This window comes from Globicephala melas, chromosome 14, assembly GCF_963455315.2.
Source record: "Globicephala melas chromosome 14, mGloMel1.2, whole genome shotgun sequence".
Taxonomy (NCBI): domain Eukaryota; kingdom Metazoa; phylum Chordata; class Mammalia; order Artiodactyla; family Delphinidae; genus Globicephala; species Globicephala melas.
The window spans coordinates 3,707,835-3,779,923 of NC_083327.1; positions in this window are offsets into that span (position 1 = coordinate 3,707,835).

Here is a 72,089-nt window from a genome sequence, read left to right on the forward strand (position 1 = left end):
CACTATTTCCTTTCCCATATTAGGGAAGTTTTCAATTATGATCTCTTCAAATATTTTCTCAGTCCCTTTCTCTTTCTCTTCTTCTTCTGGGAACCTTATTATTTGAATTTTGGTGCATTTAATGTTGTCTCTGAGGTCTGTGAAACTGTCCTCAATTCTTTTCAATCTTTTTTCTTTAGTCTGCTCTGCAGTAGTTTTTTCCACTATTTTATCTTCCAGGTCAGTTATCCATTCTTCTGCCTCAGTTACTCTGTTATTGATTCCTTCTAGAGAATTTTTAATTTCATTTATTGTGTTGTTCATCTTTGTTTTATTTGCTCTTTAGTTCTTCTAGGTCCTTGTTAAATGTTTCTTGTATTTTCTCCATTCTATTTCTGAGATTTTGGATCATCTTTACTATCATTACTCTGAATTCTTTTTCAGGTAGACTGCCTATTTCCTCTTCATTTGTTTGGTCTGGTGGGTTTTTACCTTGCTCCTTCATCTGCTGCATATTTCTCTGTCTTTTCATTTTGCTTAACTTACTGTGTTTGGGGTCTCCTTTCACAGGCTGCAGGTTTGTAGTTCCTGTTGTTTTTGGTGTCTTCTCCCAGTGGCTAAGGTTGGCTCAGTGCATTGTGTAGGTTTCTTGGGGAGGGGACTAGTGCCTGTGTTCTGGTGGATGAGGTTGGATCTTGTCTTTCTGGTTGCAGGACCACCTCCAGTGGTGTGTTTTGTGGGGTCTGTGACCTTATTATGATTTTAGGCTGCCTCCCTGCTAATGGGTGGGGTTGTGTTCCTGTTTTACTAGTTGTTTGGCATAGGGTGTCCAGCACTGTAGCTTTCTAGTTGTTGAGTGGAGCTGGGTCTTAACATTGAGATAAAGGTCTCTGGGAGAGCTTTTGCTCTTTGATATTACATGGAGCTGGGAGGTGTCTGTGGACCAATGTCCTGAACTCGGCTCTCCCACCTCAGAGGCATAAGCCTGACACCTGGCCAGAGCACCAAGACTCTGTCAGCCACATGGATTTTACTTGTCAAATTCACACAATGGCTTCCACATTATTTTTTGGGTCTCAGTTCTCAGTAGCTCACCAGCGAAGTTCATCTGAATTGAGAACTCAACACCAGACACTTTGCATAAAGTCCAATCCTAGCAAAGGACTTGTTTCAAAATTTAATCAATCAGGTAACAGTGTGACTGAACAAAGGCTCACTGTCAGAAAGTCACAGAAGCCAGTACTATCTATAGTCATTCTCTTAACAGTGACTTCTATTGTGCTTTTGTTGGTATATTTTAAATATATTTTTCTAACTCATCTTACAGACATTTTCTTAAAATTTTTCTAGAGTTTTTAGAGTATTATTTCTTAAATTTAGGACTCAGGTTCATTCTGAATTTATTTCTATATATTTATTTCTAACATAAAGATTAGGGATAAATTTCTTTTATTTATTTATTTTTTAAAAAAATTTTTTTGCATATGCATATCCAATTGTTCCAGAAATATTTTTTGAAAGATTAGGTTTTATTGTCTTTCCACCTTTGCTGAAAATCCATTTTCCAAATACATATGGGTCTATTTCTGGAATCTCTATTCTGCTTGCTGGATCTATTTTGGTGGCAGTAGCAATTTCTTCATAATTATAGATTAATAAATAGTCTTGAAATCAGGTAGTGTTAGTCATGCAGCTTTCTTCTTCAAATTATTTTGTCTATTCTAATTTATTTGTATATTCATATAAATTTTAAAATCACAATGTCAATTTCTACCAAAAATAATTACTTGAGTTTGATTGGGAATACACTGAATCTTTATATTATTTTGGGAAAATTGACATCTAAACTATATTGAGTCTTCCATTCCATGTACATAGTTTGTCTCTCAATTTATTTAATTCTCCTATAACTTCTTTCAGCAATATTTTGTAATGTTCAGTGTAAAAATCTTGCATTTCTTAGTTTTTATTTATCCCTAGGTATTTTACATTTCGGATAATATCTTAAAATGACAATACTTTATTCATTCAATCTCCAACTGTCTCTTGTATGTAAAACACATACAAGTGATTTATTTTTTTGTGTACTTATCTTATATTCTGCAATCTTGATAAACACACCAGTGAATTCTAGTAGCATTTTAGTAGATTACAACATCTTTTCTGTTATATAGATTATCATGTTGTCTGTTAATAAAGACATTTTTTGTTCTTTATAGTTTCTTTTTTTTAGTTATCTTTAATTCTTTCTTTTATTGAAATATAGTTGATTTACAATATTATGTTATTTTAAGTTGTACAGTAAGGTGTAAATTTACATATTTTTTCAGATTATTTTCCTTTATAAATTATTACAAAATATTGAATATATTTTCCTGTGCTATACAGTAAATCCTTGTTGCTTATCTTTTTTATGTATAGTATTTTGTTTCTGTTAATCTCATACTTTTAGTTTATCCTTCCTCCCACCTTTCCATTTTAGTAACCATAAGTTTGTTTTCTATGTGGAAAATGCCTGTTCGATAAGTGGTGTTGCAAAAACTGAATAGATGCATTCAAAAGAATGAAACTGGACAACTTTCTCATACAAAAATAAACTTAAAGATTTAAATGTAAAACCTCAAACCATACAACTCTAGAAGAAAACTAACATTCATGTTGGTCTTAGCAATACTTTTTTGGATCTCTCTCCTCATGCAAGGGAATCAAAAGGAAAAATAAACAAATGGGACCTAATCAAACTTAAAAGCCTTAGCACAGGGAAGGAAATCATCAACAAAAGAAAAAATAAATTTCCCTACTGGATGGGAGAAGATGTTTGCAAATAACTTATCTGATAAATGGTTTATATCCAAAATATACCAAAAAAACTCATACAACTCAACATAAAAAACAAAACAAAACAAAACAAAAAACAATTAAGAGGTGAGCAGAGGACCTAAATAGACATGTTTCCAAAGAAGACATACAGAGGGCCAATAGGCACATGAAAAGATCCTCAACATCCTTAAATGTCAGAGAAATGCAAATCAAAACCACAATGAGATATCACCTTACACCTGTCAAATAACCATTATCAAAGAGACAACAAATAACAGTGCTGATAAGGATGTGGAGAAAGGGATCCCTCACACACTGCTGGTGAGAATATAAGTAGGCACAGCCAGTGTGGAAAACAGTATGGAGGTTCCTCAAAAATTAAAAATAGAACTACCATATGATACAGCAATTTCACTCCTGGGTATTTTTCCTAAGAAAAATAAAACACTAATTCAAAATGATATATCCACCCCGTTGTTCAGTGCAGCATTACTTATAGTAGCCAAGATATGAAAACCACCTAAGTTCCCACTGATAGATGAATGGATACAGTCAAAGTGGTATATATATATATATACCTCATATATTATATATATACAACATATATTATATATATATATATATAATGGAAAATTACTGAGCCATAACAAAGAATAAAATGTTGCCATTTGTGACAACATGGATGGATCTAAAGTTTATTAGACTACACAAAATACATCAGACAGGGAAGATAAATACTGTAAGATTTCACTTGTATGTGAAATCTAGAAAACAATAAACAAATGAACAAACACAACAAAACAGAAACAGACTCATAGATACAGAGAAAAAACAGATGGCTGCCTGAGGGGAGGGAGGTAGGGGGGATGAGAGAAATAGGTGAGAGAGATTAATAGGTACAGACTTCCAGTTGCAAAATAAATGAGTCACACATATGAACTTACAGTGTGGGGAATTTGGTCAATAATTATGTAATCTCTTTACATGGTGACAGATGGTAACTAGACATTGTGGTGATCGTTGTGAAATGTATAGAAATATGGAATCAGTATATTGTGCATCAGGAATTAACATTGTGTTGTATGTCAACTATATTTCAAAACCAAGCAAACAACGAACTCTTAGAAAAGGAGATCAGATTTGTGATTATTAGAGGTGGGAAATGGGGTGAGAGGAACTGGATGAAGGTAGTCAAAACATACAAACTTCCAGTTATAAACTAATTAAGTCCTAGGAATATTGTGTGCAACATGATTACAATAATTAACACTGCTCTATATTTTATATGAAGGTTGTAAAAGAGAGTAATTTCTAAAAGTTCTTGTTACAAGTGACTTTTTTTTCTATTTACTTTGTATCTTTATGAGATGACAGATGTCCATTAAACCTATCGTTGTAATCATTTCATAATGTATGTAAACCAACTCATTATGCTCTACACCTTAAATAAATATGGAATAAATTTTATTATTTATTTATTTTATTCTTCCAATAATAATGGTAGAAAAAAACAGATTGTACAGAATTTATACTATTTTTCATTAAGTATTTGGTAGAGTTCACCACTTAAGCTATATAATCCTGAGTTAAACACACACACACTTATACATATTGTATAAAATCTTAAGTGACCTGGACAACCAAAACAATCTTGAAAGAAGAAAGATCATTGACCTCAACTTATACCTTAAAAAACTAAAACAGAAGAACAAAGGAAATGAATGACAAGGAGAAGAAAGGAAACAATAAGGGTCAGAGTAGCAATAAAATAAAACAAAACAAAACTGAGAAAATTTATGAAATCTTGTTCTTTAATAATAACCAAAGATAAAAATAAAAAAATTAAAGGTCATTCTTTTGCACGTAGATATCAAGTTTTCCCAACACTGTTGAAAAAACCATCCTATCCCCACTGAATGCTCTTGTCACCCTTGTCAAAAACCATCTGACTATATATGTGAGGACTTATTTCTCGGCTCTTCATCTTGGTCTATATGCCTGTCCTTATGCCAATAGCACACTGTTGTGATTACTTTAACTTTGTGGTAAGTTCTAAAATCAGGAAGTGGGAGTCTTCCAACTTTGTTCTTCTTTTCCAAGATTGTTTTCGTTATCCAGGGTCCCTTAAGATCCTATATCAATTTTAGGATGATTTTTTAAAAATCTCTGCAAAATTATCTTTAATTACTCAAAAGTACACAATAAACAAAATAAATTCCTTAAATGAAGGCTTGGACATTGAAACTGAAACCACACTTCAAAGGAATCATAATGATGTAAAGAAGAAAGATTTGTAAAGATGTTAGATTTATAATACAACAGATGACAGATTGAAGAGTAAAAGTCATTTTAGTTGATATATTCTAGTAAAATATCTTCTCTTCTCTAGACATGTGCTGTGGATATGTCAATTTGAAGCTCTGTTACAACTGGAGAAAAAATAAATAAATAAGGGATGAATTCATAACATTTGTTATATTGACTTAAAGCATTTTAAAATGTAGAACCTTCTTTTTGATAGCTTGATCATATTTTACTTGGTGCATCTGAGCAAATAAATATACAGAACTCAGCATACCCTAGTAATTACCAACATTCCTAGTATCATACATTTTCCACTACTCCTGAATTTCTCTGTCATTGAGTAATATAATTACTATACTAGATGTTCTTTATTTTCTACAAGTTATTCTTCATCTCCTGCTTTGCAATGCAGTTGAAAATATGTTGATACATTAAAAAATGCTCAATGTAAAATGCATACATCCCAGTTACTTATTTTTAAGAGCAAATTATATTTCTATGATTTCAAACTGTGTGAGTCAACTTATACGGATTATACGAGGGCTATGCTTTTACCATCAAAATAAAGAGAATGATTTAGCATACTAGAAATTAGAAACAGAAAAATGTAAAGTTCAACATGAATATGAGGTTTAATTCTGTTTCTTCAGTTCATAGTTCTATATATGTTTTTAATTTTAATAGCAATTATTTTAATAATTTCCCTGAGAAAGTTTATGTTCTGTAACTTGAAAACTTTGACACATTTTCACTTGCTCCTATTCTGGAAACTCATAAATTGAACATATGTAAAAGAATAATTTTTTTAAATTCAAAATTTAACCAGATATGTCCTTAAACCACTTGAGACAGATGAATTGTTGATATCTGAGTTCTTCTTTTCTCAATTTTTTTTGAAATTTAGTATCCATCAGAAAAATATATGAGGTTGTTGGACTGTCATATCTAATGTGCCCTTCTTGCTGTCTCTGTATTCTTCTGTGACATTAACTTTTTGTAGCTTTTATGTGGCAAACATACTCTAACAAGCACAAGTTTTTGCCTTATTATAGGGGAGGCCAAATGGATAAAGTTGAGACATTTTGCCCCTTTAAAATTAATATATTTTATTTTAATACAAAATGGACTAACTAGTTGCCATGAAAATGTACATAAATGATATCTAAATTTCAAGGTCATTTTTTTATGATGCAGCCATTTCAAAATATCTATCTATGAGTTTAACACTTACATACAGACAATCAAAAGATAAGATCATAAATATAATTCTGGAAGAATCAGTCAGTTCTTAAGAGAATGTAGGATTTTCTCTGCTTTAGCTGGGAAAGAACATAATCAAAAGAAAAAATATATCATTTCATTGTGATTAGAAGGCAAAAGAGATTTTTTAGAGACCAAATAAAACCTAAACCAATACAAACCTTCACAAACAGAGTTAGACAGGACTGTCCCTAACTGGCTTAAAGATGCAAGATTTAAGATTAATCACTCAACTTGTGTTTCCCTAACCATCTCCTCCACACATTCTTCATCAAACCTAGCAACCCAGAGAAATAGAAATGAAGCTAGCTATCTAGCTACCTAGATAAATGATAAAATATGTGTGTATGTCTATAATTAGTAGATATATAGTATAGGTAAATATATAGAGTAGATATATACATATATAATGTGTGCATATAAAATTTGAGTTATTTGATTATAATCAACATCACAGGTGCCTGTAAAAAGGGTTTAAAGTCTCAAATACAGTAATATATACACTTTACTCTGCCTTGATGACTTGAGACTGATGGTGAGTATGGATCACCTAGTGGTGAAGAAGCTGTGTGTGTGTGTGTGTGTGTGTGTGTGTGTGTGTGTGTGTTCTCTAGATTTGTTTTCAGGTCCACTAGAAGATCTCTTTTAGCCTATTTCCCACTTCCTTAATGAAAATTCTCAAGACTCCAGTAATTGCAGTAGTGAGAGACCAGGTTCTGACTCTTTCTACCTTAGAGAAAACTTCTACATTTTGAAACATACCAAAGCTGAGCTTAGTCAAGGATTAAAACCTCTTGCATGTCAGGCCTGTACAGCATCATCTCAGAGATGAAACCAGAGAATTAAGTGAAGGACATGAGAAAAAATGTTATCAAATCAACATTGGTTTAATCTTATACAAATTCTTCTTGTATAATCAAAACTAAAAGTATTCCCATGATTGACCTCTCACAAACTTGTATTAAAAATTGTGACATTAATAAGCAATAAAATAATTTTGGTAGTTTGTCTTTTAAACTAAGAAAGCTTCCCCCATATTTCCTTGATCTCCAACTGGTCCATTCTTCCATTGTCCTCCCCTGCCTATGGTTTGATCTGTTTATATGGACTGGATCATATATACTCCAACAGAGTCCTAGTAAAAGCCAGTCCTGTTGTCCTTTTCTCCTTTGTCTGGGACCCCTGAATTTCCACTTTTGAAAAATTTTGCAAGAGAGACTTTTGCAGCTCTAGGTTGGGGGAAAATTTACATGAGAAAGGGAATGTATTTTTCTTGTTGCAAACCTAGCTGTACAATATATCATTTGCACCTCTGGCCTTATTTGTTAGCATCATTGCTACTAGACATATGTACAATATCAGTATGCCTTCCAATTTGGTCAACTTTCTCCTGGTATTTCCTTAGGAATATAAAGTCAATATACGTTATCTTAAACTTACACTGAGATTTGTGTTAAAGATGACCTACAAATTATTTTAAAAGGAAAACAAAGAAAACTAATATTTTGAAGAAGTGTGTGTGTGTGTGTGTATGTGACTTTCAGTATGTGTGTGAAAGTGTGTGAAGCAGCAAAACACTGCATCTGCAAGGTATTTTTTGTTTGTTTGTTTGTTTATTTTTAACCATTCTAATGACAAAAAGAGAGAAAATATTTTATATTCCTTCAAACTTGCATTTTCATATCTTTATAAAAACAGCAAGCCTGAATCCAGCTGTATATTCAGGTCATCTTTAAAGTTTGGCCAAAAAATGGAGCTGTAATTTGGCAGGTGGTCCTCAAGATTCTTCAATATTTATAAATGTATCCTCCATTTTCAGGGTATAATTCATTTGAAAACAACAATAAGAGTAATACTACATATCATCTTTCTCATGTCTAAGTTTTAAAAAGAATAAACTAATTCATTACTCTGAGATTATAAATGGGGTGCTTTCAATTCCCAAGCATTTTACTAATATTATACTAATCTTAAATTAAGAGTTTTATCTATGTTTATTTTAGTAGGTTGCCAGTAATTTTAATTATTACCTTTAAATATTAAATTATAGAATTGAAATACTTAAATCCTTATCTCTCCTGTTTTGCATATGATATGATTCTAAACTAGTTTTTAGATATAAGCTCTGAATATTCTCATCAATTGAATCTTGAAATATTCCACAGCAAATGAATAAACCACGTTGTATTAAGATTGAGAGAACATCTCTTCAGATCAATCAATTTGCTACTAAAATGTGTCCTGTGATAAAAGTAAATCATTCTTAAGACATAACTATGTTTAAAAAGCATACTTGAGAAAATAAAGAACTATTCCATTTTCTGCTTTCAAAGTTTGAATCAAAGCTAAACACTTTCTGGAGTACTAGGCATTCTGGCAGAACTCTACAGGAAGTGTCTTCTGCAGTTAGTATCACACTCAAATGACCACTTTCTTTTACAGCACTTTAAACTTTCATCCTGAAAATAATGATATTAACTCAGTCAGTGAATTTCTGCTTGTGCTTTTAATCGTTCTGACATCTCTGAAAAAAAACTTGCACATAGTTTTCAAGAATTTAATGGTGTGTCTGTAGTACAGTTTCACACTAATTGCTTTAGACTACTACTATGACTTGTATATAGAAACACATATATGAAGAAGACATTCAGTTTCTAATTAAGCAGTCCATGTTAAGGCTGTCTGCCAGATGTGAATTAGTCTTAAGGGCATTTATAAAGTGATATTGCTTGCAGAATATTTGTGGTCATATCCTCATAGTTGGAGAGTTATTTAGCAAAGATCTGGCACAATTTTTCTACTACAAGCAAGCAAGTTGCTTGCTTTGCTTATTAATTTTTGGTGGTTTTTAACAACTACATGGGGGTAGGTATTCATGCTTTAGCCCTGAGGAGTAATCCTAATCAAAGAATTTTAGAAGAGATAATCAAAGGCAATGTTGCATAGCTACTGTGAAAGGAAATTTCTAGCAGGTAGGAACTTTCTAAGCATTTCAACATGAGGATTAGACCACCTAAAATGTGGTTGATTTGGCTATAGTTTCCATTTTCTTCCAGAGTCAGAAAACAGACTTATAAATCCAAAAGGAACTGGAAAGCTTGATTATATATATATATATATATATGTATTTATCTATCAATCATCTATCTATCTATATCTCCAAAAATCTTTTTCAATAGCCTGCCATTGATATTTTCAATTTTACCATTTATATGTTTATTCTTCTTACCCCTTAAATTATTCCATGCCACCCCAGTGCTGGGCAGGTTTTATCGGAGAAATAATATTGAGAAGAATAGAATATATAGCAACTCAATGTGGAATGAATTGGTTTGACAGGAAGAATTAAGAGTGACATTGGTGAGCTGGGCAAAGGGGGCAAAGACAGTAAATTACAAAATGAGTGGACTTGGAAATTGAATTAAAATTTTACCTTTTTTAAAACTTTGCTCAAAGCACTCTTCACAAGTGAATAATAACAGCCATTACTGAGCAATCATTTTAAACAGATTAAAACTACATTTTAATACTAACCAATAAGATTTTAAGTCTATAACATTACTTTGTATTAATGTAATTAAAAACAATTTATATTGAATATTGATTGATTGATTGAAAGCATTAAAAGCACCATACTATTCCTACTATAATTAATTTAAATAAAAATAATTTTACTAATACATAACTTTATAATTACAGAAATTTATTAAGAGTATATGGTAAAAGATAGATACAAGTATTAAGATTTAAAGTTTATATGAATTTAAATTACTTTAAGTATAATAGACCATATTAAAATAAAATGTATTTTTGCAAAATTTACTGATTACCAATTGAAAGTCAAGTCAAATTGTGAAATTGTTTTGAGAGACATATATTTTAATTTTGAAAATTATTTCTTGTGTAATATTAAGAAGAAAGTAATCTGTTAGAAAAAATCATATTAACTGTTATTTATTTTAATAAGTGAAACATTTATTAAAAGGTAAAAATGATCTAATTAAATGTATTGATAACTTTTCTTTAATTTTTTACTCTCTAGTTTAAATTTTTTTGTATCATATGACGACTTACTTTCTATTTCATTTGTTTTGGTAGTCACTGTGAATATAACTTAAAACTTAGAGACCTTTACAATTAGAGATTTTTGTCATAGTAGTTGTCTAATACTTATGAGCTCTCTGCCCTTTGAACTGACTCATCCACACTATATTTCCTCCCTATTTGTGAACATAAAATATGAAAACAAGCAAATAAGAGGTCTCTTATTCTTTCTAATAGTTTGTGTGTGTGTGTGTGTATGTGTAATCAATAATGCTTTCTACATATAATATATCACCAGTCAACAGACATAATTCTACTTCTTCCTTTCTGTATAGATGTCTTTTATTTATTTTTCTTGCCTAATTTCTCTGGCTAGAACTTCCTGTACTATGCTGAATAAAAGTAGCAAGAGTGACCATCCCTGACTTCTTCCTGATCTTAGAGAAAGATTTATCATATTTTTACCACTGAGTATGATGTTAGTTGTGGGCTTTTCATTTATGGACTTTATTATATTGAGATAAATTTATTCTATACCTAGAAAATTCTGTAAAGGTGCAGGATATAAATCAACATACGAAAATTAATGGTATTTCTATACACTAACAACAAACTATCTGAAAAGGAAATTAACAAAAAATAATCTCATTTACAGTAATATAAATAAGAATAAAATACTTAGGACTAAACTTAGCCAAAGAGGTGAAAGACTTGTGCTCTAAACACTACATGATATTGATGACATAAATTAGACACACATAAATGGAAAGACATCCCATATTCCCAGATTAGGAGATATAACTGTATTAAAATATCCATAGAAAGAAATCTACAGATTAAATGCAATCGCTATCAAAATCCTAATGACATTTTTTATGTAAATAGAAAAATCCTAAAAATCATAGGAAACCACAAAAGACCCTGGATAGTCAAAGCAAACTTGAGAAAGAAGTGGCATCGTACTTCCTGATTTCAAAGTATAATATGAAGATATATTAATAAAAAGAGTATGACACTGGCATAAAACAGACATATAAACCACTGGAACAGAATAGAGAGCCCAGAAATAAGCCCATGTGTATATGCAATCATCTGGCATTTGACAAGGTGGTAAGAATATACAATGGGGAAAGGATAGTCTTGTTAACAAATGGTGTTCCACATACAGAAGAACACACTACACAGAAATATCAGCTCAAAATAAAGACTCAAATGTAAGAATTATAACTGTAAACTCCCAGAAAAAACATGGGGTAAAAGTTACAGTTACACTATGATTGAAACAAATGACATCATGCTTAACATGGATTTGTTAATAAAATGTATTACATGTGAGTGTTATCTAAGCCTATCATAGAATTTCTCTATTTCAGTGACTGGTGACATTGTAATCAGCAGTGCTGATCAAGGTGGAATTTCTCTTCATTATTGTTTCTTTTACAGTCATCAGTGTGTAAGTTATTTTGATTGCTCTTTTCTTCACAACATTCTTTGAATTTCCCTCTTCCTATTTTTTTCCTCACTGGTTAAGTTAATCTGATTCCTTCCTGGATAACTCTATTTGTTATAATTTACAATATAGTATAATACCCACTGTGTACATAGGCTTGTACATTACTTGCTGCACTCTCCCAACAATAGCAAGAATATTATGTCTGCCTGCAAGTCCCTTTCACATCCATTCATTGTCATCATAACTTTTCCTATATTTAAACTCTCCAGAGTTTCCCTGCAATCCCTTGTCTTCCTTCATTTAATCTAGCAAGATCAGCTTTTCACAAAAAAGTATTCTAGAGGAAGTTATATCTAGAATGTGCAAGTTTGCTATAAAAAAAATTGTCAGTAGGTATTTATATTTATAAATATAAAAAATGAACAAGTATTTTTTTCTTTATTACAAAGACATTAATATGCTAATACACATAGTAAACATTTAAATAGAAGGAAGGGAAGAAAGCAAGTAGCTATTCCCAAAATAATTTGACTATGGAGATACTTCAACTCTCTTTATACCAAGGCAAACAATTTGGGAATTGCTCACTTAAATCTACACAGACCGAATCTCTATTCCTTTATCAATTACACGTGCAGTTTATAATATTTGGTTTTAAAATTTGCCCCGAATCTCTCTTTATGTACTTCTATGTGTGCATGTGTGCATACATGTGTGTGCATTAGTGTGTATGCTAGAGAAAAAAACAATTCTGCCAACTGAAGACCCTTTCTCACCAATATGGGAAAGAGAGAAAACATAACGTATTATTCGATTGGCTTTAACAGACATGCATGCATATAAATTAACATGAAAGTGGCCATGAAGTTAAGACAAAATGTCACAGGTATCATATAGCAAAGCAGAAGAAAGAACAATGACTTCTTTATCCTTGACAAGCAAAAGGGGCTCCCTCTTGTGACAATATTCTGTAAGTCTTCTAAAAGACCCCCGAGCTAATTCCAAAGGTATGTTTTTACAAATCTAGAGGGTGAGACAGACTCTAGAATGTTAGATAGCCCTTGGAGATATGTCTTCATTGTAAGAACTCGAAACTAAGTTTATCCCTAGAGATATCTGTTTTTTTTAAAAATGAAAATTCAAGATTTACTCTGTCTCCAAGGAAAATTCTAAAAAAGAGGGGAAGTGGAAGGTAATTTCTTTGTCCTTACATATTTCCTATTCCACAGGTTTTAAACTCAGCAAAGTAAACTATTCCTTGATTTTTTTTCATATTCTTGCCTAATTATACTATTTCTGAATATTCTAATGTCTTGAGCACTATTTTTCACCCAGTACAGTGCTATATAGAGTGGGTCCTTGATAAATATTGTTCAATAACTCACTTAAATAAGTCTCATCAAAGCTCTAGAATAAAAATTGCTCTGAAATCTCTAAACATAATATAGATGAAAAGTACATCATTGCCACATTAATAGTGAGAGAGTGCATTTCTCATGATATTGGATATAAAGTGTCAACAAATTGATAATAGAGATTAATTCAACAAATGAAGTTTCTATACAATATATTCTAGATGAAACTTACACATTGCAGTATCACCAGTATGTCTCTTAGAGTGAATTAAATTATCCAATAAAATATATTTAAACTGAATCCATTAGACATTATGTTGGGCTAAAGAAACACTAAATAATTTTCATGTTTTCTATGCTAAATGATCTGTTCTTTATAATTTAATTAATATAAGAATGTACCAGTTGTCAATACATTTAGTTTGCTGATGATACAAGGAAACATTGGACCAAGAAACAAGCAGTGAAATTAAAAATAACTGTGTTCTTATCTTCTATGTAGCCGCTAAGACAAGATACTACGAATGTTTTAGAATTGTGATTATAAACGCTGCTAGCGCATCCATAAAATTTGTGATGCTTTTAAATTTTGAGCAAAGAAAATGGATTTGAGGCCACTCACTTTTCAGGCAGTGAAGAAAGGGGAAAATTTTGAGAGACGTTTTATGTAAACGAATTACAGAAACCTAACTTCTCCTTTGATTACAGTCACAGAGGTGACTGAATTGACTGAAAAGTTGTCACGTATTTTAAAGGAACACAAATGTTATTACCCAGAAGTATAACAACAACAAATGAAATAAAAAGAGAAATTAGAAACTCCAAAACCTAAAGTTGATCCCAAACTGCACAGTTATTATCAGATTCTTGTATTCTACATCCACATAACCATTGTAAGAATTGATATCAAGATTGGAACTCTTTAGGAATGCCATGAATGACTTATTGCTCTATGAGATTACGGAGGGTAATGGAGCATTAGCAGTAGTCCATTCTGATGTTTTACATTAGTATAACCCGGTAAAGTGTCCTACAAGTGGCTGAGTATAAAGGACCTTAAGAAGAAAGGCAGTGTAACTACTCACAAATATGAGGCATTTTTCTGGAATTTTCATTGCCATTTAAGTAACACTAAGATTATTCCCTGAAACTATTCATATTTATGAATTAATATGATTATGTCTATTGTCTTTATACTATTTTGTTGAAAGTTATGATATCTAAGTATTTGTCATTATTTTACTTCCTTTTCTCCTTTGGGTTGTTTATTAGTTAACAACATCAAGATTTTTTTTTTTTTGTCCTGTTAACTGTCAGAAGGTGAAGAGTTTGACTTCTGATGCTATTGGGAGCAAGATTCAGTTTACATTGCAATTGACCTTTCTGCAGATCTTCATGGAAGAAAAGAAATTGTGGAGAATATCATCAAACTGATTGAAAAAATAAAATCCCTTTGATGGATTCCACTTAAAATAGAAATAGTACAAACTGAGCATCAGAGAATATGTAAATACTTGATTTCTTCTTCAGCAAATAGAGTTCAACTGCAAATTGTGCAGCAGGCCCTCTGCTAAATGGTTTAAATATGAAAAGAAATAAGGTGCAAAGAGCAATCTGTATTTTCAATGCAAACCAAATTAGGGCATGTGAGTGGGAGATAGACCTATAAAACAGATAATTACTATTCAATGTGCTAAGTACAGTAGTAAAGAACAAAATGCTAAGAAAAATATTGAAGGAGGCTAAATATGTATGAGGATTGTGGGGAAGGAGCTCCAGGGGAAGTTATGTCAGAAATGACCTGTAAAGGTAAAAAAGAGTTTCCCAGTCAGAGAAAGTACTGAGGAGAAAGTAATTCCACAAAGAGAGTTAACACACCATACAGAAATATGAATTGATTTTTTTAGAAAAGCCATAGGAGTAGTGAACTTGTAGCCTTCTTAGAGGGCTCAGAACTTAATCTCTAAGAGATTTCCAAATGTGCAGAGAATTTGAACCAGAGTGTTCATGATGACAGACTCTACTTTGGATTTTTTTAAGGCACCAGGATTTCAACGCATCAAACTTTGTATTCCTATTCATTTCCTCAGAGCCACAGAGATCTCTTCTACTGAACTACAGTGTTCTGGAGATATTTTAAATTTTATTTTGTTTTATTTATCCATTACTTACTGAGAAAGCAGCCATTCCTGAGGGCAAATGGTGGTCCAACTTTCTTTTATTTGTTTTTTCTTCTGAGTAAAGGATTCAGCACAGGTAAGATTATATTGAAGAATTTTAAAATACAGACTTAAAAAGTTGCAGTCAATGAGAACTTTCATTAAAGTTTTAACTCCTTTAAAATTAGTAAAACTTCCAATTCTCAACATATGTGAGTACCGAAAGAAACCATGAGTCATATTGAAAGTTAGTTTTGAACCACAATATATTATTATTGAATACCAGAGATTATAACTGAAATATTTAAGGTGTTTGTCTCTGAGATATTGTGATTTCAAAGATATAAAAACCAGTGTCTATGATTGTTTCTGATCAGGAGAATGTGCATATTCTACTAAATACAGATCTAAAAGAACTAAGATTATTTTCTGAATTTCAGACATGCACATAAAAACTAAATATGCATGATAGTTCTTCTTTCTCTGTTAAATAACTCAGATGTGAATAATATAGTGCTAGCATTTGTAACATGATTTAAAATGCAATTATTAAATTACCAACATTTAAGAAACAATATGCATTAAAATTTAGTTGCATCAAGAAAGAAGAACACAAGTAAAAAACTGATAATGTATACATCATCATATTAAAATATATATCCTCTATTTATAGAAATTATAAATATATTTAAAAATAGAGTACGGCACCTCAATAAAATGGGTTTGCAGTATAATCCTCCTTAATGGAAAAAACAAAACCCCAAACAATGATTACACTCCTCTTTGGCTAACTTGCTAAATAAATGAGACAAAAGGTTTTACACAATTCAAAATAAAAATGTTTCTTATTTAATTAAATTCACTTTAAATAAAAATACAACCAGCATAAACATATTATCAGTTTGGTGAATTTGCATAATTTTCTCTTTTGAAAAATAGCACTTACTAATACAGTATATAATTTGTTTAAACATTTATAGTTAATTTTTATTAAAATCTATTCTTTTTACTTAGTAATATTACTTATTATTTTTAGAAATAGAAAATTTGTAATAAACACAAAATAAGCAGTGTAGGTATAGAATATATTCAACCAAAAAAGAAAAATGTAAATATGAATATCTGTTCTTCAATCTAATCTTCTGGACTCTGACTTAATCAAGTATGCTCTCTGACACAAATTATAAAGCATTCAACTCCACTCTGTGAGAAACATTTCAAAGACAAATCTGTCCATGAAAAATATTAGCTTAGTAAATACCTTTCTATTAAGGTATGGGTGATATACAGTGTTAAGTAAATACTTGAATATATTCTTCTAAAAATTCAGTTAACACAAATAAAACTTCCTTTATGGTTGACAATTTACACTTTTCAAACAAAATCTAATATCTAGCCAACAAAACATAGCTAAATTTAATTTTCACTAATATAAACAGTAGTTCAATCCCTTTTAAAGAACTTACCTCTTCATGAACACAATTTTCTAGTCAAAAGTATAAATAATTAAACAAATTAAAAATTGAAATGTTTATTTTTATTCTTTTTCCAAAGATCATTTTGTTTTTTGAGACACAGTATGAGAAAATTTTTAGGCATTTTTCTAGAGTATCTCATGTTTAAATGAGTTACGTTGGGTTTAACTCTTAACCACCCTACAAGGTACATGGTTTTAATCGTCCTACTTTAGAAATTAAAAACTACAACTTTAAGAGATTAGACATAATGCCAAAGACACATGGATTTATAAATGGTGGAAAACATACAGTCAAAACCAGTTTGTTTTAATTTCCTTTTTTATTTTTTTTAAGCACAGGCTTGGCAATGAAATAAAAAAAATGTCTCCCTAGGGAACAATTTTGGACTAAGTATGAAACATTGTATTAACATTTTTTAAATTGCACGTTTTTCTTGAAGATGGGCTTATTTTTTATTGTTTTCTGGAAGAGTCCCATAAATCATTTATATTTGGAAAGCTGATTTAACATCATAATCACTTTCTTGTCCCCAAGAAACTTCTTCAAAACTAGTAAATTCGGAGGCGGAAGATGGCGGAAGAGTAAGACGCGGAGATCACCTTCCTCCCCACAGATACACCAGAAATACATCTACACGTGGAACAACTCCTACAGAACACCTACTGAAGGCTGGCAGAAGACCTCAGACCTCCCAAAAGGCAAGAAACTCCCCACGTACCTGGGTAGGGCAAAAGAAAAAACAGAGACAAAAGAATAGGGACGGCACCTGCACCAGTGGGAGGGAGCTGTGAAGGAGGAAAAGTTTCCACACTCTAGGAAGCCCCTTCGAGGGCGGAGACTGCGGGAGGCGGAGGGGGGAGCTTCGAAGCTGCGGAGTGCACAGCAACGGGTGCGGAGGGCAAAGCGGGGAGATTCCCGCACAGAGGATCGGTGCCGACCGGCACTCACCAGCCCGAGAGGCTTGTCTGCTCACCCGCCGGGGCGGGCGGGGCTGAGAGCTGAGGCCGGAGCGCAGGGAGAGGACTGGGGTTGGCGGCTTGAACATAGCCTGAAGGGGTTAGTGCACCACAGCTAGCCGGGAGGGAGTCCGGGGAAAAGCCTGCACCTGCAGAAGAGGCAGGAGACTTTTTCTTCCCTCTTTGTTTCCTGGGGCGTGAGGAGAGGGGTTTAAGAACGCTGCTTAAAGGAACTCCAGAGACGGGCGCGAGCCGCGGCTAAAAGCGCGAACCCCAGAGACGGGCGCGAGCCGCGGCTGAAAGCGCGGACCCCAGAGACGGGCGCGAGCCGCGGCTGAAAGCGCGGAATCCAGAGACGGGCGCGAGCCGCGGCTGAAAGCGCGGAATCCAGAGACGGGCGCGAGCCGCGGCTGAAAGCGCGGAATCCAGAGACGGGCGCGAGCCGCGGCTGAAAGCGCGGAATCCAGAGACGGGCGCGAGCCGCGGCTGAAAGCGCGGAATCCAGAGACGGGCGCAAGCCGCGGCTAAAAGCGCGGACCCCAGAGGCGGGCGGGAGACGTTAAGGCTGCTGCTGCCGCCACCGAGGGGCCTGTGTGCGAGCACAGGTCACTCTCCACACCCCTCTTCCGCGGAGGCTGTGCAGCCCGCCACTGCCGGGTTCCCGGGATCCAGGGACAACTTCCCCGGGAGAGCGCACAGCGCGCCTCAGGCTGGTGCAAAGTCACGCCGGCCTTTGCCACCGCAGGCCCGCCCCGCACTCTGTGCCCCTCCGTCCCCGCCGGCCTGAGTGCGCCAGAGCCCCCAATCAGCGGCTCTTTTAACCCCATCCTGTCTGAGCAAAAAACAGACGCCCTCCAGCGATCTACACGCAGTGGCAGGGCCAAATCCAAAGCTTAGCCCTGGGAGCTGTGAGAACAAAGAAGAGAAAGGGAAATCCCTCCCAGCAGCCTCAGAAGCAGCGGATTAAAGCTCCACAATCAACTTGATGTACCCTGCATCTGTGGAATACCTGAATAGACAACCAATCATCCCAAATTAAGGAAGTGGACTTTAGGAGCAAGATCTATGATTTTTTCCCCTTTCCTCTTTTTGCGAACGTGTATGTGTATGCTTCTGTGTGAGATCTTGTCTGTATAGTCTTGCTTCCACCATTTGTCCTAGGGTTCTATCCGTCCATGTTTTTTTTTAATTTTTTTCTTAATAATTAATTTTAATAACCTTATTATACTTTACCTTCGTTCTTTCTTTCTTTCTTTCCATCCTTCCTTCCCTCCTTTAGACAACGAATCATCCCAAATTGAGGAGGTGGTCTCTGACAGCAAGATTTAGGATTTTTCCCCATTTACCTCTTTTAGTGAGGGTGTATGTGTATGCTTCTGTGTAAGATTTTGTCTGTATAGCTTTGCTGCCAACATTTGTCCTAGGTTCTTTCCGTCCCTTTTTTTTTTTTTTTCTAAATAAGAAGTTTTTAATTCAATAACTTTATTATACTGTATTTTATTTTTACTGTATCTTCTTTCTTTCTGTCTTTTTTCCTTCTTTCCCTCCTTCCTTCCCTCCTCCCTCCCTCCCTCCCTTCTTTCCTTCTTGCCTTCTTTCCTTCTTTGCTTCTTTCTTTCTTTCTTCCTTCCTTCCTACCCTCCTTTCCTTCTTTCTTTCCTCATACTTCTACTAATTCCCTCTACTTTTTCTCCCTTTTATCCTGAGCCTGTGGATGAAAAGCTTTTGGTGCTCCAGCCAGGAGGCAGGGCTCTGCCTCTGAGGTAGGAGAGCCAACTTCAGGACACTGATCAACAAGAGACCTCCCAGCTCCACATAATATCAAACAGCGAAAATCTCCCAGAGACCTCCATCTTAACACCAGCACCCAGCTTCACTCAACGACCAGCAAGCCACAGTGCTGGAAAACCTATGCCAAACAACTAGCAAAACAGGAACACAACCCCACCCATTAGCAGAGAGGCTGCCTAAAATCATAATAAGGCCACAGACACCCCCAAACACACCACCAGACGTGAACCTGACCACTAGAGAGACAAGATCCAGCCTCATCCACCACAACACAGGCACTAGCCCCCTCCACCAGGAAGCCTACACAACCCACTGAACCAACCTTAGCCACTAGAGACAGACATCAAAAACAGGAGGAACCACGAACCTGCAGCCTGCAAAAAGGAGACCCCAAACACAGTAAGATAAGCAAAATGAGAAGACAGAAAAACACACAGCAGATAAAGGAGCAAGATAAAAATGCACCAGACCTAACAAATGAAGAGGAAATAGGCAGTCTACCTGAAAGAGAATTCAGAATAATGATAGTAAGGTTGATCCGAAATCTTGGAGATAGAATGGACAATAGATTGGACAAAATGCAAGAATCAGTTAACAAGGACCTAGAAGAACTAAAGATGAAACAAGCAACGATGAACAACACAATAAATGAAATTAAAAGTACTCTAGATGGGATCAATAGCAGAATAACTGAGGCAGAAGAACGGATAAGTGACCTGGAAGATAAAATAGTGGAAATAACTACTGCAGAGCAGAATAAAGAAAAAAGAATGAAAAGAACTGAGGACAGTCTCAGAGACCTCTGGGACAACATTAAACGCACCAACATTCGAATTATAGGGGTTCCAGAAGAAGAAGAGAAAAAGAAAGGGACTGAGAAAATATTTGAAGAGATTATAGTTGAAAACTTCCCTAATATGGGAAAGGAAATAGTTAATCAAGTCCAGGAAGCACAGAGAGTCCCATACAAGATAAATACAAGGAGAAATACGCCAAGACACATATTAATCAAACTGTCAAAAATTAAATACAAAGAAAGCATATTAAAAGCAGCAAGGGAAAAACAACAAATAACACATAAGGGAATCCCCATAAGGTTAACAGCTGATCTCTCAGCAGAAACCCTACAAGCCAGAAGGGAGTGGCAGGACATACTGAAAGTGATGAAGGAGAAAAACATGCAGCCAAGACTACTCTACCCAGCAAGGATCTCATTCAGATTTGATGGAGAAATTAAAACCTTTACAGACAAGCAAAAGCTGAGAGAGTTCAGCACCACCAAACCAGCTTTACAACAAATGCTAAAGGATCTTCTCTAGGCAAGAAACACAAGAGAAGGAAAAGACCTATAATAACGAACCCAAAACAATTTAGAAAATGGGAATAGGAACATACATATCGATAATTACCTTAAATGTAAATGGACTAAATGCTCCCACCAAAAGACACAGATTAGCTGAATGGATACAAAAACAAGACCCTTATATATGCTGTCTACAAGAGACCCACTTCAGACCTAGAGACACATACAGACTGAAAGTAAGGGGATGGAAAAAGATATTCCATGCAAATGGAAGCCAAAAGAAAGCTGGAGTAGCAATTCTCATATCAGACAAAATAGACTTTAAAATAAGGACTATTAAAAGAGACAAAGAAGGACACTACATAATGATCAAGGGATCAATCCAAGAAGAAGATATAACAATTGTAAATATTTATGCACCCAACATAGGAGCACCTCAGTACATAAGGCAAATACTAACAGCCATAAAAGGGGAAATCGACAGTAACACATTCATAGTAGGGGACTTAAACACCCCACTTTCACCCATGGACAGATCATCCAAAATGAAAATAAATAAGGAAACACAAGCTTTAAATGATACATTAAACAAGATGGACTTAATTGATATTTATAGGACACTCCATCCAAAAACAACAGAATACACATTTTTCTCAAGTGCTCATGGAACATTCTCCAGGATAGATCATATCTTAGGTCACAAATCAAGCCTTGGTAAATTTAAGAAAATTGAAATTGTATCAAGTATCTTTTCTGACCACAACGCCATGAGACTAGATATCAATTACAGGAAAAGATCTGTAAAAAATACAAACACATGGAGGCTAAACAATACACTACTTAATAATGAAGAGATCACTGAAGAAATCAAAGAGGAAATCAAAAAATACCTAGAAACAAATGACAATGGAGACACAACGACCCAAAACCTGTGGGATGCAGCAAAAGCAGTTCTAAGGGGGAAGTTTATAGCAATACAAGCCCACCTTAAGAAGCAGGAAACATCTCGAATAAACAACCTAACCTTGCACCTCAAGCAATTAGAGAAAGAAGAACAAAAAAACCCCAAAGCTAGCAGAAGGAAAGAAATCATAAAAATCAGATCAGAAATAAATGAAAAAGAAATGAAGGAAACAATAGCAAAGATCAATAAAACTAAAAGCTGGTTCTTTGAGAAGATAAACAAAATAGATAAACCACTAGCCAGACTCATCAAGAAAAAAAGGGAGAAGACTCAAATCAATAGAATTAGAAATGAAAAAGGAGAGGTAACAACTGACACTGCAGAGATAAAAGAGATCATGAGAGATTACTACAAGCAACTCTATGCCAATAAAATGGACAATCTGGAAGAAATGGACAAATTCTTAGAAATGCACAACCTGCCAAGACTGAATCAGGAAGAAATAGAAAATATGAACAGACCAATCACAAGCACTGAAATTGAAACTGTGATTAAAAATCTTCCAACAAAAAAAAGCCCAGGACCAGATGGCTTCACAGGCGAATTCTATCAAACATTTAGAGAAGAGCTAACACCTATCCTTCTCAAACTCTTCCAAAATATAGCAGAGGGAGGACCACTCCCTAACTCCTTCTACGAGGCCACCATCACCTTGATACCAAAACCAGACAAGGATGTCACAAAGAAAGAAAACTACAGGCCAATATCACTGATGAACATAGATGCAAAAATCCTCAACAAAATACTAGCAAACAGAATCCAACAGCACATTAAAAGGATCATACACCATGATCAAGTGGGGTTTATTCCAGGAATGCAAGGATTCTTCAATATACGCAAATCTATCAATGTGATAAACCATATTAACAAATTGAAGGAGAAAAACCATATGATCATCTCAATAGATGCAGAGAAAGCTTTTGACAAAATTCAACACCCATTTATGATAAAAACCCTGCAGAAAGTAGGCATAGAGGGAACTTTCCTCAACATAATAAAGGCCATATATGACAAGCCCACAGCCAACATCGTCCTCAATGGTGAAAAACTGAAAGCATTTCCACTAAGATCAGGAACAAGACAAGGTTGCCCACTCTCACCACTATTATTCAACATTGTTTTGGAAGTTTTAGCCACAGCAATCAGAGAAGAAAAGGAAATAAAAGGAATCCAAATTGGAAAAGAAGAAGTAAAGCTGTCACTGTTTGCAGATGACATGATCCTATACATAGAGAACCCTAAAGATGCTACCAGAAAACTACTAGAGCTAATCAATGAATTTGGTAAAGTGGCAGGATACAAAATTAATGCACAGAAATCTCTGGCATTCCTATATACTAATGATGAAAAATCTGAAAGTGAAATCAAGAAAACACTCCCATTTACCATTGCAACAAAAAGAATAAAATATCTAGGAATAAACCTACCTAAGGAGACAAAAGACCTGTATGCAGAAAATTATAAGACACTGATGAAAGAAATTAAAGATGATATAAATAGATGGAGAGATATACCATGTTCTTGGATTGGAAGAATCAACATTGTGAAAATGACTCTACTACCCAAAGCAATCTACAGATTCAATGCAATCCCTATCAAACTACCACTGGCATTTTTCACAGAACTAGAACAAAAACTTTCACAATTTGTATGGAAACACAAAAGACCCCGAATAGCCAAAGCAATCTTGAGAACGAAAGAAGGAACTGGAGGAATCAGGCTCCCTGACTTCAGACTATACTACAAAGCTACAGTCATCAAGACGGTATGGTACTGGCACAAAAACAGAAAGGTAGATCAATGGAACAAGATAGAAAGCCCAGAGATAAACCCATGCACATATGGACACCTTATCTTTGATAAAGGTGGCAGTAATGTACAATGGAGAAAGGACAGCCTCTTCAATAAGTGGTGCTGGGAAAACTGGACAGGTACATGTAAAAGTATGAGATTAGATCACTCCCTAACACCATACACAAAAATAAGCTCAAAATGGATTAAAGACCTAAATGTAAGGCCAGAAACTATCAAACTCTTAGAGGAAAACATAGGCAGAACACTCTATGACATAAATCAAAGCAAGATCCTTTCTGACCCACCTCCTAGAGTAATGGAAATAAAAACAAAAATAAACAAATGGGACCTAATGAAACTTCAAAGCTTTTGCACAGCAAAGGAAACCGTAAACAAGACCAAAAGACAACCCTCAGAATGGGAGAAAATATTTGCAAATGAAGCAACCGACAAAGGATTAATCTCCAAAATTTACAAGCAGCTCATGCAGCTCAATAACAAGAAAACAAACAACCCAATCCAAAAATGGGCAGAAGACCTAAATAGACATTTCTCCAAAGAAGATATACAGACTGCCAACAAACACATGAAAGAATGCTCAACATCATTAATCATTAGAGAAATGCAAATCAAAACTACAATGAGATATCATCTCACACCAGTCAGAATGGCCATCATCAAAAAATCTAGAAACAATAAATGCTGGAGAGGGTGTGGAGAAAAGGGAACACTCTTGCACTGCTGGTGGGAATGTGAATTGGTTCAGCCACTATGGAGAACAGTATGGAGGTTCCTTAAAAAACTACAAATAGAACTACCATATGACCCAGCAATCCCACTACTGGGCATATACCCTGAGAAAACCAAAATTCAAAAAGAGTCATGTACCAAAATGTTCATTGCAGCTCTATTTACAATAGCCCGGAGATGGAAACAACCTAAGTGCCTGTCATCGGATGAATGGATAAAGAAGATGTGGCACATATATACAATGGAATATTACTCAGCCATAAAAAGAAACGAAATTGAGCTATTTGTAATGAGGTGGATAGACCTAGAGTCTGTCATACAGAGTGAAGTAAGTCAGAAAGAAAAAGACAAATACCGTATGCTAACACATATATATGGAATTTAAGAAAAAAATGTCATGAAGAACCTAGGGGTAAAGCAGGAATAAAGACGCAGACCTCTTAGAGAACGGACTTGAGGTTATGGGGAGGGGGAAGGGTGAGCTGTGACAGGGCGAGAGAGAGTCATGGGCATATACACACTAACAAACGCAGTAAGGTAGATAGCTAGTGGGAAGCAGCCGCATGGCACAGGGATATTGGCTCAGTGCTTTGTGACAGCCTGGAGGGGTGGGATGGGGAGGGTGGGAGGGAGGGAGACGCAACAGGGAAGACATATGGGAACATAGGTTTATGTATGACTGATTCACTTTGTTATAAAGCAGAAACTAACACACCATTGTAAAGCAATTATACCCCAATAAAGATGTTAAAAAAAAAAAAAAAAAAAAAAAAAAAACTAGTAAATTCATCTTTGTTTAGTTATGCTTTTATAGATTAAATGGCTGCTTTTATTTGACAAATTAAGCACTTCAGAATTTATTAGTGGGTCTTGGTTTTAATGGTGTGGTTTCATTGCTGTTCTCTCAGTGCTCATGTAAAAAAGGAATATCTTTGAGCTTTGAAATAAGGCTGAAAAGTTAAAATGTTGATCATATTATGAAGGAAGACATTTAGTAAATAAGTAAGATTTTTAAAGTGAACAATGACATCTTTTTAAGTTTTTTCTTTATAGAAACAATTTTTATATGAACAAAATGACTAAAAATGCTACACATAAAATAATCTAACATTGATTAAATTCATATGATGAATTAAATAGGCATATCTTATTAGACGTCATGAGTTGAAATCACAATTAAACCTGAGTTTGGAAATATACCTAGTGTAACAAACTTGATTCCATATTGGATCTCTTCCTTTAGCTCTAACCTCTGTGTTCTGTTGCCTGTTCTTAGTCAGGCTCTGCACCTTTGTAAAAGAATGTCACCTGTAGCCTGAAATATACAAGATAGCTCATTCTCAAGGCTCTGACCTTTAAAGTTATACACTTTTTCATTTATATAGAAATAAAAAGTTACAGAACAGAGAATAAAATTAGTTTTGTTGGAAGTTTACAGGAACATTGTGACCAGACATATGTGGACAGCTGCAAGAACAAAGGATTCAACACCAAGAAGTTTGAAGCAACCAGCTACACTCCCCCCAATTTTAGTATTAATATATAATATATATAGTATTAATTTAAAAGAAGCCTGAGTTCTACCTCAGGTAAGATTGTTTTTGGGACACTAGTCCACCAACTTCTTGGTCTGTTAGCTTTCTGAATAAAGTCACTATTCATTGTCCCAACTACTCATCTCTCGATTTATTGGCCTGTCATGTGCTGAGCTTGGCCTCGGTAACACTAGGACTAAGGGGTGGCATAGTGACTATGAAGCAGCATTCCTGAAGTATGAATCCACAGAAGGCAACTTTTCTAGTATATCCCCTTCCTCATTCACCAATGTTAAGTGGTCAAATAAGTTTAGGAAACACAGCAAATAAAAATTCCTCCATGATGATCATGTTACCATAAGCATATTAGTGATTCTGGAAATGCTCATAGTTGGTTTATTTTGTTGTTGTTTTTTTAACTTTAACTATACTTAAATCAAAATTATTTGACTATGTAATTTTTTAATTAATCACATTCTTAAATTTGTATCAATATATTGTGTTAAAACCCTTTTAAAAATGTTGCTATGGAGGGGACGAGGGGAAGATGGTGTAAGAGTAAGACGTGGAGATCACCTTCCTCCCCAGAGATACACCAGATATACATCTACACGTGGAACAACTCCTACAGAACACCTACTGAAAGCTGGCAGAAGACCTCAGACCTCCCAAAAGGCAAGAAACTCCCCATATACCTGGGTAGGGCAAAAGAAAAAAGAATAAACACAGACAAAATAATAGGGACAAGACCTGCACCAGTGGGAGGGAGCTGTGAAGGAGGAAAGGTTTCCACACACTAGGAGCCCCTTCGCTGTCAGAGACTGAGGGTGGCAGAGGGGGGAATCTTCAGAGCCATGGAGGAGAGCGCAGCAACAGGGGCGTGGGGGGCAAAGCAAAGAGATTCCTGCACAGAGATTGGTGCTGACCGGCACTTACTAGCCCGAGAGGCTTGTCTGCTCACCCGCCGGGGCAGGCGGGGCTGGGAGCTGAGGCTCGGGCTTTGGTCAGAGTGCAGGGAGAGGACAGGGTTTGGTGGCGTGAACACAGCCTGAAGGGGTTAGTGCACCATGGTTGACTGGGAGGGAGTCTGGAGAAAAGCCTGGACCGGCCGAAGAGGCAAGAGGCTTTTTCTTCCTTCTTTGTTTCCTGGTGCATGAGGAGAGGGGATTAAGAGCTCTGCTTAAAGGAGCTCCAGAGATGGGTGCGAGCCATGGCTAATAGCGCGAACCACAGAGACAGGCATGAGACACTAAGGTTGCTGCTGCCGCCACCAAGAAGCCTGTGTGCGAGCACAGGTCACTATCCACACCCTCCTTCCGGGGAGCCTGTGCAGCCTGCCACTGCCAGGATCCCGGGATCAAGGGACAACTTCCCCGGGAGAACGCCCAGCATGCCTCAGGCTGGTGCAATGTCACACCAGCCTCTGCCGCCGCAGGCTCGCCCCACACTCCGTGCCCCACTACCCCCCCAGCCTGAGTGAGCCAGAGTCCCCGAAGCAGCTGCTCCTTTAACCCCGTCCTGTCTGAGCAAAGAACAGACGCCCTCCGGCGACCTACACGCAGAGGCGGGGCCAAATCCAAAGCAGAGCCAGAGGGAGCTTCAAAGGGAGCTGTGAGAACAAAGAAGAGAAAGGGAAAACTCTCCCAGCAGCCTCAGAAGCAGCGGATCAAAGCTCCACAATCAACTTGATGTACCTGCATCTGTGGAATACCTGAATAGACAAGGAATCATCCCAAATTGAGGAGGTGGACTTTGAGAGCAAGATTTATGATTTTTCCCCTTTACCTCTTTTTGTGAGAGTGTATGTTTATGCTTCTGTGTGAGATTTTGTCTGTGTAGCTTTGCTTCCACCATTTGTCCTAGGGTTCTATCTGTCCGTTTTTAGTTTGTTTGTTTGTATGTTTTTAAAATTTTTTTCTTAATAATTATTTTTTATTTTAATAAGTTTATTATATTTTATCTTACTTTATTTTATTTTACCTTATCTTCTTTTTTTCTTTCTTTTTTTCCTTCTTTCCCTCCTTCCTTCTTTCCTCCCTCTCTCCTCCTTTCTTTCTTTCTTTCCTTCTTTCTTTCTTTCATTCTACTTCTACTAATTCTTTCTTTCTACATTTTCACCCTTTTATTCTGAGCTGTGTGGATGAAAGCTCTTGGTGCTGCAGCCAGGAGTCAGTGCTGTGCCTCTGAGGTGGGAGAGCCAACTTCAGGACACTGGTCCACAAGAAACCTCCCAGCTCCACATAATATCAAACAGTGAAAATCTCCCAGAGATCTCCATCTCAACACAAGCACCCAGCTCCACTCAACGACCAGCAAGTTACAGTGCTGGACACCCTATGCCAAACAACTAGCAAGACAGGAACACAACCCCACCCATTAGCAGAGAGGCTGCCTAAAATCATAATAACTCCACAGACACCCCAAAACACACCACCAGACGTGGACCTGCCCAACAGAAAGACAAGATCCAGCCTAATCCACCAGAACACAGTCACTAGTCTCCTCCATCAGGAAGCCTACACAACCCACTGAACCAACCTTAGCCACTGTGGACAGACACCAAAAACAACGAGAACTACTAACCTGCAGCCTGCAAAAAGGAGACCACAGACATAGTAAGATAAGCAAAATGAGAAGACAGAAAAACAAACAGCAGATGAAGGAGCAAGATAAAAACCCACCAGACCTAACAAATGAAGAGGAAATAAGCAGTCTACCTGAAAAATAATTCAAAATAATGAGAGTAAAGATGATCCAAAATCATGGAAACAGAATAGACAAACTGCAAGAAACATTTAACAAGCACCTAGAAGAACTAAAGATGAAACAACAATGAACAACACAATAAATTAAATTAGAAATACTCTAGATGGGATCAATAGCAGAATAACTGAGGCAGAAGAACGGATAAGTGACCTGGAAGATAAAATAGTGGAAATAACTACTGCAGAGCAGAATAAAGAAAAAAGAATGAAAAGAACTGAGGACAGTCTCAGAGACCTCTGGGACAACATTAAACACACCAACATTCGTATTATAGGGGTTCCAGAGGAAGAAGAGAAAAGGGAAGGGACTGAGAAAATATGTGAAGAGATTATAGTTGAAAACTTCCCTAATATGGGAAAGGAAATAACCAACTCCAGGAAGCACAGAGAGTCCCGTACAGGGTAAATCCAAGGAGAAATGCGCCAAGACACACATTAATCAAACTGTCAAAAATTAAATACAAAGAAAACATGTTAAGAGCAACAAGGAAAAAACAACAAATAACACAGAAGGGAATCCCCATAAGGTTAACAGCTGATCTTTCAGCAGAAACTCTGCAAGCCAGAAGGGACTGGCAGGACATATTTAAAGTGATGAAGGAGAAAAACCTGCAACCAAGTTTACTCTACCCAGCAAGGATCTCATTCAGATTTGATGGAGAAATTAAAATCTTTACAAACAGGCAAAAGCTGAGAGAGTGCAGTATCATCAAACCAGCTTTACAACAATTGCTAAAGGAACTTCTCTAAGCAAGAAACACAAGAAAAGGAAAATACCTACAATAGTGAACCCAAAGCAATTAAGAAAATGGGAATAAAAAACATACATATCGATAATTACCTTAAATGTAAATGGATTAAATACTCCCACCAAAAGACACAGATTGGCTGAATGGATACAAAAACTAGACCCATATATATGCTGTCTACAAGAGATCCACTTTCAAACCTACAGACACATACAGACTGAAATTAAGGGCATTGAAAAATATATTCCATGCAAATGGAAACCAAAAGACAGCTAGAGTAGCAATTCTCATATCAGACAAAATAGACTTTAAAATAAAGACTATTAGAAGAGACAAAGCAGGACACTACATAATGATCAAGGGATCAATCCAAGAAGAAGGTATAACAATTGTAAATATTTATGCACCCAACACAGGAGGATCTAAATACATAATGCAAATACTAACAGCCATAAAAGGGGACAATGACAATAACATATTCATAGTAGGGGACTTTAACACCCTCACTTTCACCAATGGACAGATCCTCCAAAATGAAAATAAATAGTGAGACACAAACTTTAAATGATACATTAAACACGATGAACTTAATTGATATTTATAGGACATTCCATCCAAAAACAACAGAATACACATTTTTCTCAAGTGCTCATGGAACATTCTCCAGGATAGATCATATCTTGGGTCACAAATCAGGCCTTGTTAAATTTAAGAAAATTGAACTTGTGTCAAGTATCTTTTCAGACCACAATGCTATGAGACTACATATCAATTACAGGAAAAGATCTGTAAAAAATACAAACACATGGAGGCTAAACAATACACTACTTAATAACAAATTGATCACTGAAGAAATCAAAGAGGAAATAAAAAAATACCTAGAAACAAATAACAATGGAGACATGATGACCCAAACCTATGGGATGCAGGAAAACAGTTCTAAGAGGGAAGTTTATAGCAATACAATCTTACCTTAAGAAACAAGAAACACCTCGAATAAACAACCTAAACTTGCACGTAAATCATTAGAGAAAGGAGAACAAAAATACCCCAAAGTTAGCAGAAGGAAAGAAATCATAAATATCAGATCAGAAATAAAGGAAATAAAGGAAATGATAGCAAAGATCAATAAAACTAAAATCTGGTTCTTTGCAAAGATAAACAAAATTGATAAGCCATTAGCCAGACTCATCAAGAAAAGAAGGGAGAAGACTCAAATCAAAAGAATTAGAAATGAAAAAGTAGAAGTAACAACTGACACTGCAGAAATACAAAAGATAATGAGAGATTACTACAAGCAACTCTATACCAATAAAATGGACAACTTGGAAGAAATGGACAAATCCTTAGAAATACACAACATGCCAAGACTGAATCAGGAAGAAATAGAAAATATGAACAGAGCAATCACAAGCACTGAAATTGAAACTGTGATTAAAAATCTTCCAACAAACAAAAGCCCAGGACCAGATGGCTTCACAGGTGAATTCTATCAAACATTAAGAGAAGAGATAAAACCTATCCTTCTCAAACTCTTCCAAAATATAGCAGAGGGAGGAACACTCCCAAACTCATTCTATGAGGCCACCATCACCTTGATACCAAAACCAGACAAGGATATCACAAAGAAAGAAAACTACAGACCAATATCACTGATGAGCAGAATTGCAAAAATCCTCAACAAAATACTGGCAAACAGAATCCAACAGCACATTAAAAGGATCATACACCATGATCAAGTGGGGTTTATTCCAGGAATGCAAGGATTCTTCAACATACGCAAATCTATCAACGTGATACACCATATTAACTTATTGAAGGAGAAAATCCAAATGATCATCTCAATAGATGCATAGAAAGCTTTTGACAATATTCAACGCCCATTTTTGATAAAAACCCTACAGAAAATATGCATAGAGGTATATTTCCTCAACATAATAAAGGCCATATATGACAAACTGACAGCCAACATCATACTCAATGGTGAAAAACTGAAAGCATTTCCACTAAGATCAGGAACAAGACAAGGTTGCCCACTCCCACCACTCTTATTCAACATAGTTTTGGAAGTTTTAGCCACAGCAATCAGAGAAGAAAAGGAAATGAAAGGAATCCAAATTGGAAAATAAGAAGTGAAACTGTCACTGTTTGCAGATGATATGATACTATACATAGAGAATCCTAAAGATGCTACCAGAAAACTACTAGAGCTAATCAATGAATTTGATAAAGTAGCAGGATACAAAATTAATGCATAGAAATATCTGGCATTTCTATACACTAATGATGAGAAATCTGAAAGTGAAATCAAGAAAAGACTCCCATTTACCATTGCAACAAAAAGAATAAAATATCTAGAATAAACCTACCTAAGGAGACAAAAGACTTGTATGCAGAAAATTATAAGACACTGATGAAAGAAATGAAAGATGATACAAATAGATGGAGAGATATACCATGTCCTTGGATTGGAAGAATCAACATTGTGAAAATGACTCTACTACCCAAAGCAATCTACAGAATCAATGCAATCCCTATCAAAATACCATTGGCATTTTTCACAGAACAAGAACAAAACATTTCACAATTTGTATGGAAACACAAAAGACCCCGAATAGCCAAAGTAAACTTGAGAATGAAAAATGGAGCTGGAGGAATCAGGCTCCCTGACATCGGACTGTACTACAAAGCTACAGTAATCAAAACAGTTTGGTACTGGCACAAAAACAGACATATAGATAGATCAATGGAACAGGATAGAAAGCCCAGAGATAAACCCACATACATATGATCACCTTATCTTTGATTAAGGAGGCAGGAATGTACAGTGGACAACAGAGAGCCTCTTCAATAAGTGGTGCTGGGAAAACTGGGCAGGTAGATGTAAAAGTATAAGATTAGATCACTCCCTAACACCATACACAAAAATAAGCTCTAAATGTATTAAAGACCTAAATGTAAGGCCAGAAACTATTGAACTCTTAGAGGAAAACACAGGCAGAACACTCTATGACATAAATCACAGCAAGATCCTTTTTGACCCACCTCCTACAGAAATGGAAGTAAAAACTAAAATAAACAAATGGGACCTAATGAAACTTCAAAGCTTTTGCACAGCAAAGGAAACCATAAGCAAGACCAAAAGACAACCCTCAGAATGGGAGAAAATATTTGCAAATGAAGCAACTGAGAAAGGATTAATCTCCAAAATTTATAAGCAGCTCATGCAGCTCAACAAGAAAAAAACAAAGAACCCAATCCAAAAATAGTCAAAGACCTAAATAGACATTTCTCTAAAGAAGATATACAGACTGCCAACAAACACATGAAAGAATGCTCAACATCATTAATCATTAGAGAAATGCAAACCAAAACTACAATGAGATATCTCACACTAGTCAGAATGGCCATCATCAAAAAATCTAGAAACAATAAGTGCTGGAGAGGGTGTGGAGAAAAGGGAACACTCTTGCCCTGCTGGTGGGAATGTGAATTGGTTCAGCCACTATGGAGAACCGTATGATGTTCCTTAAAATACTACAAATGGAACTACCATATGACCCAGCAATCCCACTACTGGGCATATATCCTGAGAAAACCATAATTCAAAAAGAATCATGTACGAAAATGTTCATTGCAGCTCTATTTACAATAGTCCATTGATGAAAACAACATAAGTGTCCATCATTGGATTAATGGAAAAAGAAGATGTGGCACATATATACAATGGAATATTACTCAGCCATAAAAAGAAATGAAATTGAGCTATTTGTAATGAGGTGGATAGACTTAGAATCTGTCATACAGAGTGAAGTAAGTCAGAAAGTGAAAGACAAATACTGTATGCTAACACATATATATGGAATTTAAGAAAAAATATATCATGAAGAACCTAGGGGTAAGACAGGAATAAAGACACAGACCTACTAGAGAATGGACTTAAGGATATGGGGAAGGGGAAGTGTAAGCTGTGACAAAGCGAGAGAGAGGCATGGACAAATATACACCACCAAACGTAAGGTAGAAAGCTATTGGGAAGTAGCCGCATAGCACAGGGAGATCAGCTCGGTGCTTTGTGACAGCCTGAGGGGTAGGATGGGGAGGGTGGGAGGGAGGGATACGCAAGAGGGAAGAGATATGGGAACATATGTGTATGTATAAATGATTCAGTTTGTTATAAAGCAGAAACTAACACACCACTGTAAAGCAATTATACTCCAATAAAGTTGTAAAAAAAAAAAAGCTATGCAGACAATATCTCACACAGAAGCATACACATACACACTCACAAAAAGAGGAAAAGGGGAAAAATCATAAATCTTGCTCTCAAAGTCCACCTCCTCAATTTGGGATGATTCCTTGTCTATTCAGGTATTTCACAGTTGTAGGCTACATCAAGTTGATTGTGGATCTCTAATCCACTGCTCCTGAGGCTGCTGGGAGAGATTTCCCTTTCTCTTCATTGTTCACACAGCTCCCGGGGTTCAGCATTGGATTTGGCCCTGCCTCTGCATGTAGGTCGCCGGAAGGCGTCTGTTCTTCACTCAGAGAACGAAGAAGCAGGCCCTTCCCTGGTCAAGCTTCAGATCAGAACCCAGAAGTGGCCAACGCTTTGGTTACAGCCTTATGATACTCCAATAGAGGACACAGCTAAGCCTGTATTTACCCACACCCCTGACTGATAGAATCTCTGAGATAATAAATGAGTATAACTTTAAGCTACCAAGTCTGTGGTAATTTATCATACAACATATAGAAAACTAATACAATAAATAATGCATAGTATTTGTTTCCTGGCTGAAAGTTCCATGTTGACTCGTTTCAATTTTCTCTTTATTTCCTCTCATAATATGATTCCCTTCATGTGCCGGATTTGATCATCCACCTGCAAATTCTCTCCAAACTCAATTCACATGGAAAATCTCTTTATACTTTTCCCTAAGATGGGAGAAAGAACTATCAGTACTATTATAATAGACTTTGCTAAAATAATATGCATAATCATATAAAGTTGAACAATTCTATGTTTCTTTGTTTTGTTGTTGTTGTTGTTGTTTTTTAACTTCAGGACATTTCAAATCCTATAATACACTAATATGCATAGAGTTCTCCAACAGGGAAATATATAATATTCAGCACATCGTGAAATTCTCTGATCAAGGGAGCCCCTCAAAGAACCCAGGAACAGTTCATGGGATACTGTGGTGCTTAGACCAGTTTAAGAAATATAGGTCCAGATTTTCTGTTGGTCACCATATTAAAGCAAGCAATAAATAGTATTGTAATAGGGATGAACAAATCTGACTCTACACGGGATCTGTTTCTTTTTACTTTAACCTTTTATTCTACAGTAAGTCCCCTACATATGAACGAGGTCCATTCTGAGAGTGTGTTCATAAGTTCAATTCATTTGTAAGTCCAACAAATTTAGCCTAGGTACCCATCTAACACAATCAACTATAGAGTACTGTACTGTAATAAGTTTATAATACTTTTCACACAAATAATACATAAAAAACAAACTCAAAAAAGTTACTGACTGGAGTTACTGACTGGAGGAGGGAGAGGAGGTGGGAGATGGTAGAGCTGAAGGATTGTCAGCAATAGGAGACAGAGGGCAAGCTGCAATTTCACTCATGCCTGACATTGATGGCACAGGTTCTGGTTCTTTGCTGGATTCAATTCTATCTACATTCTTGAAAAAAATGATCCAATGATGTTGGAGTAGTGTCCTTTTTCTTCTTATAGATGACACGGTAGCACTGGATTGCATTCTGAACGGCTGCTGCAACCTTCATGTACTGTTCTATGTTCAGGTCCTGTGCCTCAAAAACTAACAGTGCCTCCTCAAATAAAGAAAATACCCTTGCCATTTCCTGCAGTGTGAATCTCTTCAATTCTTCAGTTACTTCTTCTTCCTCTTGTCTCTCTTCATCCTTTCTCTGGGCCTCCAATTCCATCAAGTCTTCATTAGTAAGCTACTCATGTTACACAGTAAGGAGTTCAATGAAATCCTCTTGCAGATCTAGCTCCAGCTTCTCGTTGAGGGTCACTAAGTTGCAGAAGACCTCTTTGGACTCCTAATCTGCCTTCTCAAATCCATGAAAATTGTGAACAAACTGCAGGCAATGTTTCTTCTAAACCCCATTCCTGGTGATGGCCGTAACATCATGCCAAGCAAAGTCAATGTCCTTTATGGCCTTGTAGATGCTATAGTCCTTCCAAAATTGTCACAAGGTTGTTCCTGATTTGTCACTCATGCCTGATGAAAAGTGTGATGTAAATATTTCTTGAAAATCACTATAACTCCCTGGTCCATAGGTTGGATGAGTGATGTAGTATTTGATGCCAGATGCACTACTTTGACATTGGGATGAAAGTCATCCATGAATGGGGGGTGGCCTGGAGCATTGTTGAGCAGCAAAAGAATGTGGAATGGGACGACCTTGTCCAAGCAATATTTCTCTATTTCTGAGGTAAAGTGGTTGAAAAACCAGTCCTGGAAAATGGCTTGTGTAACCCAGGCTTTGCAGTTACTCTTCCACACAACAGGAAGAGAGCACTTAGCTATGTTTTTAAGTGTTTTTGGGTTCTCTGAATGATAAACTGAGAGGCTTCAGCTTCATATCGCTGGAAACACTGCTACCAAACAATAGAGTTATCCTATCCTTCGCTGCTTTACAGTCCGGCATCAACTTTTCCTCCTTACTGATGTAACTTCAGTCTGGCATCTTCTTCCAGTACAGCTGTGTCTCATCCACTTTAAAAACCTGCTTGGGTAAATACGAACTTTCATCAATAATTTCTCAAAGTGTTTCATGAATTTCCCAGGCAGCTAACATAGCTGAACTCACTGCCTCTCCACTTACTTTTACTTTGTGAAGGTTGGCTCTATCATTGAACCGATGAACCAGCCATAGCTGGCATTAAAAATGCACCTTCTGATTCTTCACTGTGTTTCTTCTTCAAGTCTTCATAAAGGCTCTTAGCTTTCTCTTGAATTAGCATTAAGCTGAGCAGGACTCAGTGCTGATGTTGCTCCTGCATCCACACACCAAGAAGTTTCTCCATCTCCTCCATCACTTTTCCACACTTCTTCAATATTATTGTCAATGTCATCGGCACAGCATACTTCACATGTTCCATGATCTTGTCCTTGTTCATTAGAATCGTGCCAATGGTAGAACAATTCATGTTATAAGAATGAGTGACACCTACCATCTTTTCAACTGGCTCCACTCTCTCAATTATTGTCACTTTTGTTTCCATCGTTATCGCCTGGCACTTCTTAGCAGTATCAGCTCCATCACTGGTGCTTTTATGCTTGCTTCTGGACTTCCTGGGCTTGAAATAAAGATACTGTACTACTGTACTCTATACAATACTATATAGTAAAGTACACAAAAGCACAACCACCTGTAGAGGATGCACACACATGACAATATATGTCAGACACATGAACTAACTTATTTGATTGGACATGCAAACACATGTTCCCATCTTTGAAAGTTTGTAACTTGAAGGTTTGTATGTAGGGGACTTACTGTACTGCTTTTGCTACAAGTTAAGAATGCCTATAGCCTGAAATATACAGGATAACCCATTCTCAAGCCTCTAACCTTTAAGGATATAACACTTTTCCATTCATATAGAGGTAAAACATTGCAGAACAGAGAATAACATTTGTCATATTGGAGGATTACAGGAACATTGTGACCTCAACTACCTGGAAAGATGCAAAAACAAAGGACACTTGCACCAAGAAGCTTGCAACAAACAACCATGACCCTCCCTCATCTTGCGTTTAAAAATACTTTGACAAAACCCTTTGGGAATTCAGGGGTTTGGGGCACAAACCACCCATCTCCTGGCATGGCCGTGCAATAAACCTTTCTCTGCTCCAACACCAAGGCTTTGGTTTGTTTGGCCCCATTCTGTGTCAGGCACATGAACTTGTGTTCAGTGACAGTGTGAAATATGAAAGTAAATTTATTCTTCTCCCATAGAGCAAATTATCCATAAATGAGAAAAATCAGGCTAACTTTTATTGAAATTCTACTATGGGCCAGGCCCAGTGCTAGGCTGACTGCACTGATTAGATCATATCTTCTATGATGAGATATTTTAAGGAGATATTATTCCCACTTTACCAACTTTAGACTTTGAATATCAGTGGAATGAGGGACTTGCACAAGGTCTACATCTCCCAAGTGTCACACGTGGATTCAGATCCAGCTAGTCCTGAATCCCAATTTCACATTCTCACCACATAATTCTTTTTACATTTCAAAGGAAATGGACAAGTACATCTATTTTGTTTGTGAAGAAGAGCACTTAATCAAGAAATTATGTAAATATCGACTGCTTAGTCCCATTTGGCAAATGAATATAGTTTCATTTGTATAATTAAATGATAGTTAAAAATGCACTAAAATCCATAACATAGTTCCGGTTAACAATCAGTATTTCCTTGATGTCTTCTGAGAAACAAGCCATCATTTACTGATAATTAATTATATTTTGTGCCTTTTGCACTACTTAACTAGGTTTTCAAATATCTCATATTAAAGTTTGGTTGTATACAAAAAAAAAAAAATTGGCAAATCAATATTAAGAGAACTTATCAAAATGCCCACCTGCCTTTCTTCAAACTTAAACAGGTAGACAGAACAGCCCCAAGTAGCACGTATCTGCTCAAGTGTTTTCTTGGCACCTTTTCCCCAGGATAAATTTGGGAAATTTGCTGAAGAATACCCATCCTAAACTCAAGATTCAACAAAATCTGCTGTACTATGTTTAAATTTAATGTGAATTTTGAATTCTTACCCATGTTGATTTCAGTGTAAAATGTTTAAAACTATCTCAAGACAAACACTGTTGTAATTAGTCTATTGATTTGAAAATTTGGATAAGTTGAAGAGAACTGAACACACATCTCAAGATAAACATCCTGTTAATTTCTCTTTTCTGTCTTCAGATAACAATATTTGAGATAAGAGACTCCTGCAGATAAGGAACACAAAAAGCTAATATTTCCTCTCACTGCTTTATGAGCTGTGTCAAGATAACTTAGGAAATCTATTGCAATCCTACCATTAATAAAAAAAAAAATCATGATACTGTTAATAAAATGTTTGAAAAACAAATGCATTGTCTTTTGGAAAAGATATGTCACTAATTTCATACTGTGGAGTAAAAGAATATCTGATTCATTGATTAGTCTATTTCCTATCCCAGGGGAAACTGAATCCAATAACTTTTTTTTTTCAGTGAGGGTGGATGAGTAATGATCTTTATTTTAACACCAGTTTTCCTTCCATGGAAACAAATTGAGAGCTTTGGATGACTCATAGATCTCATTAGAAACTGTTAACCAACTATCAAACTTCATTTCCATTGCAGAGGCCCATTCACAACAATTCATTTTATTCTGAGCTGTCTCACATTTGATGATTTGTGCTGTGCTCTTGAAGAAATATCTCCTAAAGAAGTTGAATTTGAAATATTTCCTTAATAAATAAAGTAAAAAAATGTATGTAATTTATCTGAGTTTTAATAATATGCCTTAAAATTTGTAGTCTAAAACGAAAAATTGAGAACTTTTGGACAAGAGAGTATAATACGTTCATCCATAAATCTCTGCCAAATACATGAAATCTATGAAAATGATAAAGTAAAAATATATCTGAGTTACAAAAAAATATCCTTGGGATTTGTCAAAGCAAAAATTGCGCTGGACAAAGTTAAATAGACAAGGAAAACTATTATTGGCAATAGGGGAGAGAAATCAAAATGTTGTCTGAACTCAACTATGCTAAAACAAAGGGCTGGAGAATGCTCCCTGGGGTTGGGATAGGTACATTCTGGGCCTTCTGTGTTTGTTAAGTGGCCTTACCCAAAGGGAAAGCAATTTTCTTGTAGCTTTAGGACAGGAGATAGTTTTAGAACTTGGGGTGAGGAGTGCATCAAAGTCATAAATTCTATCTCCCACACAGACTGGGAGATGAGGGTAGCTTCCTCAGTGGCTGAATTTCAAGGGTTTGGCTCGCAACTACTTGAGGAACATTGTCCTGGACTGTGACATTTTCAAGAGGCTTTTAAAAGTACTTACATTTCAAAAGGACAGATAAAGAATTTACAGGAACACGTTTTCTGAAGTAAATGATTTTAAGAAAAGAGAGGAAGAAGCCTCTATATTAGGCCATCTGGATTCTGTAAGGGCCATATGAGAGAGAGTCGGGGCCTGGAGGTAAGAAGAAGTCTGTCTAATGTGACTCAAGCTGAGGAAAGCAACAAGGCCTACCGGGTCAGCCTAAAAAGGAAGAAGGGATTGTTCTTGAATCCATGGGCCAAATGGACCCAGATTCAAATGACTAAGAGAGGTTTGATTTCAGAAGGAAAATGGGGCTACAAGTGCTTCACGTAGGATGTGTTCTGAGTCAGCACCACTACTTTATACCAGGGCTGCATAAAATGTAGTCAGTTGTTGGTCATCACTCTTTCTGGATCTAGGAAGGACAAAAGCCAGGCAGAGAATTAAATCCAGGAAGTGAAGAAAGACATCTACAAGTCTCTGACTAGACCTGCAATATTTCCAAGACCACCTTGGGATAGGAATCTTGATTGACCTTTATAACACCACATTCTGAATGGTGGATAGGGGACTAGTAGTATACAACAACAAATCAAAAAGAGAACAAGCAAACAGACCATTGGAAATTAGTGGAAAAATGACAAAAAGAAAAAATAAATTCCATTCACTGTGTTTCAGACACTAGGATAATATGAGAGAGAAAAAGACCAATGAAATTTAACAGAGCTCCCCAAAGCAGATTCACACACAAAGCAGGGAATTAGGTTTAAGATTGCTTTAGAGGGGAGCTGTGATTTAGAAATTCAAATAGGGTGGTTGAAAAAGCCTCAGGGAGGGGAGAATATAACCTTTGAGCAAAGATATGAAGTAGGTTGAGAAGCTAGTCCTACTGTTCTCTGGGGCTGAGGAGAAGAGGAGCACAGGTGAGAAGAAACAACAAGTGCAAGGGTTTCAGGAGAAGCAAGGAGACCATTGTGGAGTTTGGAAGATGAGATCAGAGTTAAAATTATTAATTTGTGTAGGGTTTGTAAGGATTTTGGCTTAAAGAAAGTCTTGAGCAGAGGAATTCCATGATCTGATTTACCTTTGAAGAGAATCATTCTAACTGCTGTGTTGAGTCTAGATGGAAGGCAAGCCAAGTTCAAGGTGGAATGGGAGAGGAGGGTCAACTTCATTAACCCAGGTGAGCAATGATGGTGATTTGAACCAGACTATTGCTTGCAATGTGCGACCATGGTTTCATATAACATATAAGGAGTGAAAAACTATACCATCATTGCAGAAGAATAGGACACAAAATGCTGGTCATATTCCCCTGGATTAGTGTCTGGGATGGGCCACCAAGTGAGGTTACTTGGCTTTGTGAAGGAAAGAATTCAAGAGCAATCCATGGTAAAATGAAAATAGGATTATTTATATAGATACACAGGCCATAGGCAGAATGTGATCCATCTCAGAAGGTGAGAGTGGCCCCAAAACATAGGGTGGCTAGTTTTTATGGGTTGGGTAATTTCATAGGCTAACAAGTGAGAAGATTATTCCAACTATTTTGGGTAAGGGGGTGGAGATTTCCAGGAATTAGCCCACCACCCACTTTTTGGCCTTTTATGGTCAGACTTGGAACAGTCATGGCTCCTGTGGGTGTGTCATTTAGCTAAAATATTATAATGACTGTATAATGAGAATCAGGTCCACTGGAAGTCGAATCTTCTGCCATCTTGGGCCTAATCATTTCTAACCAATTTTTGTCATATCCTGTTCTTCCTGTTCTTCTCAAAGGCTATGCCATTCTTTTAATGGTTGTGCTCTGCCCCCTTCCTTCCTGTCTCACTATTTCATCAATTATCACATATTTTCATATTCAGCTATAAGAATCAGCACCCCCTTAATTTTCCATTATGAAGAGAAGTAAATCTCTTTAAATGTAAACAATTTCTTACTAAACAATCCAATAATTTCCTTTCATTGTATAACTAAATTTTATTTTTTATTTGTTAAAAACATATTTTTCAAAAGGTGAAATGGTGACTCAGAGAGAGACAAAATGAATATGCTTTAAGAGATTTTAACTCATTATTAATTAGAAAACAAATAAGATGTTTCAAGTTCAAAGGAGGAATAAAAGAAACAAAAACTAGTATGTAATATAGAAATAATTAAAAAATAAACATCATACTTTTTTTAGAGAGGATGAAGTCAATTGAAATTCCAGTATTTGGAATTTTATTTGCACATCTATAGAAAATACTATAATTATCTATAATTTACAAGATTATAAATTAGATTAAAGGCATCAAAAATCTAGGATAAGATAACCTGGAATGGTATGCTCTAAAAAATACATATATAGTTTTCCATTAAAGACACCCAATATTTATTTTTTGAATTCCAAATCTCTGTACAATTCCAGAGAGTGATATAGCTTAAAAGCAATTCACCGAATCATGGTTAGCGATAGTAATTTATAGAATCAATTTAGAGATAAAAAATATAACACCCAGAACAATCCCAATACTAGATCACTAATAAAAGGACACATACCTACAACCCATACCTATGCCAATACTTTGTTACCCCCCTGTAAATAATTAAAGCCCTTTATGGCGGCTCCTAGTTGTATGTGGTCAAAGTGAGTGAACTCTGGCTTCAGATTATAATAATGTCCTTATTGGTGTCAAGCAATTATTCTTGACATTAACAAATATATATCCAATATGACAGAAGGCAGTAAAAAGTATTTTGCTGAAGAACACCAACCAGAAGTCAAGGTATTCTTTAAATTCAGTAGTTAAAGTGCTACATTGTGGTTCTCTAACATCTGAATTATCACTTAATTATATCTAGAAAGGTTTTCTAAAAAAGAAATTCAATATTTCTCTTCAGTGAAAAAAATCTCACTTATTTTTCCTTAGATGTGATTATGCTTCCCTGGTTTCCTGCAAAATAAAAGTAAACTCTTATTCTTAATCTATTTATTATAAAATTCTGGATCATCTTCTCTCATGTCCTAGTTCATACTCACTTCTAAATCACCCACCTATCATTTCTCTTACATTTTACTCCCAAACTGTGGCATTGTTATGTGATTTACAGTGCTTATGACCCTATCAAAACTATTAATGTGTCTTCTGCTAAATATTTTCCTTTGGAAAGCATCAAATTTTTCTATTTTGCATTTTCTTTTGAAGAAAAGACTTTTTCTTTAAAGTAGTGGTAAGAGATATCAGGCTTTGGATAAGGGTTTCAGTAAAAGTTTTGAAAGGAAACTTAGAGGTTTAGTGCAGTCACTGACATGTGATTCTTGATTCAGGGTCATGAGAAATAAATGTAACAAAAAAAAAAAAAAAACTTACACTTACTGAATCACAGAACATTGTGAGTTCAGACAACAAACCAGCCAAGAAACCTCTCTAAGTCTGCCTGGATTTAGTAACTATTATTTATAAAATTAAATAACATACCAACTAGACATTGTGTGGAGTAAAGAGATATAATTGCTAACTGCTATTATTCAGACTGCTTGGATAATTCTGGTCAAGAAACTCTCCCTGACAACAAAACGTCCTAAACCATAATTGGTTAGCATTCTTTATAAAGGGTCAAAGACTATTTGCTTATGACTTCAACTCATTGGATGATATTTCTGTAGAATCACAAAAAGTGAGTCTTTTAGACTGTCTGATAAAATGTATCATTTTAAGGAAAAAGAAACTAAGATACAAAGAGATTAGAAGCAGCTCTAAAGGCATAAAATGAATGGTGATGATAAGGAATAAAGTGGACAATAAGTGTATAGTACTGTATAAAGGTTATCTGAATCAGCTCTACATTATAAATATATACATATGTGTAAAAGTAGATATGTATCACATATGTGATGTTAAATGTCATGCTCTCATAATATAATTAAATCTGAAATTACCTATGAATAATACAAAATCCAACTAGCTGAATAATCCAAATAGTTATTTCAGTTTTCCCCTTTTAAATTGTTTAACTATAAAATCACATTTTTCATAAGATTCTGATATGCTACACCTGAATTCCTCAATCTGTTTATATTTTTACAAATGAGTTTGATATTTTACTCGTTAGAAATAAAGATAATTTACTAGAAAAAATCAAATATATATTGTACATTCATAATATAAATCTGAACAGTCCCTTGGTTTCTGTGATTTGAAATATTTCACAGTGACATGAATTTTTGTAAGTAATTGTGTCCCCCAAGCCAAAGAATTATAAAACATAATTTATATTTGGGAAAATTTTAGCTAAAGTAATAAGATTTCATAGGATAAATAAATAATGATGGATATTGAGGAAATGAATGGTTTTCATTTAACAAAATTAAACTTAGCACTTTGTGTATTGAGGAAGAGATTGGGGAAATGTCACATATTAACCACCCTGGAAGGTACCTGGAAAATGCTTCTTCTTTTCTGAAACACATGCCCACATAACATTCAAAGGTGATGTTCTGTTCTCTGCTCTGCACATGGCCTCATTTCCATGGTTGCCTTAGCACCAGGGAATCAGACAGAGCTCGAAGATGGATGGGGGAAATCAAGTGATGAAACTGAAAAGGCACATGCTCCGGAAGGAAAAATAATAGTCTGCTGAAAAGAAATGAAATAATTCATTTGCAGAATGTTCAACACACTCTTTATTTCTTAAATTCCTTGACATTTTAAAACGGTTGTTCAAGATGCAAATGTAAAATATTACAAAATGGGAATATACATTTGTCATAAACAGAGATGAATAAAATGATGTGTGTTTGTGTTTTTTTCAGTACGTAACATGTCCTCCCCAAAATTAAAATTGGTCTACACCTTTATAGTAAACACATATATGGGGGAACATGAAGCTTCCTTTCAATTGTCTTGAGAGCAATAGGGAAGACTAATCTTTACTTTTCTGCATGCACATTTGTACATATTAATATGCTAAGAGTTTCTAAGACTACCTTTGCTAAGTAAAATGAAAGCAGGAAATTGTAACTAATGAATGCTGAATCTACCTTAATGTTACATATTTTAATTGTACAAGATTTTAATGAAAGAACAAAATAGCCATAGTCTGACGCTGTTTTGTGTCTGTACTTGGTTCAAAGTTTTATGTAAAAATGATACATTTAGGAACGCCTAGCAAGTAGCCCCATCCCCCTCAACACACATAGACAAAATATTGTCACTAGAGGGTGGTGTTCTATACTATGTAGTAGGTGTGAAATGCTTTGTAAAGGGAAGATAGCTCTAGGTTTTTATTTGTTGTGGCAGTTATTATACTGTTTTTGTCATAATGCTTTTGTTTCTTCAAAATTATTAATATAGTAGGTACATATATTTGGGTAGGGACTTACCTTTTAATTACATAACTCATTGCTCATTTATTATCTAGATTTATCTTGTGAATAAAATAGTTCTTTCAGGAATTAGAGATAACTTGATTCTTAAAAAAAAATAAATATTAAATCCCTCTATTTTAATTATTTTTTCAGGGTAAAGAGTTAATATAACAACCAATTAGAGTAGGTAGCAAAAGAATCTTTGTCTTATTCCTCCCTATCTCTGTCATTTCCTTCCTTCCTTCCACTGCAGCTTTCTTTGATCAGAGTTTACATGGGATATCCTTTTTTTATTCTTTATGTTAACCTACTTATGTCATTACATTGGAAGTGAGTTGCTAAGGGACAGAATATTGTAAGGCAATAGTATTGTTTTTGATTCGTTTTGTTTGTTTATTTCTAGCCATTCTGAAAATCTTTGTCTTTTAATTAATGTGTTTATGATCTATACATTTAATGTATTTATTGATCTATTTTGATATATATCTTCCATTTATTACATGTCCTTTATCTGTTTCCTCTAGTTTTTGTTCCTATATTTACTCTTTCCCACCTTATTTTGGGTTATTTGACATATTTAATATTTCATTTTAATTTATCCATTTTTATTACATCTCTTTGTATTATTTTTATTGCTTTCTGTTGACCCACAATATGGACAACTAATTTTTCAAAATCTACTTAGAATCAATAATTTATCACTTAAAGTGGAATTGTAAAAATTTACCACCATACAGACCACTTTGATCTTTCTTTTTATATTATAGGTATCATATATTATAGCTGCATACATTAAAAGCTACATCAGTTATAGATTTTGATTACAACTAAGGAATATAATTTAAGAAGTTTAAAAGAGAATAATTTATTTTATATATCCAGATAGTTACCATCTTTGCTGATCATCCTTCATTCTGATGTTTCACAATACTTCCTACTTATCATTTAAGTACCATCTGAGCAACTTCCTTTAGCAATTTTTAGGACATGTTTATTGGCAACAAATTATTTTATTTTTCTGTCATCTAAGAATGTCTTTATTTCATCTTCTTTCCTAAAAGTTATTTCTATTGGATATATAATTCTACATTAATGTTCTTTTCTTTCTGTAGATTAGCCATTGTTTCCAATTTCTTGTGACATACCTACAGTCACACTGTTCCCCTGTAAATAATGCTTTATGTTCTCTTGGTTATATTCAGGATTATTTTCTTCTATTTAAACTTTTTGATTGTGATGAGACAAGGAATGGGCTTCTTGAGTTTATATTGTTTGAAGCTATATTTAACTAATTTTTATTGGAGTACAGTTGCTTTACAATGTTGTGTTAGTTTCTACTATACAGCAAAGTGAATCAGCCATATATATATCCCCTCTTTTTTGGATTTACTTCCCATTTAGGTCACAACGGGGTACTAAGTAGAGTTCCCTGTGCTATACAGTAGGTTCTCATTAGTTATCTATTTTATACATACTAGTGTATATATGTCAATCCCAATCTCCCAAATCATGCCACCACCACCACCCCTTCCCACCTTGGTGTCCATATGTTTGTTTTCTATGTCTGTGTCTCTATTTCTACTTTGCAAATAAGATCATCTATACACTTTTTCTAGATTCCAAATGTGTTAATATATGATATTTCTTTTTCTTTTCCTGACTTACTTCACTCTGTATGACAGTCTCTAGGTCCATACAAGGCTCTGCAAATGACACAGTTTTGTTCCTTTTAATGGCTGGGTAATATTCCATTATGTGTGTGTGTGTGTGTGTGTGTGTGTAAATATATATATACCAACTCTTCTTTATCCATTCCTCTGTTGATGGATAATTAGGTTGCTTCCATGACCTGGCTTAGTAAATAGTGCTGCAATGAATATTGGGGTGCATATGTCATTTTGACTTATGGTTTTATCTGGATATATGTCCAGTAGTGGGATTGCTGGGTCATATGTTAGTTCTATTTTTAGATCTTTAAGGGACCTCCATAATGTTCTCTATAATGGCTGTATAAAATTACATTCCCAGCAACAGTGTAAGAGGGTTCCCTTTTCTCCACATCCTCTCCAGCATTTATTCTTTGTACATTTTTTGATTATGGCCATTCTGACCAGTGTGAGGTGATACATCACTGTAGGATTAATTTGCGTTTCTCTAATAAGTAGGGATGTTGAGCAGCTTTTCATGAGTTTGTTGGCCATCTCTGTGTCTTCTTTGGAGATATGTCCAGTTAGGTCTTCTGCCAGTTTTTCATTGGGTTATTTGTTTTATTGATTTTGAGCTGCATGAGATATTTTTATATTTTGGAGTTTAATCCTTTGTCATTTGCAAATATTTTCTCCCATTCTGTGGGCTATCTTTTCATCTTGTTTATAGTTTCCTTTGCTGTGCAAAAGTTTTAAGTTTAATTAGGTCCCATTTGTTTATTTTTGTTTTTATTTTCATTACTCTAGGATGTGGGTCAAAAAGGATCTTGCTGCAAATTACCTGAAAGAGTGTTTTGTCTATGTTTTCCTCTAAGAGTTTTCTAGTGTCTGGCCTTACATTTAGGTCTTTAATGTATTCTGAGTTTATTTTTGTGTATGGTGTTAGGGAGTGTTCTAATTTTAGTCTTTTAGATGTAATTGTCCAATTTTCCCAGCACCACTTACTGAAGAGTCTGTCTTTTCTCCATTGTATATTCTTGCCTCTGAAATCAAAGATAAAATGACCAAATATGCATGAGTTTATCTCTGGGCTTTCTATCCTGTTCCATTGATCTATATTTTTGTTTTTGTGTCAGTACCATATTGTCTTGATTACTGTAGCTTTGTGGTATAGTCTGTAGTCAGGGAGCCTGATTCCTCCAGATCCATTTTTCTTTCTCAAGATTGCTTTGGCTACTTGGGGTCTTCTTTGTTTCTATACAAATTGCAAAATTTTTTGTTCTAGTACTGTGAAAAATGTCATTGGTAGTTTGATAGGGATTGTGTTGAATCTGTAGCTTGCTTTGGGTAGTACAGTCATTTTCACAATGTTGATTCCTCCAATCCAAGAACATAGTATATCTCTCCATCTGTTTGTATCATCTTTAATTTCTTTCATCAGTGTCTTATTGTTTTCTTCATACAGGTATTTTGTCTCCTTAGGTAGGTTTATTCCTAGGTATGTTACTTTTGTTGTTGTTGCAATGGTAAACGGGAGTGTTTCCTTAATTTTTCTTTCAGAGTTTTCATCATTAGTGTATAGGAATGCAAGAGATTTCTGTACATTAATTTTGCATCCTGCTACTTTACCAAATTCATTGATTAGCTCTCATAGTTTTCTGGTAGCATCTTTAGGATTCTCTATAGTATCATGTTATCTGTAAAGAGTGACAGTTTTAATTTTTCTTTTCCAATTTGGATTCCTTTTATTTCCTTTTCTTCTCTGATTTCTGTGGCTAAAACTTCCAAAACTATGTTGAGTGCTAGTGGTGAGAGGGGGCACTCTTGTCTTGTTCCTGATATTAGAGGAAAAGTTTTCAATTTTTCACCTTTGAGAACAATGTTGGCTGTGGGTTTGTCATATATGGCCTTTATTATGTTGAGGTAAGTTCAATCTATGCCTACTTTCTAGAGAGTGTTTATCATAAATGGGTGTTGAATTTTGTTGAAAGTTTTCTCTGCATCTACTAAGATTATCATATGGTTTTTATCCTTCAGTTTGTTAATATAGTGTATCACATTGATTGATTTGCATATGTTGAAGAATCCTTGTGTTCCTGGGATATATCCGACTTGATCAGTGTATGATCCTTTTAATGTGATGCTGGATTCTCTTTGCTAGTATTTAAAATGTTGAGGATTTTTGCTTTTATGTTCATCAGTGATATTGGCCTGTAGTTTTCTTTTATTGTGACATCTTTGTATAGTTTTTGTATCAGGGTGATGGTGGTCTCATCAAATGGGTTTGGGAGTACTCCTCCCTCTGCTATATTTGTGAAGAGTTTGAGAAGGATAGGTGTTAGCTCTTCTCCCAATGTTTGATAGAATTTGTCTGTGAATCCATCTGTTCGTAGGTTTTGTTTGTTGTAAGAATTTTAATCCCAATTTCGATGTTAGTACTTGTGATTGGTATGTTTATATTTTCTATTTCATCCTGGTTCAGTCTAGGAAGGTTGTGCTTTTCTATGAATTTATCCATTTCTTTCAGGTTGTCTATTTTATTGGTGTATCATTTCTTGTATTAATCTCTCATGATCTTTTGTATTTTTGCAGTGTCAGTTGGTACTTCTCCTTTTTCATTTCTAATTCCATTGGTTTGAATCTTCTCCTTTTTCTCTTGATGAGTCTGGCTAATGGTTTATCACTTTTGTTTATCTCTCAAAGAACCAGCTTTTATTTTTATTGATCTTTGCTACCATTTCTTTCATTTATTTTCCATTTATTTCTGATCTGAACTTTATGATTCCTTTCCTTCTGCTATCTTCAGCTTCTTTTTTTGTTCTTCTTTCTTTAACTGCTTTAGGTGTAAGGTTAGGTTGTTTGAGATTTTTCTTGTTTCTTGAGGTAGGATTTTACTGCTATATGCTTCCCTCTTAGAACTGCTTTTGCTGCTTCCCATAGTTTTGGGTCATCATGTTTTCATTGTCATTTGTTTCTAGGTATTATCTGATTTCCCCTTTGATTTCTTCAGTGATCTCTTGGTTAGTTATTAGTGTATAGTTTAGCCCCCATGTGTCTGTATATTTTACAGATTTTTTTCCTGTAATTGATATAATAGCATTGTGGTCTCATAGCATTGTGGTCAGAAAAGGTACTTGAAACAATTTCAATTTTCTTAAATATACCAGGGCTTGATTTGTGACCCAAGATATGAGCTATCCTGGAGAATGTTTCATGAGCTCTTGAGAAGAAAGTGTATTCTGTTGTTTTTGGATGGAATTTCCTATAAATATCAATTAAGTCTAACTTTTTTAACGTATCATTTAAATATTATGTTTCCTTTTCTATTTTCCTTTCAGATGATCTGTCCATTGGTGAAAGTGTGGTGGTTAAGTCCCCTACTATCATTGTGTTACTGTTGATTTCCCATTTTATGGCTGTTAGCATTTGTCTTATATATTGAGGTGTTCCTATGTTGGGTGCATAAATATTTACAATTGTTATATCTTCTGTTGAATTGATCCCTTGATCATTACGTAGTGTCCTTCCTTGTCTCTTGTAATAGTCTTTATTTTAAAGTCTATTTTGTCTGATATGCGAATTGCTACTCCAGCTTTCTTTTGATTTCCATTTGCATGAAATATCTTTTTCCATCCCCTCATTTTCAGTCTGTATGTGTCCCTGGGTCTGAAGTGGGTCTTGTAAACAGCATATATATTCATCTTGGATTTTTGTATCCATTCAGCCACTCTATATCTTTTGGTTGGAGCATTTAATCCATTTTCATTTAAGGTAATTATCAATATGTATATTCATATTACCATTTTCTTAATTGTTTTGAGTTTGTTAATGTAGGTCGTTTCCTTTTCCTTTGTTTCCTGCCTAGAGAAGTTCCTTTAGCATTAGTTATAAAGCTGGTTTGGTGATGTTGAATCCTCTTAGCTTTTGCTTGTCCATAAAGTTTTAACTTTCTCTGTCAAATATGAATGAGTTCTTTACTGGGCAGAGTAATCTTAGTTGTAGGTTTTTCCCTTTCATCAGTTTAAATATGTCCTGCCACTCCCTTCTGGTTTGCAGAGTTTCTGCTGAATGATCAGCTATTAACCTTATGGGGATTCCCTTGTATGTTGTTTGTTGCTTTTCCCTTGCAGCTTTTAATATTTCTTCTTTGTTTTTAACTTTGATAGTTTGACTAATATGTGTCTTGTTGTGTTTTTCCTTGGATTTATCCTTTATGGGACTCTCTGGACTTCCTGGACTTGATTAACTATTTCCTTTCCCATATTAGGAAAGTTTTCAACTATTTATTATCTATTGAAATACTTTCCCAGACTCTTTATTTTTCTCTTCTTCTTCTGGAACCCCTATAATTCGAATTTTCATGCATTTAATGTTGTCCAGAGGTATCTCAGACTGTCCTCAACTCTTTTCATTCTTTTTCCTTTATTCTGCTCTGTGTTGGTTATTTTCACTATTTTATCTTCCATGTCACTTATCCGTTCTTCTACCTCAGTTATTCTGCTATTGATTCCTTCTAGAGAATTTTCAATTTCATTTATTGTGTTTTTCATCGTTGTTTGTTTGCTCTTTAGTCCTGGGTCCTTGTTAAATGTTTCTTGTATTTTCTATATTTTATTTTCAAGACTTTGGATCATCTTTCCTATAATTACTTTGAATTCTTTTTCAGGTCGACTGCCTATTTCCTCTTCATTTGTTTGGTCTGGTGGGTTTTTTTCTTGCTCCTTTATCTATTACGTATTTCTCTGTCTTCTTATTTTCTTAACTTACTGTGTTTGGGGTCTCCTTTTCCCAGGCTTCAGGTTAATAATTCCTGTTGTTTTTGGTGTCTGCCCCCAGTGGCTAAGGTTGGTTCAGTGGGTTGTGTAGGCGTCCTGGTGAGGAGGGGACTAGTGCCTGTGTTCTGGTGGGTGAGGCTGGATCTTGTCTTTTTGGTGGGCATAACTGTGTCTATTGGTGGGTTTTGGGGTGTTTGTGAACTTCGTATGACTTTAGGCAGCTTCTCTGCTAATGGGTGGGGTTTGTTCTTGTCTTGCTAGTTGTTTGGCATGGATTGTCCAGCACTGGAACTTGCTGGTCATTGTGTGGAGCTGGGTGTTAACCTTGAGGTGGAGATCTCTGGGAGACCTCTTGCTGAGTGATATTACATGGGGCCAGGAGGTCTCTGGTGGTCCAATGTCCTGAACTCAGCTCTCCCATATCAGAGGCTCAGGCCTGACACAGGGCTGGAGCACCAAAACCCTGTCAGCCACATGGCTCAGAAGAAAAGGGAGAAAAAAAAGAAATAAATAAAATAAAATAAGGAGAAAAAAATAGAAATAAATAAAATAAAGTTATTAAAATAAAAAAAATTAAAAATATTATTTAAATTAAAAAATTAAAAATAATAAGTAAAGGAGAGAGCAACCAAACCAATAAACAGATCTACCAATGATAAGAAGAACTAAAAGCTAAACTAAAATAACCATAGGACTCTGAAAGTTGTCAGTTGCATTCAGCAAACCCCAAGTCTGCAGTTCCTCCCAAAGTCCACCACTTCAATTTTGGGATGATTTGTTGTCTGTTCAGGTGTTTCACAGATGCAGTGTACATCAAGTTGATTGTGGAGATTTAATCCGCTGTTTCTGAGGCTATATGGAGAAATTTCCCTTTTTCTTCATTGCTTTCACAGCTTCTGGAATTCAACTTTGGATTTGACACTGTCTCTGCATGTAGGTCGCCCTCTGGCATCTGTTCTTTGCCCAGACATGAGGGAGTTAAAGAAGTGGCTGATTAGGGGTCTGTGGCTCACTCAGGCTGGGGAAAAGGGAAGGGTACAGAATGCAGGGTGAGTCTGCAGTGGCATAGGCCGGCATGATGTTTCAACAGCCTGAGTTGTGCCCTGTGTTTTCCTGGGGAAGTTGTCCTGGGATCATGGGAACCTGGCAGTGGGGAGCTGCACAGGTTTCTGGAAGGGGATGTGTGGATAGTGACCTGAGCTTGCACAAAGGATTCTTTGTGGCTGCAGCAGCAGTATTAGAATTTTATGCCCAGCTCTGGTGTCTGAGCTGTTAGCCATGGTTTGTGCTTGTCTCTGAAGCTGGTTTAGGTGGTGTTCTGAATCCCTTCTCCTCATTCCACCCAAAACAATGGTCTCCAGACTTAGGCAGCTCCAGACTTTTTCCTGGACTCCCTCCCAGCTAGCTGTGGTGCATTATCCCCCTTCAGGCTGTGTTCATGCCGCCAACCCCAGTCCTCTCCTTGGGATCCGACCGAAGCCCAAGCCTCAGCTCCGAGCCCTGCCCACCCCAGCAGATGACCAAACAAGCCTCTCGGTCTGGTGAGTGCTGGTTGGCATTGATCCTCCATGTGGGAATCTCTCCGCTTTGCCCACTGCACCCCTGTTACTGCACTCTCCTCTGTGGTTCTGAAGCTACTCCTGTCACCCATCCCCTGTCTCCACCAGTAAAGGGACTTCCTAGTGTGTGAAAACTTTTCCTCCTTCACAGTTCCCTCTCAGAGGTGCGGGTCCTGTCCCTATCCTGTTGTCTCTGTTTTTTTCTTTTGCCTTACCCAGGTATGTGGGGATTTTCTTGCCTTTTGGGAAGTCTGAGGTCTTCTTCCAGTGTTCAGTAGGTGTTCTGTAGGAGTTGATCCACATGTAGATGTATTTTTTATGTATTTTTCAGAAGGTAGGTGATCTCCACGTCTTACTCCTCTGCCATCTTGAAGGTCCTCTCTGGTAGCATCTTTAGGATTTTCTATGTATAGTATCATGTCATCTGCAAAGAGTTACAGTTTTATTTCTTCTTTTCCAATTTGGATTCTTTTTATTTCTTTTTCTTCTCTGATTGAAGTGGCTAGGACTTCCAAAACTATGTTGAATAATGGTGGTGAGAGTGGACACTTTTGTTTTATTCCTGATGTTAGCGGAAATGGTTTCAGATTTTCACTATTGAAAATGATGTTTGCTGTGTGTTTGTTGTATATGGCCTTTATTATATTCAGGTAAGTCCCCTATATGCCAACTTTCTGTAGAGTTTTTATCATAAATATGTGTTGAATTTTGTCAGAATTATTTTCTGCATATATTGAGATCATCATATGGTTTTTATTCTTCTGTTTGTTAATATGGTGTATCACATTGATTGATTTGCATATATTGAAGAATTCTTGCATCCCTAGGATAAATCCCACTTGATCATGTTGTATGATCCTTTTAATGTGTTGTTGGATTTATTTTGCTAGTATTTTGTTGAGGATTCTTGCGTCTATGTTCATCAGTGATATTGGCTGGTAATTTTATTTATTTGTGATATCTGTGTCTGATTTTGGTATCAAAATGAAGGTGGCCTTGTAGAATGAGTTTGGGAGTGTTCCCCCCACTGCAATTTTCTTGAAGCATTTGAGAAGGATATGTGTTAGCTCTTCTCTAAATGAATGATAGAATTCACCTGTGAAGCCATCTGGTCCTGGACTTCTGTTTGCTGGAAGATTTTTTAATCATAGTTTGAGTTTCATTACTTGTGATTCATCTGTTCATATTTTCTGTTTCTTCCTGGTTCAGTCTTGGGAGGCTGTCATTTTCTAAGAATTTGTCCATTTCTTACAGGTTGTCTACGTTATTGGCATCTAGTTTCTTGTAGTAGTGTTTTATAATCCTTATTACTTCTGCAGTGTCAGTTGTAAATTCTACTTTTTCATTTCTAATTTCACTGCTTTGATTCATTTTTTCTAGGTATTTTTTAAATTTCCTCTTTGAGTTCTTCAGTGATCACTTGGTTATTTAGTGGCATATTGTTCAGACTTCATGTGTTTGTGTATTTTACAAATTTTTAATTTTCCTGTAATTGATTTCTAATCTCATAGTGTTGTGGTCCAAAAAGATGCTTGAAACGATTTCAATTTTCTTAAATTTATCAAGGCTCAATTTGTGACTCAAAATGTTATCTCTCCTGGAGAATGTTCCATGTGCACTTGAGAGGAAAGTGTGTTCTGCTGTTTTCGTACTCAATGTCCTATAAATATCCATTTAGTCTATCTGGTCTAATGTGTCATTTAAGGCTTGTGTTTCCTTATTCATTTTCTGTCTGGATGATCTACCCATTGGTGTAAGTGGAATGTTAAAATCCCCCACTATTATTGTGTTACTGTTGATTTCCCTATTTATGGCTGTTTACATTTGCTGTATGTATGGAGGTGCTCCTATGTTGGGTGCATAAATATTTACACTTGTTATATTTTCTTCTGGGACTGATCCCTTGATCATTATGCAGTGTCCTTCCTTGTCTCTTGTAATAATCTTTATTTTAAAGTCCTATTGTCTGATATGAGTATTGCTACACCAGCTTTCTTTTGATTTCCAGTTGCATAGAATATCTTTTTCCATCCCCTCACTTTTAGTCTGTATGTGTCCCTATGTCTGAATTGGGTCTCTTGTAGACAGCATATATAAAGGTTTTGTTTTTGTATCCATTCAGCCAGTCTGTGTCTTTTGGTTGGAGCATTTAATCCATTTACATTTAAGGTAATTATTGATATGTATTTTCCTATTACTATTTATTTAATTGTTTTGGGTTTGTTTTTGTAGGCCTTTTTCTTCTCTTGTGTTTCCTGCCTAGAGAAGTTCCTTTAGCATTTGTTGTAAAACTGATTTTGTGGTGCTGAATTCTCTTAGCTTTTGCTTGTCTGTAAAGCTTTAGATTTCTCCATGGAATCTGAAGAGATTCTTGATGTGTAGAGTAATCTTGGTTGTAGGTTTTTCCCTTTCATCTCTTTAAATATGTCTTGCCACTCCCTTCTGGCTTGCAGAGTTTCTGATGAAAAATCATCTGATGACCTTATGGAGATTCCCTTGTATGTTATTTGTTGCTTTTCCCTTGATGCTTTAAATATTTTTCTTTGTATTTAATTTTTGATAGTTTGATTAATATGTGTCTCAGCATGTTTCTCCTTGGGTTTATCCAGTATGGGACTCTCTGAACTTCCTGTACTTGATTGACTATTTTCTTTCCCACATTAGGGACCTTTTCAACAATAGTCTTCAAATATTTTCTCAAATGCTTTCTCTTTCTCTTCTTCTGGGACCCCTATAATTCAAATATTGGTGCAGTTAATGTTGTCCCAGAGGTCTCTGAGACTGTCCTCATTTCTTTTTATTATTTTTTTCTTTATTCTGCTCCACAACAGTTATTTCCTCCATTCTATTTTCCAGCTCACTTATCCAATCTTCTGCCTCAGTTGTTCAGCAATTGATTCCTTTGAGTGTATTTTTCATTTCAGTTATTGTTGTTCATCACTGATTGTTTGTTCTTTAGTTCTTCTAGGTCCTTGTTAAACATTTTTTTTTAATCTTCTAAGTCCATGTCTCCATTCTATTTCAGAGATCTTGGATCACCTTTACTATCATTACTCTGAATTCTTTTTCAGATAGGCTGCTTATTTCTTCATTTACTTGGTCTTGTGGGTTTTTACTTTGCTCCTTCATCTGCAACATATTTCTCTGTCATCTCACTTTGTCTGTCTTACTGTGTTTATGGTCTCCTCTCTGCAGGCTGCAGGGTCCTAGTTCCTCTTGCTTCTGTTGACTGCCACCTGGTGACTGAGGTTGGTCCAGGGGCTTGTGTAGGCTTCCTGGTGGGAGGGACTGGTGTTGGCACTCTGGGGTGTGAAGCTGAGTCTTCTCCTTCTGATGGACAGAGCTGCATCATGTGGTGTGTTTGTGACTAAATTTGCTTAGTACAATTTTAGGCAGCCTGTCTGCTAATTGGTGGGACTGTGTTCCTGTCTTGCTAGTTGTTTGGTGTGAGGTTTCCAGCACTGGAACCTGAAGTCAGTTGGTTGGAGCTTGGTCTTGGTGTTGAGATGGCTACTTCTGAGAGAGCACACACCAATTAATATTCCCTGTGCCCAGAAATTCTCTCACGGTCCAGTGTCCTGGACTCTACTCTCGCAATCCTGAGGCCAGAGATCCAGGTCTGACCCCTGGCTGGGGAACCAAGAGACCACAAGCCATGTAGTATGGTCAGAGAAAAAAGAAAGAAAAGAAAAAAAAAAAGTAAAAGAAAACAGACAAAAAACCCAAGACAAATAGCAAAAATAAGAACAAACAGCAAAAACAACACACACACAAAGAAAGAAAACAAGGGCTTCCCTGGTGGCGCAGTGGTTGAGGGCCTGCCTGCCGATGCAGGAGACATGGGTTTGTGACCCGGTCCGGGAAGATCCCACATGCCGCGGGGCGGCTAGGCCCGTGAGCCATGGCTGCTGAGCCTGTGCATCCGGAGCCTGTGGTCCACAATGGGAGAGGCCACAACAGTGAGAGGCCCGTGTACCGCAAAAAAAAAAAAAAAGAAAGAAAGAAAACAAACACACCAAATTCAAGACAAATGATAACAAAAACAAACAGAAACACACAAAGAAGTAGACAGAAAAGAAAAAGAAAGGAAAAAACCCAAGAGAACAAACAAAAGAACTCAAAAATGAGAACAATAAATAAGGACTAAACTAACAAAAACAAAAGAAAAATGAAAAATAAAACAAAAACAGAAGGCAAACTAAAAAAAAGGCAAAGAAAATATAAAACACATTAAAATGATAAAAAAGAGTAAAAACAAGAAAAAGCACAAAACAACAAAAATGTAAAGTAAAATAGAAAAAAAAGGATATTAAAAAAATAAAAACATAAATAATGAAAATAAAAAAAAATATTAAAAAGAACAACACCAACAACTGAACAAAGTGAAACAAACAAAAAAACGAATAATAGTAATAAGTATATTTTCCTGGGGCCTCCTCTGTCAGTGTCCTTCCTCCCACAGTGAGCCACAGTCAACTGCTGCCTCTCCAGGAGGACCTCCAATACCTCTAGTTAGGCCTCTGGACCTGCTGTGGTCACTGCAGGGTCAGCTCAGACTCTGACCTGGCCCAACTCCCTCCTGTACTTGCCCCGAAAGTCCACTGCTGCTAAAGTTAGACCAGTCTCCATTTGAAAGCACCCATTGTCTATTCAGATCTTCCACAGACACAGGATTTTCCAAATCAATCACGGGGATTTAATCTGAGGCCTGTGCAGCTGCATAGAGAGATTTCCGTCCTCTTCTTTAATTTCACTGCCCCTGGGGCTCAGCTTAGCTTTTCACCCCACCTCTCCCTGTGTGCCACCCTCAGGTGTCTGTTTCCCACCCAGGTGAGAGGGAGAAAAAGAAGCAGCTGATTGGAGCACACTTACTCACTCAGGTCCAAGAGGGTTATAGCAGTCACAACTGGGGTGTGCCCGAAGTGCCTGCTGCAATGGGGACCAGCAGGCAATTACAACAGACTGGGGTGTACTCTCTCTAGTAGGCATCCCTCCCACTGCCCACAGACGCCAAGGAAGCTGGCAGGTGGGCAAAGGGGTTGCAATGGCAGCCCTACTTCTTGTGTGTCACTCAACATTGACACTTTGCTTCTATGGTGTCCCAGGCTTTTTCCACAAACTTTCCCATTGTGGAGCTCCTTACTCCTGTCCCTTCAGGCTGTCTTTTCACAGCCAACAGCTGTCCCCTCCCTGGGTCCATGTTTCAAGCTCCACTTTCCAGCACCCAACTCCCGCTCCACAGTAGGAAACAAACAACTCAGGCTGGGGTGCACAGGGCTGCGGCACAGACCATGCACACAGTTCTTACTTTGTCCTGCCTTCCATAGACCATTCACTGCATTTGATTCCCCAAAGGTCCCTTTCTGTCCCAGATGATTTCTCCACCATGAGGGTGGTTTTCTGAGTGTGAGGACCTCCCCTCCCTTCAGATTCCTGCCATGGTTGCTGGTCCCTTCTTTGATTCCTCTTTTTTTTTTTTTCTTTCATCATACCCTGTTACAAGGGGATTTTTCTTGTCCTCTTAGGTGTCTGGAATCTTCTGCTAATGTTCAGCAGCTGCTCTGTGAGAACTGTTCCATTTGTAGATGGATTCTTGATGTACCTGTGAGGAGACACAAATTCTGTGTCCTCCTATTCTGCCATCTTGACTCCTCCCCCCATTTGAAGTTTTCTGAGCTCTTTGAATCTGTTGGTTGTGTGTTATCCCCAAACTTAGGAATTTTCTGGTATTATTTCTTCAAGTATTATTGGAACCTTTCTCTTCTCTTTGTAATTGACCTGGTTAGTTTCAGGCTGCAAATCACAACCCAACTTCTATAGTGTAATCACAATGTTCGTTCAGTTTTCAAAGACTTTGCAGTGCCATTTGGATCTGTCCTTTGCATATACTGCCTATGACTCTGAGCCTAAGTGGTTTCTGTTAGTTCAGTTCTCTGTCTTTGGTGTGCTAGTTAGGGTCAGATTAATACATGCATAGCTTGGGGGTGACCTTTAAGATTTCATGAAAAATATCATGGGATTGTATTCCAAATACCACCCCTTTGTGTGGTTTCAAGTTCCCTGCAGCTCGCTTTTTGTTTCTCCAGCCAGAAATCTGAAGGTTTACTTATTCCACTCCGTGGCACACTTCTGTAATGTCCCCTGCATTCAAGATCAAGCAGTGGGATACAGAGAGAGAAAAACAAAAACAGGTATTTGTCCTACATTCATGAGTACCACTTGTGGGAGGAACGGTTCTCTCCCTCAGGGTTTCAGCTCCTATAGACTTCAATTGCATCTAAGCTTCTGCCAACATTGCCATGGGAGATCAGAGAGAAGAAAAGCATGGTGGTGGGGTCGTTCCTGCACTTTCTCCTAGCTGGCTTCTCCTGGAGCTTTCTCTGTCCATGATCATACTGATGTCAGAATTTCAGATTGTTTCATATACTAGCTAGGGAATACCAGTGGGCAAAGAATGGTAAATTTACCACTGGTTCTGTGGCATTTAGAATTCTGGTCCTTTGCTCCAAACTTCCTGCTATTATTTATTTTTCAGAGTACTCAAATAACTTATTCATGCATTCTGTCCAGATTTTATGGTTACCTTCAGTGGAAAGGCAAGGTGGTTTATGTTTATTTTATTCTACCCTGAACTGGGCAAGCATCAATAATTTAGATCAATAATAGACAAAAATTTCAGTTTTGTCTATTAATAGCAATTGTTATGTTCTAACTGATACATTATGCTGAAGTCCATGATATATGTATTTTATTGGCTACATTGTTCCTTTAATTAGTAACCAGTACATGCAAGTATTTCCACATTTGCCTGTGGGATTTTATGTCATCCCATAGCTATCTGATAAACTCTCAGTCAGGCTCCTTGTCACCTGATGAGTTTTTTGTTAAATTTGGGTTTATGGATGTCTCTCTTCCTTTTTGAGTCACTCTGTGAGTCATGACCCTTGCCATTTTCTTGTATGTCTATTACCTGGTTTGGGGAATTTCCTAATTAATAATTGATTACCACATACCAAGGTAAAGAGTACCTTACTGTAATTTTTAAAGTAGGACTGTTCAAGATTTCTAACTTCTCAGGTCATTTTTGTAATTTCTATTTTATTTTCTAGGAAATTTCAGTTTCATGTATGTTTTCAAGTTTAATGACACACTAATAATAACATCTCATTAGCTTTTAAACCTGGTTTAATAAGAAGAATTGCCTATGCCTATATTTCATAAATTTAGTGCCCAGTACTGTTCTAAGTATTTTACAAACTATAACATATATACTTAATCCTCATGACTAAAGATTAACAATGTGCAAGATAGGTACTGTTGATATGATTCTCCCAATTTTAGAGATTGACACAGCTGTTGAATGGTAGAGCCAGGCAGTCTGGATTCCCAGCCTGTGATGTTTCTAACTTACCACCTGTTTATTACTGGATTAGGTGTTCTTCAATATCTCATTTTTCTTTGTCTGAGATTATTATTCCTCTTTGTATCTCTGTTTTGTGAAATAATGTATTTGATCTTATTTCTCAAAAAGAGTAAACTATTAATTATCGTGAATTTTTTTTTCAATTTGAAGACTGGGTTTTAGTTCTGAAAGATATTTTTAAAAATCCTTCAATAGCAACTCTTTGAGGACTGTCATTTTTATTATTAATATCCTTATCTTTCTCTCTGTTTAATAATCTTTCAATGCTTAGAAGTGCAACATTAGAGTGGCTGGGAAATATTTGCCTCTGAGCTGAGATATGTAGAAAAAGCCCCAGGTTAACTGTCCTCTATGGATGTAAGAGGCTATCTGCTTCACTTCTCATAGACTGAGTAATTAAGTTTATCAGTGACTGGGTTCCTTTGGATCCTAATCACAGCAGGATTGAGGATTACCTCCACAGATCATTCAAGGGGATGATACAGATGGACCTCCTTAATTTGTGATGAAATATACAGATCTCTTTTCATAATTTAAATGAGAGGGAAACCTTTGTTTTCTGTGGTTTTCCAGTTCTCTCATTGTACTGTAAAGAATGAGGGCCATCCCCTGGAATTTATCAGAATAAAAGAGGCATTAAGAATATTATCTAAGCTAAAAACAAGCATGCTTACATCTTTTGCTTGTTATTTCAAGGAGGGAGACACAGTATGAGAAGGATTCAGGAATGTATGTTCAGGCTGCATCTTTCCAGAGTCCACTATATTCACATTACTTTTTGCAAAGTATTTTTCTGACCCTCTTAGTTCACACTTAATATAATAAAAACTATTAAAAGTAGCTTCTTAGGCTTTCCATTACACATTTTACATTTTGAAATGCAAAATGTATTGCACTGTATTTTTCAAAAGTTTATGCTGTGAAACATTCACACATTGTCTAATGAACTATCCATTTATTTGCTCTTCAGTGTAAGAAGTAAAGCTAAAGAAAAACACTGTAAAGCAAAATTATGTTTTGCAACATTATGAGGCAAATTTAAATATTACTGTATAATATTCAAGATAGTGAGTTTATCATGCAGGAGTCAATCATAGAAATAGAACCACTAGAAATGATAGAGGTATGGAAATTATACAAAAGACCTGTAGTTATATAACTGTAAGGTGCTGATAACACTTTATAGACACCTGTTGTTTTTGCTTTTAGTTTTGGGTCTGGATAGCAGGGCGGACTTTCAGGAAAGAAAGATGGACATAAAATGGAGGACCAAAAGGGCAAACTGGAACCCATGAAGACCAGCTAGAATCTGCACTAGTCTCCCAGTCTCCAATTTTGATGATCAGGTGACATGCTAGAGAAACTGATGCCCAGGACTTGCACAAAATGAAGATCTGGTGGAAGATGAAGGAACTATGGGCCTGGCTGTGTCCCAGGCCAACAAGGTAAGCCAGCAAATCTGCAACAATATGTGTTAACTACAACAGTACCAGGTCCTGCACTGCCCTTCTGAGCCTAAAAACAACTTGGCTGCTGCTTCCCTTTTGCCTTCCATATCCCACACAAAGTGTACCTTGTGGTGCATGTGATCTAAAAAAAGGAACTGGAAAACCTAGTACAAGCTCTGCTCAGTTGACCCAGTGCAGTTAGGTCCACAACAATGAGTAAGAGAATATATATTGGTCAATGGAGTTTTAAAAAGAAGTTATTGTAAAAGCCTATATTTACTCTAAAAAGAACCATAAAATATAAAATCCTGAGGAGTAACTATATCAGTGTACTAATGTGAGCTATTATATTCCTTAAAAAATATATTACTACATCAACAATTATATTCAGGAAAGAAAAACATGCTGCTGAGTGTATTTCTGAACTATATTAGGATTTGAGCACTCTGTGCCCACTATGATTTTTTTTTTTTCAAATCTGGATTTTTTTTTCCTGATAATTCTTTCATGTCTTTAAAGGATAATTTCAGTACAGTCATGTAGAAACCATAATTTCATTAAAATATTTTTAGCAGAAGTAATCAAAAACTGTTTAGAGGGATCATAAAGTGCATACTTGTTCCAAAAAAGGTGACTTTGTTCTGTAACAGAAAACAATGATCCGAAGTTTAATCAAAATTACACACCTAATGTGGTATGAGAGTACTTTGCAAAACCCAAGTGCAAGAAACAGAATCCAAAGTTTATCTTACATTTTTTCACACCTATTTAATGCTCATTAAGGATCATGAAATATAATGTTAAATTGATTCAGCACTAAAATTCTATGGTGCTTTTCAAACTAATATAATGATAATGTATTATTCAGATTTTCGGTTTCACTGACACTGAAACAAAATGAGAGTAGAAGTTATATATTTTCTTCCTTGAAATATTAAAATGCTAGGTAATTCCACTAAACATTATAGTATCAGAATAATAAAGAAATTAAGCCAAAATTAGAGTATTATTATTTTAAGTAGTGTGATGTTTTACTAATGATATAAAGTTTTGACCTGCATAATGAACTATTCTAAAAAGAACCAAATGTAAATAACAACAACAACAACAAAACAATAAAAACCTGTGTTTGTTTTTAAGCAGTGAGGAGCCTTTAGTCAATCACTGTTTGTCTTTATGTTTCTGCATTTTGTCCAGTCTCACCTTACTCTAGACTTCTTAACTAGACCAGGGGTCAGCAAAATAGAAAGCACAGATCCAAAGCTTTCTCACACATTTTTTGTATAGATCGCAAGCTAAGAATATATTTTACATTTTTAAAGGTTGTTTAAAAAATAAACCACAAAACAAACAGATCACAAAACAAAGAAGAAGATGCAACAAAGTTCATATGTGACCCACAGAGCCTAAAATATTTACTACCTGGCCATTCACAGCAAGTTTGTCATTCCCTGGACTGGACTGTAAGTTCTTGGACATCATGACATATATACTGTGATATACTTACCCTAATACATGCTTGAAACATAATGAATACTCAATGGATTTGTTGAATTTGTGAAAGCTTACCTACCTTGTGTTCACTAGTATGGGAGAGTCACATCAAGTCTGGAACTAATGATACATAGCTGTCTAAAAAGTTCTCAAGTGGCAATTACCAGTACATTGCATGAAGGCGCTTGGACATGGATTGTGTGACAAAATAGCTATGGTACTACAAAGCTTATACTGCCCTTTCTTTAATATACAGTTGTTTTGGAAACTGTCTTCCTAGCTACAGTTTCTATTTCTTACCCAGACTGCTATGTAGATATGGACTTGGGACCAGCTCTTATTTGAGTGAGCCAGATTTCCCTTTTCCCTTCAGCAACCAGAATACAACACACATACACATGTGCACAATGCATAACTCAAAATGTTATGTCATGAACTGTCTGCATGTAGCAAACTGCATCTCAAAACAACTCATCTAAATATATCATTTGACCAACAGTGCCATAAGTGTATATGTATTCAGCTGAAACAAAAATAAATTGTACACAACAGATCCTCCTCTGGCAGAATCACCAGGGATGTGTAGCATACAAGTTGAAAACTACTGCCATGGACTCTCTAATTTACTGCCACCTACTTGACTCCAGAGTGCTTATTATTATTATGCAATTATAAAATTTATGATTAAGAGGCTATTTTTTAAGAGTAAAAAATTAAGTTGAGGGCTTCCCTGGTGGCGCAGTGGTTGAGAGTCCGCCTGCCAATGCAGGGGACGCAGGTTCGTGCCCTGGTCTGGGAGGATCTCACGTGCCGCGGAGCAGCTGGGCCCGTGAGCCATGGCCGCTGAGCCTGCATGTCCAGAGCCTGTGCTCCGCAACGGGAGAGGCCACAACAGTGAGAGGCCCGTGTACCACACACACACACACAAAAAATTAAGTTGAACTGAATATCTAAAACAACAACAGCAACAACAACAACAAAAACACTATATGTAATTGATTGAGAGAAACGGGTAAAATGAGTGACAATCTTTAACCCAGTTTACTTTCTCTCTCATTCTTTTTTTTTTTTTTTTCTGACCAGACCTCTCTGAGGCATTGTTTTAATATCAAACTCAAGAAATCCATTACAGTTTAAGATATTGAGCATTATTTTTACACTAAAAGATTGTCCTCTTAAAAGTATTCTTTCCAGTGCTGCCACAGTAAGTAGAAGTACTTCAATATATATGGGCTTAAAAGAATAGTGGGACCCTACAAAAGTGCAGTACCGGAGGCAAGAACTTGCAGGTCAGTCTGCTGGTGCAGTGGATGTTATTTGCTTACCCCATGACCATTTACTCCTCTTTCCTGCTAAAAGTGCCTTGATTTTGTTTAAGAAACAGGTGGAGATCTCTTGATCTTAAGGAAGTTAAATCACTTATTAGCTCTCAAATCATCATCTGTCTAAACTTGTATGGGTTGTTGCATATCATCTGGTAATGTGATGTAACATTTTTTTTCTGGTACTTTCTAGGACGACTTTCTTTCCTATTAATAAAGAGTGGCTAAAAAAAGGCTGTGTTTTTGTGGTGCCATTTTCTGTTTGGATATTTGTGTGTGTTCTGATGCCTTTTTGTAGCCACCTGTTGATCGACTTGGGCTCCAAAAGGCAAAAGTATTGCATCAAATAGTTCCTTAACATAAGGACCATTTTTTTTTATAAGGACCGTTTTAAATTTTATTTCTTCTGGAAGTAAGAAAGCCAGGTTACTTCCACAACATTACAAAATTGTGAGCTACTTCAAAAGCATATCTACTATCAGTATAGATACTGGCACCTTCGCCCCTAGTTAAAGTACAGGCCTGTGTAAGAGTGTATAATTCAGCTTGTAGGGCCAAAGTAACAGCTATAGTTAAAGATGCTGTCTGAACAACATTGAAAGGAGTTGCAGTAGCATACACAACACAATATTTGTTAGTCACCTTTTAAAATAAGAATCATCAGTGAAATTAAAGAGTTATGTGAGGAGCAGTTAACAAAAGGTAAGGCTGCTGGCTGAGAAATGTTGAGTGTGATGAGAATGCAGTAGGTTTTCTACTGTGTGAGGCACAAAAATAAAGGGAATTCCACAGTGATTCTCTCAGTAGCCTTAACCAAAATGGCAATGGCTGTAATGGCTCTAAGGCAAAGGGGGTATCGTTGTGCCACAGGGTGCAGGTTGATGGTGATCTCTATGATTAGAGATGAGTTAACACAAGGGCATTCCCTTCTTTTTCATATACAAAAAAGAAAAAAAAGTGGATCTGATAATTGGGATGCCCAAGAGCAGGTGGGTTCACAAATTCTACTTCAAGTCCTTAAAGTCTATGTCATCAGGTTCTTCACATAAGATTGGGTCAGGTTGTTTTTCTTCAGTAAAATATACAGTGGTTTGGCTATAAGACTGAAATTTGGGATTCTGTTTCAGCAATAACCAACAGCCAGAGAAAACCTTGCAGTTAGGTCTTAGTTTTGGGTTTTGTTTAACTTAGGACACCATGAAGTCTATCTGGATATAGGGGTAGCCTTTGTTCTAATACCACGTGCCCTCAATTTTAAACATGAGTTTGGAAAACCTGCAATTTTTCTTTGCCAGCCTTATGTCCCTTTAAGGTTAAAAGCTTTAGCAAGTGAGGAGGCTTGGTAAGGAGCTTAAAGAAGTCATTCACGTACTGCAAACAAAGTAGAAGCCCTAGGGAACTTTGCATAATCCAGATCAGCATTCAGGATCTGCAGGAAATAAGGACACTCAGTAAAACCCTGGGGCATTACTATCCAGATGAATTGTTTTTCTTCTAATGTAAAGTCAAAAAAAGGTATTGACTAGCTTTATCAACTGGAAAACTAAAGAATGCTCTGCATAAATCAATTACAATAGAGAATTTGCTTTTGTTCGCAATGGATGTTAGTAGCAGCCACAAGGCTTAGGGACAACACGGTGTTGAGGGATAATAATGTTTATTGTTTGAGGTCCTGGGAAAATGTCCTCCCTCAGCCCTTTGGTTTTCTCACTGGTAAAATGGGAATATTACGGGGAGTAGTACAGAAGATAATGAAACCTTGAACCTTATAATTTCTATTATGGGCCTTATGCCTTGAAGGGCTTTTCTGCCTCTTGATTGGAGGAGTGCTGTGAATTTTGTCAATAGCAGTTGGAAATTTTGGCCGTAAGAAGGTTGGTAGCTGACTCAATAGAAACAAATGATCATTGTTCCTGAATAAGCTCTAGTACCATCAGAGAGAGAGAGGGGGAATAATAAACATCAAAGTGTCATTTAATTCACCTAGTTGATTACTTTGATGATTACTTTCAAGTTCCAGAATTATTTCCCTCTTTTGGGAGAAAGACATTTCTGAATGATACTTCCTTGAGAAGTCTTGGCCTAGATGGATAGGGTTGGAGGAACTAAGGAGGAAAGGGTGTGTATCTTTCAAAGGACCTAAACAAAAGGGAATAGGTGGACAGATCCCCACTATTGGAACTCTGAGGCAGGGGCTATTTTATAGTAGTGGGATTGAGAACCAAGAGTGTGTCACTGGTGTCAATTAGGACTAGAAGAAATTCATCCCCTATCTGGAGAAATGTTCCTCCATGCCAATTATGAAGGAATATTGTGAAGAGATGCTGCAATTCCTTGAAGTCCATCACTGAGGATTGGGAGGACTTTGGAAAGGCTGGTTAAAGGGCTGGAGGTGCCTAAAGTGCTTGAATTTGTAACAATCTCTTTTCCAGTGTCCTGGTTCTTTGCAATAATAGCAGAAATGGAAGTGTTTTGGTTTCACTTAGGAGCCTCAATTTGCTGGAGTTGGAGATTAAGAATTTTGGCGGTCTTCCATTGTGCTCATCTAGAGTCTGGTTTGCCAGCTTAACTAAATCTGGAGTAGATATAGTTTCTGATTCCATCTTATTAGAAGGGACAGTTTCATGAAATTTTTGTGTGCAAACTTGAACTTTGTTCTAATCAGCAGGCTTTTCAAAGCCTTAGGAATTGCTCGATGAAGTCCTTATATTATGGTCTCTCAATTGTCATTCTAGAGAGCTTTCAGGATTTTCCCAATTAACAGTTTTCATCCAGTGCTGGGCCTGACTTTTACTGATAAGCATATGAAGTAGCTGATATAAGTCAGAGAAACCATGTTGATATGTTTGAATGACTATATTACATTCCTCAGAAAACCTGTGAGGATCTCCAATTACTTTGGGAAAATCTTTGACTATAGCTCGTGGTTCAGCATTGGTCCAGGGAACATAAGAAATGAAGGGTGTAGTCTTTGGATCTGCAGAACAGCCCGTATTCCAAAGGAATGGGCTGAAAGTTGAAGTGGCACAGTGCCAATTAAACAACCCCTATTTCAAAAAGAATGGGTGGAAGGAAAGCCAGATTCAGATGAACAGCCTTATTTCAAAATTCATGCCAAAGCGCCAAACAAATACTCACATGTGGAACAAGGTCTTAGCCAGAAAGAATAAAACCTTAAAAAGATCCCAAATAAAACCTTGGAGAATTTCAAACTGTAAAAATGGCAGAAGGTCAGATTCAGGAGGAAAACTTACCTACAAGTCCCAAGGTCAGTGAGAAAAGCAGTGAGCACAGTGGGCTCAGTGTAGGTACTGTACCTATTTGCTTACCAGCCTCAGATTCCTTGGGGGTCCTCTCTGGTCCCCATACAGGCCACCATAAAGTTGATCTAAATCAAATAGCCTGACAGTTATTTCTCCAGCAAAAATGGGTTTATTCTGTATCAGCAAAGAATTGCAATTCAAGGTCTGCAACCATGGTGAGCCATGTGAAAATCCCCTGCAAAAATATAGAGGAGAACACTTTTACAGAGGGGAAAGGAAGTGGGAGGGCTAAAGTAAACAAAGAGTCTATGGCTTTTCATTGGCTGAGTTGTAACTATCTCATTGGATGAGCTTTTGCCAGGAAAGAAGAGGGAGTCTTTCTTCTTCCTTTTGGGCTCTACTATCATTGTAGAACATACTCCCCTTTCTGGTTTCCTGGTTACATATTTAATTGACATATAGCACTGTGTATGTTTAAGGTGTACAGCACAATAGCTTGACTTATGATTATCACAGAAAGTTTCTTAAACAGCCATCATTTCACATAAAAATTTTAACAAAGTTAAAGAAATAGAAAAAGAAATTTTTTCTTGTGATCAGAACTCAGGATAACTGTCAACAAATTGCATGTATAATATAAAGTGGTATTATAACTAGTATGTTGTATAATACATCCCTAGTTCTTATCATCATATAACTGGAAGTTTGTGCATTTGACAACCATCATTCATCTTACTCTTACTCATCATTACTCTTCCTTCTTCCCCCTGCCACTGATAACCGCACACCTGACCTTTTTATCTGTGAGTTCGTTTGTTTGATGTTTTTGAAGTATAACTGGCCTACAATACTATGTTAGTTCTTCTTACATAACATGGTGATTTGGTATTTCTATACAGTTCAAAATAATAACCACAATAATTCTAGATATGATATGTCATAATACAAAGACATTACATAGTTATTAACTATATTCTCCATACTGTACATTTCATACCTGTGATTCATTTATTTTGTAACTGAAAATTTTATTTTTTTTGCTGTACGCTGGCCTCTCACTTTTGTGGCCTCTCCTGTTGCAGAGCACAGGCTCCAGACGCACAGGCTCAGCGGCCATGGCTCATGGGCCCAGCCATTCCACGGCATGTGGGATCTTCCCATATTGGGGCACGAACCCGTGTCCCCTGCATCAGCAGGCGGACTCTCAACCACTGAGCCACAAGGGAAGCCCTGTAACTGAAAATTTGTAGCTCTTAATGTCCCTCACTAAATTCTTTCATCTGCCCACCACCTTCCTGGCTGCCAACAACCTGTTTCTTCTCTGTATCTGTGACTGCATTTATTTTTTGTGTGTTTGTTTGTTTTGTTTTATTAGATTCCATACATATGAGAAATCACACAGTATTTGCTTTCTCTGACTTATTTCACTCAGCATAACATGCTCTTCATCCAACCACAATGTTGCAAATGGCAGAATTTCATATTTTTTAATGGCTGAGTAATATTCTGTTATGAATATATACCACATCCTCTTTATCCACTCATCAGTTTATGGACACTTAGGTTGCTTCCATATCTTGGCTATTGTAAATAATGCCACAATGAACACTCGGGTTGATGTCAAAAACTCTTGAGTTTTCAGTGCCAAATCGAATCTTGGAGACTGAGATTTAGCTGAAGTAGAAAAGAATAGCTTTATTGCTTTCCCAGGCAAAGGGGGACACACAGGCTCCTACCTCTCAAAACTCTTTCTGAACCCAGGGGGATTTGGTGAGGGGTTTTATAGCAATAGTTCAAGGGTGGGGTTGCTGACAAGATTAGGGTGTGTGCAGGGCCTGCACTCCTTTAATCTGGTCTCAGGCAATCTGATGAGTTTCTGTGGTTCCTTTAATCTGGCCCTGGGTGATCTTCTTGAAGAGCTCCTCTGGTTCCTTTAATCTGGAATGAAGAATGCTGACATCTTCCCTTTGTTGGAGATTGTATTTCTATAAAAAGCTTAAAGATATCGTTATGTGTAATCTTTAAGGCAGAACCAGGACCCTGCACCAAGGCGGAACTATTGTTTCTTGGCTACTCCTCCCTTGTTTCTGCATGCCCTCCTTTTCCTGATTAGCAACTGTTCAAATCTGCCCTTTGGAACTCAGGGAAGGTCATGGAGGCTGGGGTCTATTCCTTACAAACAAGAAATGGGGAACAGAAATTCTTCCATGCCCAGGAGCCCTACAGGTCCTGCTTGGTTTCAGGGTACACATTTTTTTTTGTGGAATTAGTGGTTTTGTTTTCTTCAGTTATATACCCAAGAGTGGAATTGCTGCTTCATATGGTAGTTCAATTTTTAATTTTTTGAGGAACCCCCATACAGTTTTTCATAGAGGCTGCACCAATTCACATTCCCACCAACAGTGCAAAATTTATCTCTTCTCTCCACATCCTCACCAACACTTGTTATTTGTTGTCTTTTTTTGTTTGTTTGTTTTCAGTACGCAGGCCTCTCACTGTTGTGGCCTCTCCCGTTGCGGAGCACAGGCTCCAGACTCGCAGGCTCAGTGGCCAGGGCTCACGCATCCTGCTGCTCCATGGCACGTGGGATCTTCCCGGACCAGGGCATGAACACGTGTCCCCTGCATTGGCAGGCAGACTCTCAACCACTGCGTCACCAGGGAAGCCCTATTTGTTGTCTTTTTGATGACAGACATTCTGAGAGCTGTGAAGTGATATCTCATTGAGGTTTTGATTTGCCTTTCTCTGGTGATTTGTGTGATGAGCATCTTTTCATGTGCCCATTGGTCATCTGTGTGTCTTCTTTGAAAAAATTGTTCGTTTAGATCCTCTGCCCATTTTTAATTGGATTAATTGTTTCTTGATTTTGAGTTGTATGAGTTATTTTTATATTTTGGATATTAACTCCTTATCAGATATATTGTTTGCAAATATCTTTTCCTATTCAATAGGCAGAATTTTTGTTTTGTTGATAGTTTCCTTCATTGTGCAAAAGCTTTTAGGTTTGATTAGGTCTCATTTGTTTATTTTTGCTCTGTTTCTCTTGCCTGATGAGACATACACAAAAACAAATATTACTAAGACCAATAGCAAAGAGCATACTGCCTATGTTTTCTTCTAGAAACTTTGTGATATCACATCTTACATTTAGGTCTTTAATCCATTTAGAATTTATTTTTGTGCATGGTGTGAGTAAGTAGTCCAGTTTGATTCTTTTGCATGCAGCTGTCCAATTTTTCCAACACCTTTTATTGAAGAGGCTGTCTTTTCTTCATTGTATATTCTTGCCTCCTTTGTTGTAGATTAACTGCCCTTATAAATGTAAGTTTATTTCTGGCCTCTCTATTCTGTTTCTTTGATCTATGTGTCTGATTGTGTGCCAAAATCATAATGTTTTGATTACTGTAGCTTTATAGTATAGTTTGAAATCAGAGAGCATGATTTCTCTAGCTTTGCTCTTTCTTAAGATTTTTTTGGTCTTTTGTGTTACCATACACAATTTAGAATTACTTTTTTCCAGTTCAGTGAAAAATGCCATTGGTATCTTGATAGGGTTTTCAGTGAATCTGTAAATTGTTTTGGGTAGTGTGGTCATTTTAACAATACTCATTCTTCCAATCCATGAACATTGTGTATCTTTCTGTCTGTTTGTGTGGACTTCAATTTCTTTTATTAGTGTTTTATAGTTTTCCAAGTACAGTTCTTTTACCTTCTTAGATTTATTCCTAGATATTTTATTCATTTTCATGTAATTGTGATTGGGATGGAGCCTAGTTCTGAGGTGGGTGATTGTGGGGCTGGGGTCCCAGATCTAGTTTCTGCTTGCTGGTGGGCAGGGCTTATTCTTGGCATGGATGGTTGCAGAGTCTGGGGTCTTCCAAAGCTTGTGTTGGCCCACTGGTGAGTGGGGCTGGATCCAGTGGTGACTTGCAGAGGGTTCCAAGGTGTCCTGGAGCTGGTTTCAGCCTGCTGGTGTATGGGACCTGGACCTCAGTGTCCCAGAGATAGTGTTGGTTCAATAGTGGGCAGAGCCAGGTTCCTGGGGCTGTTTCCAGGGCCCTGGGGGCCCTGGAGCTGTTGTTGCCCTGCTGGTGGGCAGATCCTGTTTTGACAAGACTCACTTTTGGGTCTAGCGTATCCCAAAGCTGGTATTGGCCTCCTAGTGGGTGAGACTGTGTCCCAGGTTGCTCTTGGGTCTGGTGTCGTCCTAAGGTTGTGCAGAGCTGGGTCCATGGATCTCTGGCTGCAGAGCCCTGG